This window comes from Magnolia sinica, chromosome 4 (assembly GCF_029962835.1).
Source record: "Magnolia sinica isolate HGM2019 chromosome 4, MsV1, whole genome shotgun sequence".
Classification (NCBI taxonomy): Eukaryota; Viridiplantae; Streptophyta; class Magnoliopsida; order Magnoliales; family Magnoliaceae; genus Magnolia; species Magnolia sinica.
The window spans coordinates 23,224,207-23,294,198 of NC_080576.1; the positions used below are offsets into that span (position 1 = coordinate 23,224,207).

A 69,992-nucleotide genomic window follows, 5' to 3' on the forward strand; every position below is an offset into this window, starting at 1 on the left:
ACTGGTTGAGTCTTGACTCGCCAGTGACTAGAGGATCCAATCAGTAAGAGCTCTCTCTCTCTCTCTCTCTCTCTCTCTCTCTCTCTCTCTCTCTCTCTCTCTCTCTCTCTCTCTCTCTCTCTCTCTCTCTCTCTCTCTCTCTCTTCTATTTTCTTCCTACCGGAAACATCCAACAATGGAGGCCAAGCCCGGCCTGACTCGACCCAAACTCGGCCCGGTTCGAGCTAGTGCAGCATGACAATAGCGGAACCCGCACTCTCTTCTCGAACTTTCTTCCTCTCTCTTGCCTTATCCTTCACTGATCTCTCTCTTTTCATCTGCTGGAGGTCCAGTAACAAGTTGGACTCGCACCAGAACGGACTAGTCAGCTCAAGCGATGAGTGAGTTTTCATGCATCGAAAGGCTCACACAACACTGGATGTTGCTATGACTCTTGTTGTGATGACCTTAGCTGATCTAACGACAATGAAACCATACCCGTGTGACCCTACCGAATGAAACAGACGTGAGGTCGGGTGTGCGGTAAGGGCGAACACGCGAGTTTCTTATCGAGGAAGACAACTTGCCATTAATGGCAGATCTGGGCTCGCTTGGTATTTCTCCAAAACGGAGTTTCTGAAGGATTATGACCTGTCCTAGGAAGGCTGAAGAAGGAGAAAAATGAAGCTCCATGGACGTTTGAGTGGTGGTTTTGAAGGAAGAAGGGAACGGGCGTTTTTCTCCTTCCAACTGCAAGGAATGGAGATGGACCCTATGGTAATTGAATTATCTCTTATTTAGAGTTCCTCCAACAATCATGGACCGTAGGATCGAGAATAAATGGTTGGGATTTGTTTTGCTTTGCAACAGCTCCCGTACGAAGCCGTCAAAGCCAAACCGGCCGCTGGTTTTCCACTGGTATTGAGAAAGCACTAAACCGCGCTGAATGGAGGGATAGGATTCACCGAATGGACGGCCAAGATGTAGGGAGATAGAGCTCACGCGGATCGTAACAACTGGCATCGAAGGGAAAGGAGCAGTTTCCATTTTTGGAAATGGAATGCTCCTGAGAGGGTGACTTTGGGCTGAATTTCTGCATATGCACGTATGCATGGATCTATGAGACTCTCACTATCCTGAATTTATTTGATAATACTACAACCTGAACGGTTTAGATCGGCTCAAGGTGGCCCACCTTGATCACGATGGATTGGTTTTAGGGCGGTTAGAAACACAACCTTGCCTGTATGCCAGCCCAGTTCATCAGAACACTGTGCACATCCTAGTGGATTTCAGTAGAAATAAATGTTGTATTTTGGTATAACGTAGGTTCTCTATCATATTCACGGTTCGGATCTCCTAGCTGATTTGATATGGTGGGCCACGTATGTAACAAACGAACATCGTTCGTTTAAAACCACTCGCAGGCGGGAAAAGCGAAAGAGGCCTTGGCCTTTTTGGCTAGGAATGGGTCAGACCCGATTTGACTAGATCCCTGGTCTAGTGCACCTGCGGTGCACCACTCTTGGTGCACACATGCAATAGGTGTGGGGCCCTAGGCGATGTTTTGTACAATCCATACCATTCATTCCACTTTGGAGGTCCCAAGAAGGGCCCTTGATCAAATATCAGGCATATATAATGCCTAGGTGGGGCAACTTGATTTGGGCCCTATTTATGGATTCTTGCTGATCTGACGGTCGGACCGTTCCGAATTTAAACATCAACGGTTAAAAGATCCTAATGGGTCATTTGTAAGACTTTCATAATAAATTACTAACCAAATACTAATATTAATATTTATTTTATTATTATTACTTTATCATAAACTATTTATTATTATCATTGTTTATTTCACTTTTTTATTATTATTTTTACTTCACCTATGCACGTTTTCTTTTATCATTTTATGGGTCTCACTCTTTAGGTTATTAGAACTATCCATCTCATGACTTTATATCATTAAATATTTAATTATTATTATTATTATCATTATTATTACCTATACATTGTTATTCATTTATCTTCTTATTATACTTATATTTAAGATATGAGACTCCTCACTATGAGTTATTTAGCTACAAACCCTGATATTGGGATTACTTTACATTAAAGTGAGCCACTCCAAGTAAACGTACGTCTAATTCCTAATTTCTGACATTCGGTTGATTCGTTTAATTCAACAGTAGGATCGCTTGATTTAATAATGAGGATTTCTTTCAATGGTCGGATTTAGATTAGAATGAACGTAAATATTTGCTTAACATAGGTTTGTATTTATATTAAATTAGGTTACACAGTAACACTCGAGTACTAAAAAGTACGGAGTGTTATAACAATAATCATCAAATGAATTTATTCTCCAACATGTAATAGTAAACAACTAAATTTAATTTACAAAATGTAACAATAATAAAATAATTTCAATCTATAACATGTAACAATAATAGTAAATCCAGTTCAAAACACATTATTATAATTATTTAAATTCAATCTACATGTAATAATAGTTAAACAAATTATATCTACAACATGTAAAATACTATTAAATGAATTTATTTTACACAATAATACATTATGACAAGAATATAAATCCACTTGTTAACGCAAAGTTACATTGCAACCGTAGGATTTTCAATGGGAAGATGGTTAGGGCCCGGTTTCGCTTAAACTCAAGCTTGACACACTTAAACTAGTAGCACTCATTAAATGTTTTCAACGAAAAATGATGACATCCCCACTCAAAAATCATACATGCTGATTTATTATATCCTATACTAACATTTCTGATTCTCTAATATTAAAATATAAGAAAACAACATGTCAAATGACTGAATTGACTCAGTTAGTCGACTCGACTCCAGGCTACTAGCTCTAACATATGGAATTGGATGATGGAGGATAGAAAAGTAACTGATAAATGGCTCAAAGTCGGAATCTGGAATCAGCTCTAATGATCAAACCGATGGGTCACCGGGTTGAATCACTGAGTCAAGTCGATGAAACTGCATGCGTCTCTTTCTTCCTTTTTTCTTTTATTCTCATTTCCTCTAGACTTTTTTTTCTAATTCATTCTTATGATCTCGTTCAAAATGTGTCGGAATAACAACTCAGATGGGATAAAACAACGAACCAAGCGATTCGAAATGCTTTGCTCTCTTTTCCTCTCACTGATTTATTTTCTTCCATTTTCTTTTTTATTTATATCTTTAATCTCTTTCTCATGATGGAGGTTATCTGAAGTCTTAATGGACGTACACATATGTCTTTAGAAAACGTGGCTCTGGAGTTTCTGTGGCACAAAGAAAGCTAGCTGCGATGTGATCGCTTGAGCTTCAGCGGTTTCATTCAGATCTCGGACTGATCTACACGCTGGTGTTGTTCTTGGCTCAGATTTGGTGATCATACGCTGGTGGCTACTTAATGAATGAGATGCCATGGTCTTCAATGGTGGATTCTTGTACAAGATAAATCTCAATGTGCCGTTTGTTTTAGATGGCTCGTCCCACAGGGCTTAAGGAAGGTGGCTTTTGAAGCTTCAATGAACTTGGTTAGTGAATATTGTAGTTGGAAGCTTGTTAATAATGTCTCACATTTCTCATCGAGTGTGGAGAAGAGTCGGAGTTATCTTTGGTACATCTCGGTTGAAATCTGATGCTGGAGCTAACGGTGGGTATCTTCTTAATAGACGGTTCAAATTGGTGGGCCACTCCCATTTGGACGGTGGGTTGATGGCCATAGATGTGTTACGGTGTGCAGTTGTATCACGGAGGAGGGGAGAGAAAATTGGGAGGTTGCATTGGTCACTTTTGTTATGTTTTGTTAGTTTTAGAAAATACGGTGGGACTCACAGAGATGATTCAAAGAGAAATCAAGGCCGTTCATTATGGTCAGCTGGTCAAGGTTGATCGGTTGATCAGGTGGGCCTCATAGGGAGCTATTAGGCAAAAGTTTTCAATGGTTGAGGTTGACAAGAATGCAAAACTGATGGATGGTTCAGATCGAGACGTGGGTCCCATCCTAATGGACAGTCAAAGCCCGATTCGGGTGCGGTTGCTTGTGCGACAAGGAAGGAAGGTAAAGGAGAACATATGGTCGAGTTTCGCACGTCACTGCCTTTCCATTTTCATTTTCTTTTCCTTTTGTTTTCTTTTTCTTTTTTTGAACAGGGTGGGCTCTAAGGAAGCCACGAGGCTTTGGAATTAGATTTGAAATCCTAGATAACTTTATCATGTCTTCTGTAGTGGCTCCACTTGAGTTTTGGATCTGCCTCAGCCTTTGTATTATGCCCTAAAATGATCTCTCTAAATGGATGGACGGTGTGGATATAACACATAGATCACAGTGAGGTCCACAGAACTTGGTGATGTGCTTCCGACGGTGTTACCGTAACGCTCCCTCCTTTTTGGATGCCCATTTCAGAGTTTGACTCGGATGCTACGTGAGGCACACCGTTATATTCTGAAGAAATCCACTCCGTCCATACATTTTTTCGGATCAATTTAGGACATGAGACTAAAAATCAAATGGATCCATAACTCAATGAGGCCATTCCAGGGAGAAGAAAGAGTTTCTTACCGTTGAAACCTTCTTGGGCTCCACTTGATGTTTATATTCCATACAAACCGTTTATAAAGCCATTTCTACTAGGATGAAGTGAAAAAATAAAAAATTTCAGCCTGGTATTAAAAGTTTGTGTCCATGAAAATGTTTCATATGTGGTCACTGAATCCAAACTGTTTACTTTCGCATGGGCACCTTGAATTTTGGCTTAAGTTGAGTTTTGGCCTCTTGTTCTAAAATGATCTGAAAAATTGGATAGACGGAGTAGATTTCTCACAAACTTCACGGTGGGCCCCACCTAGCATCACAGCGCAGTAACTCCCTGATAGCGAGGTTTTGGCAGGAAATCCACGTCTTAAATCCTAAAATGAGCTCAAAAAAGGGATGATCGGGATAGATTTCTCACAAACATCAAGGTGGGTCGCACCTAAGTTTCGTGCGCAACAACTTCCAAAGGTTTTGGCAGAAAATCCGTGACAGAGGCGTGCCAGCGAGAGACTCTCTCTCTAACGGAGGTGCTGGGTGAGGAAACTCTCTTTTTCAAACTACTTCAAAAGGGACGCGGATTGCGTCCTACCCCCGCCCATCTCTAGCCCCGAACGGGCAGTTCTGTGGGTGGGCCCACCGTGATTTATCTGTACATCCAAGCCGTCAATTCCTTTTCTCATATCATTTTAAGGCATGAAGATCCAACGCTCAAGTAGACCACACTAAATAATAAGCTTGGTTGCATTAAATACACAAAGTATTAAATGCAAGAGTAATCTTTGGTACGGTCCATTTAAACGTTGGATCTGCCTCATTTTTGTTTTTATACTTTAAAATAATCCGAAAAAAGGGATAGACGGCTTGGATGAACAGATACATCACGGTGGGCCCGCCCACAGAACTGCCCCTTCGGGGCAGGGACGGACGGGGGTAGGACGCAATCCACGACCCTTTAAGAGTACCTTGACGGTGGACCTGATCCGACGGTTGATAGATAGCAAGGTGCACACGTAGTGAAGTACGAGCGCTTCTCTACTTATATATCCCCTTTCTTGTTTAAGCTGTCGGTTGCCTTTCTCCAATATCTTCACGGTTCATATTACTCCCTTTTAGGCAATGGCAACCTTTAATCTAGTGGACCACCACAAGACGGCACAGTAGTTGCAAAATCACACGGTCATCAGCCATGATTTTGTAGCTTACACGATAAAGAAAAATTGATCATTGGGGCAAGATCTGATGGGTGCCGCTATTTTTTTGCCACACAATCCGTACATGTGGTGGCCCACCAGATCAACGGTTAGATTGCTCAAGATGTGGCCACCTGCACGGTTGAGATGCTGGATATGGGAAATCCTTCCCATCACAAGTGCCACAATTCCTGTTCGTGGAAAGCCATTTTCAGGCCCACATTGATCAGCAAGCAAGCAACACACGTGCATGCAGTGCATGTGAGAAATCTTGAACGTTCATTACCATCCAGATTTTAGCTCAAGAAAATCTCAGTCATTCATCAAGCAGATCCGCTCCTTCATAAACCACACATCCTTTGAGAGTACACGTACATTGATTTGGGCCACTAACTTCCTTCTCTAACCGTCCATTTTTGTTCATATAAGTGTGGCTACCTGAGAAGGGACCCATCCATGAGTATATTTCTGGGTTGTGGTCTTCCATGTGCTACCCACTAGATGAACGGTCGGGATTCATTCACTTTTGTATGCTGATGGAATTTCTAATTAGATTCACATCTGACAGAAATCGTCAGATCCTGTTCTACCGCTTCTCTAGACGACCCCAGCAAAATTCGGTTATTGTATTTTTCGTTACCTAGTTCCCGTGTAAGTCGCAAGTTACTACCACGCACCATGCGTGGCTCGTTGGGGGCCACATGCGAACAAATCTGAATAATCTCAACCCTCCATTTTCTGCAACCTAACCTTGATGAGAAATCATCTAAAATAAGGACAGAAAGATCGTTTCTAGCCATCACATTAACTGCATTTAAAGGGACGGTTGGAAACCAAAGAAATCAACGGTCCACATTCATAGGTTAGAAACTACGTCCAGAAACCTCAATTCAGCATGGCCTTTTGATCATGCCCCATCTGAGATAGACCCAATTGAACAAAAATCTCCATCATTGGATCATCGCTTGTATGGGCCCCATCAAGCATGCTTTGATGGATGGCACAAGTGCACACAAATAAGATTTTATCTTATCGGCTTTTAGGTATTATCATGTGGATTTACGTAACTTGCTCAAATTAGTTCTCTTGTATGAAAAGTGATGAGAAGAAAGACTAATCCCTACTTATCCACTCTAATTAACTCTTTATTATATATACACAAACATATTTCAAGATAAATAAATAAAAAGAGTGAAAAAGGGGGGAAAAAAAAGAAGAAGAAGAAGAAGAGAGAAGAGAGAAGACAAGAATGCCTGAGGTATGATTCAACAACTTCTTTTTTATGATTAAAATCAATTTGTTAATGTGATTTATAAAGCGTGTTTTCCATTTGCATGCCGTCTTATGTTAAAATGAAATTTTTTCTAAGTGCAAGATGATTAGAATAGTTTTAATGTGAAAATATTAATGAACAATATCTAATCCCAGCTTAAAATGTTTTTTTTTTTTTTACAATCTTTTTTCAATCAAACCCATCACTTGTGTTGGTTAAATTAGGTTTTTCGGATTTTTTTTTTTTAAATTAAAAAAGTCTGCAAAGATATTGTGGAAGCTCTTTCTCTCATCACTAATTATGAGATTTCAATTCATTTAAAAAGAAAATGTCATTTATTATTTTTTTTTGTTTCTTTTTTTTTTTCATTTTGATCTGTTTATTGCTCTTGTTAGTGAGATTTTTTTCCCTAAGCATCAATAAAACTTCTAATTAAACAATGGCAGTATTTATTTCATTAGATATGACTTTATAATTACTTATAATTAGGGAGAAGAATTTCATTATTTTCACTCAAGGATAGGCATAGACTCCTCCGTATATCGTACAAGTAGATCTGCATTGGATTGATCCGATCCGATAGAATGATGTGTCCTGCCATGGATGTACAATGCCCTAAAAATCTCCCGGATTGGTCAATCATTAAGTAAATCCGGCCGTAGACATTCGATGGGTCAAAGATCTGGCCAATCCAATCATTGTATCGGCTACATTATTACGAAGAAAGTACGGTTGGAAGTAAAATCACCAATGGCCCAGAAATCAATGTAAAGTGTGGCCCACCTGATATATTGCCATGATCTTACCTACATGTTCCACACTGGCGGTTCACCTCAATGTCTCCCCACCATGGATGCTCTCTTCTTGATTAAGGGCCCTTTCAGGCAGCAGATCCCACGTATTCAAGATTAAATCTAATTTCAATTTTAGCCGGACCATGCAGTCTTCGTAGTATTTGTATTACTACTGTAGTGTTTTTTTTTCCTACTCAATTGATTTTGAAGTTTTGGGAAAAGGGAAATAGACTGAACAAGATTTAGGCAGCAGATCGTAATTAATTGGGATAAAGTTGAGATATCGAAGATGATTAGAATTTTTAAATGAATATTTAAATATTTTGGTCATTAAAGTCTTTTCTCTTGAATGCAACAATTTCTTAATTGTTATTTCGTAGGTTTGAAAGTTTAGATCTTTTAATTAGAATTTTAAGGCAGTTAATATTAGTTTGCTTCTTATAAAATTAAAATTGTGTAAATTGTCTACCACGGTATTCGAAAGTTTAATGAAGTTTAAAATTATGACTAAGACGTACAAAGGGGTAAATAAGGTTACTTAAAAAATTTTACTTAATTAAATTAATTTATCAATTTAAACTAATAAGATAAATAACATTTAAGCTTTCAAGGCTAATAGGTACTTAAGCTTTCAAGGCTAATAGGTTCAATCACGTAGAATACAAAAGATGCGACAATGCAAGCAATTAGCCTATAAGAGAGATATTAATTTTATGTGTGTGTGAGAGCAGTTATATGCCTAGCATTTATTTAATTCAATCAATCAAACTCAAAAGCATTAATAGAAATGTGCTTAAAAGACAATAACAAATACAAGCAAATATAATGGTTTAGTTACTTGCCTACTTCACTTCCGGGCAAACGTATTTTCCTCGAGAGTACCGATATTTCACTATCGAATGTTTTAAATTAAGTTCACATCTAACATTTACGATGAATTCTCCTGAGCTAATAACTAACCTACACGTACACTCTCGTATCGGAGAAACACGTTTTCACCCGTGTCGGTGGCTCCCACAGAGACTTAATTGATTTTCTATTGGCTAACCAATAACAACTAGTGGTCCAATCGAAAGTCTTATGTACACTCTCATCGGAGGTTCCCCTATGGAGACTAACACGTATACACCCGTGTCTGGTGAATTCAGCTCTATACAAGAACCTAGGTCCTACACAAAAACTTATTCGAGTTTGGATGATAAACTCTACACCCAATCACACATAAGAATGAGTGTATGGACTCTACAATTGACAAATTATTTGTCAAATTGAACCATGTTGTAGCCCCTTGCTTGAGATGCTTAATCAATGCTCTCGCGTGCTTCAATCAGCCTTTCAATTACTCCCACAATCATTTATGCAGATGCCTTCATTCTTACAATTAACCGCTTTGCATATAATGCTCTAATAAGGTGATCAAGATGGTGGAAGTTGAGATGAATCTCTTACAATTAAAGATTTTAGGTGATTCCTAATAGGAATTCACCTAGATGTGTGTTCTGGAGAATTTAGACAAAGATTAGGTTTAGTGCCTAATCTCTAAAACATTGAGGAGATCAAGTTCATCTTCAAATGGAGCTTGAAATGCTCATTCCAAGTGATTAATCACAAAGAATGTAACTTAAATCTCTTTGATATGAAGTTTAGAAGAGAGATATTTAAAGGAGAAACACCTACGCTTCATTTGCACAAAAAAATCTATCATTTTGTTCAAATCCTCATGTTTACCTATTAAGTCCACATAGACCTTCTAAGGTCATCTATCCCCTTTCAATGTATTACGGTCTCCCAAGTCTCTAAGGAGGGAAGCAGTGGTGGAGGCCATTAAAACACATAAGTGTCTAATGTCTTCATCAATAAGGAAGTCTCATGAATCGGATTCAGACTCTTCTATATCACCCATGTTGTCGTTATAGCCTTGCTTTTGGATCTTACTTTGCTAATGTGTTCGGAAGCAATATGTCCATAATCCTCACAGTTGTGACATTAGATTTCTCTCGACTTCTTGAAGGGTTTACCTATACGCCTAGTCTTAAGAGATTTTTCCATTTTGTCATCATCCTTTCCTTTATTCTTTTTAAAGAATTTCATAAAGTTATTAATCATTATCTTCATTTCTTCATCATCCTCATCATTGTCATCTCTAACTCAATTTTCTTATGTGAGTGTCTATGTGAAGTTTTAAGAACTAGGGATGATGTATTGTCTACAGCCAGTCGTTAAACTTTTACCAAGTAATCATGAAAATAAGATGACCTAAAATGGTTGAGACAAGGCTAGATGACGACGACAACTAAAACGGTGAATTGGGTCTTGGACAAGCCTCAGTCTATACATGCTTAGCTGATTAACAACCATAGATGGAACATTCTTGAGAATATGTAATTTGTTATTCTCTATAATTGCTTCACGCTTGATTACTTGCCAATCCAAATGCTTATTAGTGTATGGTGTAATACCTGCATGCCTTATTTAGATTGCTTGATTAGTTAGTAAAAGATGTAATTCATGGTGCTAATACTACAAGGAAAATACAGTTAAATCGCCTAGAGAAGGATACGGGAAACAAGGAAAGCTCAAGTAGTTACTTACCCAAGCATGTAAATGAGACGTACTTGGAGAAATGGTTACCTGTCACAGCTTCTCGTGAGGCAAAATGGTATTATTCAGCCTTCCACAATGTAACTGCAATGGTGGGCGCCGGAGTCCTTGGCCTACCATTTGCAATGTCGCAACTCGGATGGTACCGTCTTCTCTAATCATCTTTCAATGAAAATCAGCATTGTTTAATTTATAATTTGTTTTATTGGGAGGGATGAAGTTTCATATTAGAATTCTATCTTCTCTTCTTCTTCTTTTCTTCTTCTATTTTTTTTTTTTTCCTTCTTTCAGGGTTCCTGGCATCATTGCATTATCTATTTCATGGACAGTCACATTGTATACTTTGTGGCAAATGGTAGAACTGCATGAGGATATACCCGGGAAGCGATTAGATCGCTACCATGAATTGGGTCAGCATGCTTTTGGTCCGAGGTTAGGATTTTGGATTGTTATGCCACAACAAGTGATAGTTCAAGCAGCTTCAAACATAGTGTATATGGTCACCGGCGCAATATCATTGAAGAAGTTCTTCGAGATAGTATCCCTGAAAGTTGGCTCGATTAGGAAGACATATTTCATCCTCATCTTCGCATTTGTGCAACTGATACTTTCTCAATCTCCAAATTTCAATTCTCTAAAATCCGTTTCGTTGCTCGCCGCAGTGATGTCTTTTAGGTAACAAAATATATGTTTAGTAAAATGATACATTTATGGGGCATTTTCCAGACATTTTGTGTATGATTTACTTGGACACTGGTGATGAGAGGGTGGCCCACCTGAGTGAATGAATGCCTTAAGATAATGTGCATGACAGACTCATCACCATTGGCTAATGTGATCAATTGATAGTGAATAGCATACACAGTAGTGTTTGGCCTGTACTCTGAAGATCAGATCATCTCTCTTTAATAGATTATTCAATTTTTAAGAAATGATTTTCCAGTCTCTCTGCATTGATATCCCTCTCTGTTTTCTCAGTTACTCTGCAATAGCTTTCATCACTTCGATTCTGAAGGGCAGACATCCAGGCAGTCATTATGGGGTTCGATCATCAACTTCGGCAGACATTACATTCGATGTATTCAGTGCGTTGGGAACAGTTGCATTTGCTTATGCGGGACACAGCGTCGTCTTAGAAATTCAAGCGACGATGCCCACCTCCGAAGAGAATCCATCCAAGATACCGATGTGGCGAGGCGTTTTGGTTGCATATGCCATTGTTGCTGTTTGTTATTTCTCAGTTGCTTTGTCTGGCTATTGGGCATTCGGAAATTTTGTAGAAGACGATATCCTCCTTTCATTAGAGAGACCTCCTTGGCTCATTGCAATGGCTAATTTCATGGTGTTTTTACATGTTGTAGGGAGTTATCAGGTACGATGATCACTTGTGTTCACATAGACCGAATCTTTAGTTTAACCAATCATCCAAAAACTATCTAGTCTTGATCAAATGCTTAGAACTGATTGAATGTGGTGGTGACCCATATGTGAAAATTGTCTAATGACTATCATAAGTTCCCAATGAAATGTGATTCAGGTCTTTGCCATGCCCCTCTTTGACATGATTGAAACCTTGCTCGTGAAGAAACTAAAATTCACTCCAGGACTTCCTATCCGCCTTGTTGGGCGTAGTTCATATGTTGGTCAGCATCTAACAACACATCAACTTAAATATCTCCTCTAAACATTGCTCCTCCCTAATTTCTTCTGCATTTCATTGCAGCTTTCACAGCACTCATTGCAGTGTGCATCCCCTTCTTCGGCGGACTACTTGGGTTCTTCGGAGGGCTAGTGTTTGCACCCAATTCATATTTTGTGAGTTTCTGCCACTAAACCAATCCAATCTTATCGCAATCTTCTCTCTCCATAACTTCCCGATCACTGTTTTTATGTAGCTCCCTTGCATCATATGGCTCGTCCTCCGCAAGCCAAAGCCATTCAGCTTCCATTGGACATTGTCATGGGTATGTGGAAATGAAGAACCTCGAATCTGGAAATTCTATAACTTACGTAAATAAGATAATGATCTTGTCTTGTCCTCGGTGGGTTTTTTTTTTTCAGTTCGCGATCATCAGTGGGATGCTACTAATGATCTTAGCACCTATCGGAGGACTACGGAAAATCATTCTTGACGCAAAGACATTCAAGTTCTTCTCATAGTTTATATGAGTGCAGCACTTCGTTTGCAGATGCTAATCATTCTAATTCAGGATTAGATTAGTTGTTAATATGACTTGTTTTGTAATCAACTTGTAAGAGTCTTTGCTTTAGGAATGTAAACTTTCAGAGAGAGAGAGAGAGAGAGAGACAGAGAGATTCTTAAGTGGATGTTAAAGGAAATTTATTCATATTTGAAGAAGTGATCATTTTTAGCAATAAAAATCCTTTTTAAGAGACAAATCAAAGGTCTCTTGAGACAAATCATGGTTGTACTTCATTTTACTTGGAATGTTAAAAAAGTGCCAAGAAGGCTCACACAAGCTGCTTGCATCTCCAGTCCCACTGCATGTTGATCCAAATCACTTGTTTAGCGTCTTCTTTGTTTTTTATATATGGACGATGAGTATTATCCTATCAGTGTGGAATTTTACATGCGGCCAGGCATTGTTGGACATTGTAGAAGTGCAGTCTGGATCATCACGTAGGTGGGTCTCTAGGGGCAAGCCTTAACATTGGCTGTGATTATGCTCATTTTCTTTGAAAAATCATTTTAGAACTCGTTCTTTCTCGGTGGGTTTGGGGCATCCAAGTCCAACTGAATCTTGCGAAGTTGATACTTACACCCAACCTTCTTGATTGATGCACCCTCTTTTACACAGATGGTAATTCGATAGCACAAGGTTATACTACTATATTACCAATGTGGAAAAAAGTAGTACCTATAGAAAATAACAGGTTAAAATGTGAAATCCCTCTACGTCATATGTCAGTTGCAATATTCAGATGATTTGATTTGGCTGATATAAAAAAATAAAAATAAACCCAAATTTTTAAAGGACAGGGACTTGAGAAGTTAACTAGTGCTACTCATATCTTCATCACAGCAACGTGCCAACCTGGCTAGTGGACAGACATGAGCCATGCATTAGGTGGTCCCTACCTCAAAGATGACTACATGCAAAAATCAGGCTGGTCCACTCATTAGGTGGGCCACAACTACATAAAAAGAATGGACAGGTTCAAAAACCTTGCCAAACCACATTCAGTGTAAACTGTGGCCACCCGATAGATAGACCAGCCTAATTTTTGTGTACAGTCATCTTCATGGTAGGGACCCTTTATGCACCACTCGGACGTCCCACACAGTTGGCACATGTAATGCGCAGTTTGTGTGGGGGGCTACCGATCCTTGCTTCAGCTGGAATCATAGCCATGAGCTGAAAGTCGTGACAGCACTATTCGATTGAGCAATGTGAACTATTACATTTAACCACTGCACTACGTTGCATTTGCAATGAACCATGAAAACTATCCATGCATGCGTTTTTCTTTTTACTTTCAGGGATAAACCAAAATGGAACCTATGAATTCAAGGTTGTAACATAATGCTACATTCATGAGCTACGGCTAGACCATACAAGCAAGGAATGGAGAAATACATCAAGATAATAGATTACAAAAGCCTATGTCAATAATCTGGTTTGAAACTGGTTTAAGGCATTCTTAAATAATCGATTAAAAGATTGGAAACAAATAAGGTGCATTCCCTCTGCATATACCGAATTACAGATGCTTGTTGGCAAGAGAAGAACCCACGAAAGAGGATGGAGACGAGGCTAGCCGTTGCTCCCAAATTGCTTCTCGATGTCCTTGAATGATATGGTGGCAGAACCCCTCTTCTTCGCCTTTTGTTGCGATGAATGCTCTCTCCATCCTGTCATGTAGATTACCTACATTGCCCATGCACATTGTCAATTTCAAACGCTCAATAACCAACTTCAAAAGAGAGATGATTATACATATTATACTCCACATCCATTACATTTTAATCTTAGCAGCTTGCATTGGGCTGTCTCATCTGTTGATATTCCTGAATGGAGCTTTGCTAAGCCCCCCTTTACTCCAAGGTATTCCAAACATAATGGCTCTTACATAATGGAAACAGTGGGAACCGTTATGCATTATGGGGCCGTATCGGCCACTGCATAAAAAATGGTCCGTAACAGGGCTGAAATAGTTTTTTGACCATTATGGCCCGTATCATAATGATAATGGTGGTGGCTGTTATGGCTACCATTACCGTTATTGAATACGTTACTCTACCCGCACCTTCACTTGTGACCACACGAGCCAACCTAGTCCATGCATCAGGTGGGCCACATCTTGGAGAATGACCTGGCCCAGCAATCAGGCTGGTCAACTCATCATGTAGGTCATACATGAACGATTACATAAAAGAAAGTGCAAAAGGTACACATTCATCTTACTCCTGTGGGCTGCCTGATCAATGGAGCAACCTGATTTTGGGCCAGGTCATCTACAGGCATGATCATTTGTTGAGGTGCCTGATGGCTTAGCAAAACCAACCCTTAAAAATCAAGCAATGAGGGAAACAACTAAAATCAAGAGAAAAATGGGATTCAATTGAAAACAAAGAGAACTCCATTGGTTTTCTTGTATTTGAGACAACCTAAAGGGGATGAATATATAGAGATTTACAGCCATCTATACAAGGTAAATTAGAAATACAGAATCATATAATTAACTATACAAGGCATGTGGCTATACAAGGCATGCGGCTATACAATGCATCCCAAAAACTAATGCTGGTCATCGACAAGTAATAATTTGCCAACTAGAAATGAGTGACGTGCAGAAGTAAGGGACTTCGTGAAAATGTCTGCAATTTGATCATGGGATGCGACATGTGGAAGAGAAATGAGCCCAGACTGAAACTTCTCTAGGATGAAGTGATAGTCAACTTCAATATGCTTTGTCTGTTCATGGAAAACAGGGTTGGAAGCAATCTGAATGTCACTCAGACTATCGACATAGAGTGGAGTAGGATTCTGTAGATGCACGCCCAATTCTGAAAGAAGACCACGTAACCAAACAAGCTCACTACAAGCAGTGGACATCGCTCGATACTCGGCTTCCATGTTGGATTTGGAAATAGTAGCCTGCTTCTTACACTTCCAAAAGATGAGAGAAGTGCCGAGAAAAAAACAATAACCAGTGGTAGATCGTCGTGTGAGAGCGCAACCGGTCCAGTCCGCATCCGAATAAGCACGAAGGTCCAGAGGTGCCGTAGAGGAGAAGAACAGTGATCGATCTAGAGTTCCATGTAGCTACCGAAGGATGCGTAACACCGCAGTCATATGCAGAGTCCGATGAGCAGAAACAAACTGGCTGACAACTTGGACAGCATAGGCAATATCAGGGCAAGTCATTGTTAAGTAAACCAGACTCTCAACCAAATGGCGCTATAATGTGGGATCCACAAGAAGATGACCATCGTCACGGCTATATTGAACGTTAAGTTATAAGGGAGTCTGAACTGTCTTCTGATCCGTCAATGAGGCTAAAGCGAGATCCTTTGTATATTTACGCTGGCTGACCAGGATGCCATGTTGAGAACGTGAAAATTCAAGCCCAAGAAAGTTTGTTAGAGGGCCAAGGTCCTTCATCTTGAATGATGATTTCAGAACGTCCTTGAATGCCGAGATGTCAGTAGCATCACTACCAATCAAGAGTAGGTTGTCAACATATACGAGAACAATGACGATACCATGATTAGTAGTGCGCAAAAATAACGATAGATCATGACCACTCTAAGTAAAGCCAGCACCCGTAACAACATCGTAAAAGGGTTGGAACCATGCCCGAGATGCCTGTTTGAGGCCGTACAGAGCTTTCTTTAGGCGACATACCCTATTGGCAGGGATTAAAGAGCCAAGAGGAGGTTGCAAATTATACTGTTTCTTGGAGGTCACCATGAAGAAAAGCATTTTTCACATCTATCTGAACGAGTGGTCAGAAACGAACGGATGACATTGCTAGAAGAGTACGAACAGTTTTCATCTTGGCCACAGGAGCGAATGTCTCATCATAATCAATTATGTGTTCCTGTTTGTATCCCTAAGCTACAAGCCGAGCCATGTATCGATCCAATGATCCATCAAATTTGAGTTTTACAGAATAAATCCATTTACTACCAATTAATTGTTGGTCAGTGGGTCGAATGACAATGTCCCACGTATGATTATCATCCAATGCTGCAAGTTTTTCTGTCATAGCCTTCCTCCAACAATCATGAGTGGCTGCCTGAGTGTATGAAGTAAGAATAGATACAGTATCTAGAGTAGCATTCATGACAGACATAGAGCATATCAAGCAATCATATTGTCGATGTACACGAGCAGAACGACGTATCGAGGTAGGTTCAGGATCTGCAACAGGTATAGTAGGTTCGGGTTGAGTAATAGGTGGTGGATCTGTACGTGGTCGTAGTGAGTAAACCTGTAACGGACGAGGGAGAGTACTCGATTCAAAAGGAATGTCAGGAAAGGCGATAAGACCAAGAGAGCTTGGTGCGTGCGGAGGAGCAACAGATAAATGAAAGGTAATATGTTCAAGAAAAACAACATGTCGGGAAACCCGAACATGACGAGAAACCGGATCCTAACATCAAAAACCCTTCTGAGTTTCTCGAAATCCCAAGTACATACATTTTACTGATTTTGGATATAGTTTGTTACGTTCACGTGAAGCCAGGTGAACATAACATACACGACCAAAAACACAAAATGTGAAATATGTAGAGGTAAGCCGGTGAGAACAAAGTAGGCAGATTTACTGTTCAGAACTTTGGTTAGCATCTGGTTAATCAAGTACACTAAATGTAACATTGCTTCCGCCCAGAAAGAACGAGGAACACTCATAGTTATCATCAGGGTGTTGGCAGTTTCAATAATATGATGATTTTTTCGTTCAGTCACCCCGTTCTATTGTGAAGTATCAAAACAGGTGGTCTGATGAATAATCTTATGACCGTAAAGATATGTACGAAAATCTGTTAAGAGATATTCCCCCCCTGAGTCAGAGCGGAGAGTTTGAATTGGTACCCGAAATTGAGTGTCCACCATAAAGTGAAATAACTTGAATTTTTCAAAAACCTGTGACTTAAAGTGCAGAAAGTAAATCAAGGTGTAACATGTGAAATTATCAATGAATATAACATAGTATCATAACCTAGAGAGAGACATAATTGGTGAAGAACCCCAGACATCCGTATATACTACTTCAAACATAAAATATGATTTTGTATTACTTGGAGGAAATGGAATACACTTACTTTTTCAAAGACAACAAGAATAATCCAAATCACTTTTATTAAGAGAAATATTTCCTAGCATGTCAGAAGAAAATAACTGAATTAACCGATCGGAATGTGGATAACCCAGGCGAAAGTGCCACAGTTTCTACAATTTATTTGCCGAACAAATATCTGATGAAGATGGAGAAAAGAAACAACGAGCCGGAGTGACAGATGGATCAAAGTCCAGCACGTACAGACGACCATGCCGCCTACTCATCCCAAGTACCTTCCCCGTTGTCAGATCCTGCACAAAACAACAGTTTGGAAAAAATATGACTAAGGAGTTATTGGATGTAAGTTGACCAACGGAAATTAAATTGGAGGAGAGGTTAGGAATATGAAACACATCACGAAGGGTAAACTGGCGATGGACAGATGGAGAAAAGGTCAAGGATCCAACGGACTGAATGGGTAATCTAGTATCATCCGCAGTAGAAATAGTCTGATTTCTAGTGTAGGGACAAATATCGCGAAGATGAGAAACAGCACCAATCATATGATTGGAAGCACCCGAATCAAAGAACCATGTAGAAGATGAGGATATACCTGTCATACCGGCCGCAGAAAGGGCCTGCACGATTTGCTGGAGCATCGCATGAGTCAAAGGTGAGGAAAGACCTTCAGCAGAGACAGTAGATGCAGTATCACTACCAGAATGCTCGAAGGAATTAGTGGCAGAAATAGTAAAAAGAGCACGAACACGACCATGACTACGACCACCACGTTCACGGCCGAAAAAAGATGCATAGACACGTGAACGGCAGTCCTGAATACCATGACCAGTCCGTCGACAATAAGCACATCAATCTTTGCACTGAGCGACGACATGACCAACTTTGTTGCAGCCGCGACAAGTCAAAGGAGTGGAACCACGGTTTGGCGCAGTGGTGGACACAGCAAGCATCAGATCAGATGATCCCGGAGTTGGGGAAGTAAGAGAACTTTCAGTCGTTATTCCTCAGCCAATAAATCATTAATAACCGAATTCAATGAAGGAGTAGAGCTACGGTTCAGGAGAGCAGCCCGACAATGCTCAAATTCTGGAGGCAGCTTCATAAGAAACTGTCGAACTTGCGCACTCTCGTGCATAGTTTGTAATGTCTTAAAGTCATGAGAAAATGCATGATCCATCATAGCCATCTCTGTCCAAATTGCGACAATTTTAGAGTAGAATGATTGCATATCGCTGTCATCCTGAGTAAGGTTAACCAGATCTTGTTCCAGGCGGTATAACCGATCCGCATTACTCTGTTAATAAATTGTATAGAAATGCTCCCACATTGCCTTAGCAGTATGGTGAGGTGTGAGGCCAACAACAATGGACCGATCGACCGAATCGAGAATCTAGGTAATAATCCGTCCATTTTTCTTTTCCCACTCAGCGAATTTGTCGGCATCGGTGGAAGTGGGGACAGTAACCGATCCATCAATTAGTCCCCACAAACCACGACCCTTGAGGAAGATCTGAAAGTGGATGGCCCATAGATTGTAGTTGGTTCCATCAAAACTACAACGTGAGGCCTCTGTACGAGATGAGTCCTTGTCCATAGATCTGAAGTAATGGAAATCACGCGAAGAGTAGCAGCAGAAGGAAGTTCTGGATGTAACAGGCAGCAGAAGAGTCGCAGCAGGCAGTAGAAGGAGATACCCAAGGGATGGAGCGAATCGCAGCAACAGCAACAGGGGTTGCTGGATCAGGATCTGGATCGAACGCAGCAACAGGGGCATGCGGAAGGGCTGAGGGACCAGCAGGGGTGGTCGGATTTGTCAGGAGATGACGCAGGAACGACCGGATCTGTCAGGAGGCGGTGTCGGTGACGAAAGAGGTGCCGAATTAGGATCGGTATGCTCTGATACCATGAAAACAAAGAGAACTCCTTTGGTTTTCTTGCATTTGAGAAAACCCAAAGGGGTTGAATATATAGAGATCTACAGCCATCTATACAAGGTAAATTAGAAATACAGAATCATCTAATTGGCTATACAAGGCATGCGGCTATACAAGGCATGCAGCTATACAAGGCATGCGACCTGTCTAACATCAATTGGGTATTAGAATAAACACAGGATCCAATCATTGGGAGAAATTCAACAACAGAATGGAAATTGGGTGGTGTGACAGAGAGAATATGATTTCCAAAGATGAAAGGTAAAAGCTGCATTTCGATGCATTAGTGAATTGAACTGAGAATATTTCATTTTATCATAAGGAAATAACAAACAAATATAATGATGTCTCCTTGTATTCATAATGAAGACATGCAACCCTCAGTGTGAATGCTAAAAAGAAGATTACAATTTGGCTATTTCCAATTATTAGACCAGTGACTGCAATTCAAACAAATAGTACATCCAAACAAACCCAAAATGATTGCGTTGAATGATTTACTAATCAACCAGTATTCATTGGGTTTAACCATATTTATTGTAATGTTAATCCCAAAGTCCATCATAAATTAACTGATGCATTAGTGATGGCTGAAATTTTTAATATGCTGTCTTCACCTGAAATGTTGCTGGCACAGTACCGTCCTCCGCTTCAAACATTGACTGGTACACTGCGGCACTCGCCAAAGCCGTGTCCTTCTTTAAAATCTGACTTTGAACAACCACAAGTTAAAATAACGAAAGAGAACTCGAGGAAGAGTATATATCTATTGCAAGAGGACACTTATATATATTCTAAGAAGCCTTACATTGTTTCTCTGAAAAAGAGCATTAGTTTCGCCCATTGCCCGCAGATGTTCAATCAGCTCCAAAGCTGCATTGAAACAGAAATGAATGATAAGAAACGGGCAATTTATGATAACTGATCAGGCAGTGACTTCTGATACCAATAAGGACTGTTGCAGCAGCTAAAGTAGGTTGCGAGAAATTCTCAAGTTTATATTACAACAAGGTTGCTACTCCTGGCGATGAAAGTATGAAACACAAGTGCAATAACATGTCACCCAATAGGTGTTTAATGTGCCAAGCCTGTTGGATCATCATCATCTAAGCCTTAACCCAACTAATTGAGGTCAGCTACGTCATACTGTTCCAATTCATGATGGAAGTTCTGCCATAAGTTTGACACTGACTGCCAATCTGACGCAACTCTCCTCCTTTATGCAGGCTTGGGAGTGGCAATGAGAGCACAAAACTCCCACAAGGGCAATGCAATAGACTATTACATAGGTTGATTGCAACCAAGTGCAAATATCACTTTCATCCAAGAAATGCCGCTTGTGAAGATATACACACTGTATACAGTAATTTGTGGTTTTTGTTAACTAACCTTCGCCATCCTTTCGCAGACCCTCATCAGTGCTCATTTATCTAGGCCGTTCTAGTGCTCATTTATCTAGGCCTTCCATTAGAACAGCCACCTTTGGATAGGCCACTCTTGAAACCCGACGTTGGAACCATGCAAAAAGTAGCCGACAATGTCCATTCAGTGGATGGTCAATACAATTGTATTGATCATCCAGTTAATGGACATTGTCGGCTACTTTTTGCATGGTTCAGACCATCTGATCAATCTGGGTTTCAGCAGTGGCCTATCCAAGGTCAATGAACCTGGATCAATGAGCATACTCACTGATAAGATCAGGTAAAGGTTAACACTTTTCACCAACATGGTGAAGGTCAACAAAATCCTAATCCAATAATATGCTTCTTCTTCATCATCATCAAGATAACCATAATCATCATAATCATCTCTTTCATCAGCATCATCATCTTAGCTTGTCCCAGCTATTGGAGTCAGCTTCATCATTGCTTAGCAGAAGTTCAGCGACGACTGGGTGCCCACCTAACATCAATCCTCTTCTACCCAGATGGTTATGCATTATTGTATAATATAGCTATAAGACTTGTAATAAACTATTAATAATTCTGACGTAACAAGTTTGAAATAAATTGTATAATATAGCTGTAAGACTGATAATATACTGAATAATAATTCTAAGATAACAATTTTGAAATATATTTTAATATCTCCAAGCAGCAATGTGGTAACGAAAGCATTTTGATGACCAAAATCATGGATCGAACTTGGCTAATGATCATCATCCTCTTGTCAAGGTTAGGTAACTACATGATGACCTTTGTAAGTTAAACGCAGACATGTTGTTGGTCAGACACACACACACGAGGTGTCAGGCATGCACCTATGACAAATCCAACGTGGCAAAGAAATTTAACATTATAATTATTATATTTATAATTATTTTTTTTTAAAAAAAAAAAAAAAACAACAACAACAAATAAGGATGCTAATTCAAACAGTTATAAAATATAGGAAAATATATCAAGATACATGGAAACGCAATTTAGTTGTATGAATGCTATAGATGAATAATTCCAAAGAAAAATTAAAGTATTGCTGAGTAGCCAGGCCTAAATTTATCCACCACTTTTTTCTTTTTCTTTTTCTTTTTTTTCTTTTTTTAAAAGATAAATCAAAGACTTTATTGAAGAAAACAGATAAAAGTATCCACCACAATTTTCATCTGAGTTGTCACTGCAATTTTTGGCCCATAACCCATCCACACAGCAGACCACCAGATCAACAGTTCCGATCACCTTATGTTTGCCACATCATGCACCTTGAGGAGGGAACTGCATAGAACTTTCATGCAGTGCACAGTGCATATCAGCGTTCCTCTTGATTTAGTTATGCCACCATATGAAACTATTGAGTGCTGGTGCTGCTGTGGCTACTCACGAGAGTAGGATCTCAAATCGTCCTCTCACCACTGTGCAGACCCAGGCCATTCATCAGAGGGCCCCACCATACATGCTTCGTGGCCCAAACGTCAAGCTCATCCAGTCATCACAAGGCCATGCGTACATCAGATGTGGGCTATTGGTGACTTCTTAACCATTCATTTTTTTCATGCATGGTCCACCTGATGACTAGAGTAGCTCGACTCCAGACCAAGGCACAAACATAATGGAAGCCCAGATGGACAGCCCGGATCTCTCACACATGCCACATTTGCATGTGTTGGGAGAATACAATTAAAAATACCAATTGTTTTCTTCAAGTACTAATGCAGGTAGCTTCAAGTCATTAACAGTTGATGCAGAGGGTTACATACGAGGGTGCAGGTCTACAAACATAACAAGGTTTACATATGCAAGCAACAGCTTCAAGAGCCATAAAAGGATGGCTTCCTGTAATCAAATATAGTCAGAACATGCAACCATTTCGTGGAGCTGGAAATAAAAAAACTACAAAGAGAAATACTCACCGCTATCATATCGGACCGTATACTCATCAACGTCAACGCCTGGAAGGGTGAAGCCTGCCCTCGTCAGAAGGTTGCCTGCATCCCTGACCTGAATAAGACAACCAAAAAGTCTAACAAGAACTAGATATTACCTCAACTCCCCTAAATCCAGTAACTACTGTATCACTGTATGGTCTTCTTGCATTACAGGCGATATGCTAGCTAAAATGCTTACCACACAATAACCAACTAATAAGTTGGTTGTAATAAGTGAATAGAACAAGAATATTATGACACTGTGCAAGGTACATGGCATACTATACCCACATGAATGAGGAAGAACACCCATTTGCACCTATGCTGATGCTAACACAGGATAAGAACATAGACTGCATGGAAACACAACAAGTGCATATATGTGTGTGTCCCTGGATGTATCTTTATTTACGTAAAAACATCGTCTGTAAATATGCACGTACTGGCCTATACATGCATCAGAATATGCAGGCATCAATAATAATAATAATAATTACTAAAAATTAATTTTACAGATCAATAATGGTACCAAGAATTAATTTTACAGATCAATAATGATACCCCAGCATGTAAAGCTGGAAGTTGGAAACTTGGAAGGTCATGCCCACCATTGAGATATCCAAGGAAGGTACATACTTGTGCTAGAGGAGATATCCGTGGACTGATGCCTCCCTCACGCTCCAGTTGTGCTATAGTGCATGCTATCCGTAGCTCCCTAATCATCCAGTCCAGTTATGAGGCAAATAAAACAGCAAGGAATTGCAAAATTTCAAAGTTATACAGGCTCTGGAACAACTAAAATTAAAATAAATAAATAAATAAAACTTTCGTTTAAGTAAAAATAGACAACTTTAGAGTCTCTCCACCAAGAATAGCTGCTAGAAATAGGCCATCAGGCTTCAGAGCCAATCTACACTGCCATGGGTGCACATAACATGTCAGCATATAGACAGAAAAATACGGAAACCGTGTGTGTGTATCTGTCTCTCTGTAAGGCTTCATTCAGATGTCCTCAAAAGGTCAGGATGACAGGATGCTTTTCAACCCAAATTAATATCTGAAACATTTTGGATCAAACCTTAACCATTTCAGTTCAGACCTGCAACATTACATGTATTAATTTGGGTTGGGAGAAGACAAGAAAAATGGGTTCCACACAATGCAGTTCCTGAAATCCCTGCCACCCCAAAGTCACAGTGGAACAGATAATCATCCACTTCTTATCTGTTTGGCAGTCAGCCAAAATATCAGCCCCATTGGCAACTTGGGAGACACCCGAATGCACCAAAAAGGAAAGAAATGAAAAGCATCTGTAATCAAATGCAGAGAAATGCATACTTGTATCATAGCTCCAGGAAGATCATTTGTCCAATGAAGTCCCAAGCAACTGATTACCAAATCTAAAGAGCTTCACAAATAAAATCCATTACTGAGTAAAAAAATATGCTCCCCTCAATCAACCCATTTTATGAAGGAATTTGCAAAGGTCCTATGTATTTTCTTCACAACATGGTCTCCAGTCATATGCTGGACCGAGCATACCTTTCCTTTATAGGGAGGAATTCTTCATCACCAACCACAAAATGCGTTTCAAGATTGTTATCAGACACATCTGCCTCAGCATCTTTACACAATTTCACCATGTCATATGACATATCCATCATAATGAGCTTTTGAATAGCACCTGCCATCAGAGAACAGGCAAATTCAGCTGCAACTTGTATGGCTGATGGAATTTGGTCGTATTCAATAGACTGGTATGATTAGAAGCAAGATGGTGTCATGAACCGAAAATATGGATAGTCCATAGGTTAATACCATGCTAAGTTTCAGAAGACATCATTGTTTAATAGTTGAAAGTTACAACACATTAAGATTGAATAGAGCAAAGTGAGTAATGCATCATACAATAATATCACTAATTCCCATTTCCTAGACACCAAGCTTGACTAGACATTATGCAACTGTCTTCCATGGGGTGAATTGATAACGAAATATGGAATAAATGCTTTTTATCAAACACATCACCTGCTAAATATGATTCAAGGTTTCATATATATGGTTCTTGATGCAGGAATAACCAAAGCAAGAAAAGAAAAGCAAAAGAAGGTACAGAAAATAAGATCCATTAGGGGGAATGACTGCATCTATGATAGATGTAAACATGAATCATCCCATAAAAATCAGCACGCTAGGTCGGAGCTCTTCATGAAAAACTGATCTTTTCCATGAAACACTAATGGTTACTCAAAGATCATTGGATGAATAAATAGGAGGTGAAATATCCTCTTAGGCACTACTAATACCAGAAACAGTGGGTGTATGTTTGGTATATGCCTTTTTTTTTTTTTGAAAGATAACGTGAGAAAATGTATTAAAAAAGGAAGAAAAGGTACAGAGGAGACTGAACTGCTGAGGTAGCAGTGCTGTTAGGCCAATAAAAACTCAAAATTACAGTCCAGAGGATTAACAGAATAGACAGCCCACTCGACCAAACAGTGAATGGCTCCAAGGAAGGTGACATTCGCGGAGTCGGCCCTGTCGTTAAAACATCGGTTATTCCGTTCAGTCCAAACAGCCCACCAGACAGCAAGGAGGGCCATACGCCAAAGAGGGGTGCGCTGCTTCCCACGGTTGACCCCGTGCCAAGAGTCCAGGAGGCTGGGGGTAGAGATCGGGAAGCACCAAGAGACATTAAACCGAGATAGCAATTCCGACCATATCCTGTGGAGATAAGGGCAGTGGATGAAGAGATGGTCCACCGATTCTTCGTTAGCCATGCAGCAGACACAAATATTTGTTATCATCATTCCCCACTTCCTCAAGTTGTAAACGGTTAGGACCTTCTTATTTCTGACCAGCCAACCGAAGATCGCAATCTTGGGTGGGACCATATACCTCCAGCCATAGTAATGCAAAGGCCCAGCAGGGCGGGGGAGAGTACTGATCAAAAAGCCGTAAAGGGACTTAACAGAGAAGGTGCCTTGCTTATCTGGGTTCCATATGAGACGATCCGGGCCGTTGGAGAAAGGCGGGAGATTATAAAGACGCGGGAGGAGAGCAGTAAGCTCCGCAAATTCCCGGTCACTGAGATTTCTCCTGAAGACAATATTCCAGACCATGGCTCCACCAACTGTGGAATAACAGTCAACAACCAATATGAGAGGGGCTTTAGCAACGCGAAATAAGTGCAGATAGGAAGAAGAGAGAGTTTCATTTCCCAGCCAAGGGTCTAACCAGAAGCGAATGCGATTACCCGTGCCAACGGAAAAGGAAATGCCATGAAGGACTGTGGACTTGGTGGATTGAATATCTCTCCAAATGGTGGACGTTTTGTGATTGCTGCAGGTTTTTGACCACCATCCCCCTTCAGATGAACCATATTTTGCTTTTATCAGCCTGTTCCAGAGGGCGCTGTCGTCGTTCCCCAGCCTCCATATCCATTTTCCCAAGAGAGCAGAGTTCATGAGTTTAAGATCTCTAACGCCAGCCCCACCATCTTTCATCTGACTGCAGACCACCTTCCAGTTAACAAGATGAAATTTATCCTTTTCAGACTTGCCGGGCCACAGGAAATCCCTTCTAAGTTTTTCCAGAGTCTTCACGATTGATGCCGGACATTTGAACAAGGACATGAAGTAAGTGGGGAGGTTGGATAGCGCAGATTTGATGAGAGTTAAGCGTCCCCCCAAGGATAGGTACCTACTTTTCCAGTTAGCTAAGTAATATCTGACCCTCTCAATGACCTTATCCTAGGCCTTCTTGGGAGGCTTTCCGATGCACAGCGGAAGACCCACAAAGGAGGAAGGAAAATGACCCACCGAGCAGCGAAAGAGATCCACATACTCAGAGGTTTCAGCTTCCTCCATGTTCACCCCCAGCATAACGGATTTGGACATGTTGACAGATAGACCCGACACCGCCTCAAAGCACCGGATTATAGTGTAGAGATTGCAAACTTTGTCCCGGTCAGCTTCGCTGAACAAAAGGGTGTCATCAGCGAACTGGATGTGGGAGATTGGGTTGGACAACCCCTCCACCATGAATCCACTAGTTAAGCCGGCTTCCTGACCTCGGCTGAGCATTCTGGAGAGGGCCTCACCCACGATCAAAAAAAGAAATGGGGAGAGAGGGTCGCCTTGGCGCAACCCCCTAGAGCTTGGGAAGAAACCTTTCGGAGAGCCATTAATTAGGACTGAGAACCTAGCCGAAGCAACACATTCTTTAATCCATTTTCTCCACCTGTCGCCAAAGCCCATCCTCTAAAGCATGAATAGGAGGAACTCCCAGTCGACGTGATCATAGGCCTTGTGGATGTCCAACTTGCAGATAAGGCCCTTTAACTTTGAATTGTGTCTGGAGTGGAGGCATTCATTAGCGATGAGGGCACAGTCGATGATTTGCCTACCAGGGATAAAGGCGCTTTGGTGGATAGAAATGACGGAATCGATCACCCCTAATAGGCGGGATGCGAGGACTTTGGCAAGGATCTTGTAAGGGCCCCCGATCAGGCTTATCGGCTGAAAATCAGGCAAGGTGTTAGCTCCCGGACTTTTCGAAATGAGGGCGATGAAGGAAGCCCCTAACCCTTTGGACAACCTGCCTCTCGCATGAAATTCAGAGAAGAAATCCATAACCTCCTTCTGAATAAACTCCCAGAACCACTGAAAAAAGGCGATTGGAAAGCCGTCAGGACCGGACGCTCTATCTCCTTCCAACTCGTCAATGGCCCTCTTGACCTCGAGGGTTGAAAAAGGGGCCTCCAGGGCGGCAGCAACAGATATAGGGTCGAAAGGGAGATGAAGAAGCGATGGCCTGGCCCAACCGTCGCTTCTCAGAAGCTCACTGTAATACCGAACAGCTTCTTCAGCAATGAGATCCTTGTCATCAGTATAGGTCTCCCCGATCACCAAGCTACTTATCGAGTTTGATCTGTGTCGTTCGCTGGCCATGCAGTGAAAGAATTTAGTATTTTTGTCACCTTGACGGATCCACTTGCATCGCGATTTCTGACGCCAAGAGATTTCCTCCTCCTTAAGGGCCCGTTTGGCCGGGTGGATTGGAAGGGTTTGAATGGTATTAGGGTGGATGGCATGGATTTCTAGGTAATAATGGTGTTGTCAGTGGATTGTCTGGATTGATATATCCCTGGATTGCTATATCCAGTCTGTTTGGCGCGCCCGGCCAATCCCGGTTTTAAACTTTCTCATCCCTTCTAATCCCTCGAACCAAACACGTCCCAGGCACAGTTGAAGGATTAGGGTGGATTTGATGGGATTTAAATGTAATGATGGTGATGTCAGCGGATTGTCTTGAGATACCTGGGATTGGGATCAGATCACCGACTCTGTTTGGCACGCCAGGCCAATCCCAGGATTTGACTTCCAATCCCTTCCAATACCATCCAATCCCTTCCAATCCGACCGGCCAAACGGGCCCTAAGATGGGCAGCAAGGGATTGGATCAGCTGGATCCTTCTAAGGAAGAACTGAGAAGGAGTGTGGCCCTCTTCAATATCCCTATCCATATTCTGCAGCTCAGCAAGAACAGCCGCAGAATCGACTTCTCTTTTCCGTGCCTCCTCCCCTCGCCATGCCTTAAGATTACGTTTTATCATTTGTAATTTGCTACATAGCCTGTGACCAGCAAATCCAGGTATGGAAGGAGCCGTCCACCAATCTTTAATCATCTGAGTGAAGCCTTCGAGCTGAAACCAGGCGATATCGAATCGGAATGGTTTGGGGCCCCAGTTACAGTCGTCGACAGCCAGCAAGATGGGGGTGTGGTCAAAAGTGGGTCTGGGGAGCGGAGATTGGGAGGTTTGGAGAAAATGTTCCAACCAATCAGCCGAGACTAAAAAACGATCAATCCTGGATAGGGTGGGAGACGCCCTGCCATTCGTCCAAGTGAATTTAGCTCCCAGCAGTGGGAGATCAACTAGCTCTTCTTCTTCTATCCAATGAGAGAACCTTTGCATACCCGCTGACACCCTACCTCCCTGGGATTTTTCATCAGCCGTCCGAATAATGTTAAAATCACCCCCTATGCACCAGGGACCGTCGAATTTCACCCTGGCAGCGTGAAGTTCCTCCCAGAAGGCCTGCCTTTGGGAATCCTGATTAGGGCCATAAACAGAGGAAATTAGGCAGGTAAAATTAGAAGAAATTTCTTTCAAAATAATCGACCGAGAAAAAAGACCACTCCACGAAGCAACGAGCTTCCAAGAAGAAGCCTTCCAAGCCATAATGATTCCGCCAGAGGCACCATTTGCGTCCAACGTAGCCCATTGCGCGGAAGGAGTAGACCAGACCGAGGCAAGAAGCTTGTCACTGAACTTTTGAACTTTGGTTTCTTGAAGACATATCACGTCAGCCTTGCATCTGTCAGTAATAGTTTTAATGAGACGTCGCTTCCGCTTGGACCCCACCCCTCGGACATTTCAAGATAACACTCTCATTTAGAAACCGAGCTTCCCCGAATAGAGGAAACCCGAGAAGAGACATGGTTGGATGGTGTGGGGCTGAGTGTCAGGCTCTGGAGCTCCCTGTTGCGACTCGACTTGGAGGGGCCTTTCCTGGGAGGCCTGGCTTGAGACAGCGGCCAACCACGTTCTTCAATGCACTGAAAGAGAAATGAAATCTTCCGGATGGTCACCGAAAGATACCCCGATGACACGGCCAACGTGGCCCATCGCATCTCTGATCCACCTTTTCCTCTGTATCTTGCGAATCAGATCGGCTCTCTAGTCAACCGAGTCCTTCAGAAGTAACAGAGCCGGAGGAGACACCCCCTCTCTACGATCCTCCCTAATCTGGAGAGGCTCGGCCTCCAGCACAGTATCGCCGTAATCATCCCGGAACATCTTCACCATAGCCTGCCCTGGGAAGAGATCGGAATCTGCCATAGATCTAGGAGAGAGAACAGACGAGGGGTACTCCTGATCCGAGCTGCAGGGCTCTTCGTCGGGGACAAGAAGAGAGTCCTCACTGGAAGAAGAAGAGATAACCTGCGAGGAAGGGAGAAGGGGAAGTAGGGGAAGAGTCAGAGTCCAGGGTCTCAATGCTCAATTTCTTACGAGTGGAGACCAAAGCTGTAGATCTAGCGGCACGTGTAGATTTCGCAGGCAGCAAGTGAGGCCACGTGGAGATAGGATCAGCCGGTGGGGTTACGAACGGGCGGGGATTAGCCTCTGAAACCGAAGCAGAAATCGAAGCGTCGATGTTGAGGTCAAAGGAACACCCGGAAACGCCATCTGTCGAAGGGGGGAGGGATTGGCGACACGCGTTTCCCTCGGGACGCGAGGGGGAGCATGAGAGGCACGCGTGGTGCTTAGACGACGGCCGCGTGTATCCGTCAGAGAGAAAAAGAGGACCCGCATTAAATGCTAGTTGCTGAAAAAGGGGGCCCGGGTCAGACACGAGAGAACATCGGGTCGTCTGCGTGGCTGGGGCCTCGACCGGATGGGGACGCGTGTCCATACCGACTGTCTCACAGGGGCGTGCATCAGACGCCTTACCGCGTCGGTCAAAAAGTCTGCTAGAGCCAATGGAGAGTGGCACGTCGCGGGTTCAAAATATGGTGCTCCGCGCGGCATCGAGGAGGGGACACCTTCAGCAACTTCGCGTTGCACCAGAGGAGCTGCACCTGCAGCCATGGCCGATAAAGTGTGGCTATTTCCCGTCTCAATGGGCACCGCCGAGAGGTTTCTTGCGCGCCAGATGTCGCCCCAGCATGGGGATGGAACGGATGGATCCTCTCGTTGGATAGGGAGGAAGAGGTCAGTACCAGCAGCCTTAACACGGATGTGGGGAGGGAGAGGGATCCCCTTCTTCCGTCGGATTCTGGCCCGAATAAACCCCACTTCATCTCCATTAAGAGTTTTGAGATCGATTTCGACCAAGGTCCCGAGGCTAGAGGCAGCGAGGTTGAAAAACTCTGCAAACTAGAGTTCGAGAGGGATCGACCAAATCAACACCCAGAAATCCTCCATCCCGAAACATGAGAATTCTTCCCAATTCATCATCTTAGCAACTGGGCCATCTTTGTGGATAGCTCCCGCAACAATCAGCATGTCCGGGTTGACTTCAGGTTTGACGTCAATCCACAGCTCGTTATACCCGATGGGTTTGATATCATACAGCTCCAGAGGGTACCGACAGCATTCGTCTAGCCACGTCTTTACTTCTTCGATGGAAGCACCTACTTTCGTGATCGCCACCGCTGATCTCCTAAGGTGGCCACCATACGAAGCCATTTTCTCGGCAGGGACAACTATGGGGGAGTCCTTCGATCCAGGTTCCTTGTCAATAGTGATATCCCTGACGGCAGTAGTCTCCACTTCAGCTGAGGCCACCTGACGATTTACAGGAAGATACCTGAGGAGGGCCACCTTAAAGGGTGCACTGGCAGAGGAGGGGGCGATAAGCTGTTCCTTCCGGCCTAGGGACGAAGACGAAGTTAAGGGGGGATTTTTCCTTCCGGTTGGGATTGAAAGTTGATTCGTGATCTGAGTCTGGTTCACCAGAGCATCGCGATTGACTCCCTTTCTTTAATTTCTCTCCAGCCCGAATCTAGCACGGTGAACAAGCAACTTGTTCGCCCCAAAACTCTGACCGTGAAGCATCGATACAGCTCTGGATAGCTCCTCTTCCAAGCTCATCCTGATGAGTGCAAATCCCCTGTATTCACCACTCATTTTATCTCTGGGCATTATTACATCCATGACCGCCCCTGCTCTCCCGAAAACCCTTTCAAGATTTAAAGGAAACCACCCAGAAGGATATCCCTTTACAAAGATCGTAGGAAGAGAGTCGTATCTGTCGGAGCCCTTTCTTTGACCCCGTTTTTTCCTTTCAACCTGAGTCCATTCTGATAATTTCTTCCCCTTTTGGTTTGCGGAATCCTTCACTGATGTATCTCTACTCCGTACTGTGTTATCGTCTTGAGCATCAGTCGTCGTCATCGTTATCAAAGTCGTCGTCGTCGTCAGGAGCGGTGGAGCATCAGTCGTCGAGCAGCAGTCATCGTCATCGTCATCGTATTTTTTCCTGACAATTGCATCAGTCGTCGAGCAGCAATCATCGTCATCGTTTGGTATATGCCTTTTTACATCAATCATTTTTATATCTGAGAATGATCAACATTGTGATCCATTTGCAATTCTATCTTTTCTTGCTATGCCTTTTTACAATTTCATTGTTCTTCTTTTCTGTTGTTTTCTTAAAATATACACACTTCTACTGATTTCTAACAAATGGTTATCGAATGTGGTGGGAAAAGTTGCATTTTTTGTATGCATTCCCAGATTCAACAACCCCCCCTTCTCTCCCCTTTCGTTGTTTTATGCTTATGTATCCCTTTTTCTACGTTTAACTTTAGTTAGTTTGGTTGGTTAATTGCTGGAATTTGAATTTGCTATAGTTTTTTAGAATTTCTAGTTTGGTACATTACACAACAATATATTAGTAAACTTATGTGGTGAGTCATGCAACTCATTGATTGTAATAGACCATTAGATAGTGCTTGATTGTAATCAACTCGTTGATTGTAATAGTCTATTACATTGCGCCTGCAAGAGTTTTATGCTCTCACTGGTGGTCCCAGTCTAGATAAAGGAGGGCAGTATCAAGTTGGCAGCCAACGTCAAATTTATGCCAAAACTTCAAACATGAATCCAAACAATATGACATTCCAAACCTATGATTGGGCATTCCCTATAAGCAATGTGCTGCCATTGAACCTGGGTGCAGTGAGAAATAGGCAAGGGTTGGCTAGGGCCTCGCAAGCGATGTGCTACAACAACACTCGATTGCTGTGAGAAGTAGGCAAGGATTCCCACACCATTCCGGATGCATGCATGTAAAGAAGCTAGCTTAGGAGAATAAGATTCATCTTGCCACATGGAATATAGGAACATTGACAAATAAAAGTATGGAGTTAGTAGATACGAATATGATGAAACGAAGGAGACTTAGCATAACTTGTGTTCAGGGGACCAAGTGGAAAAGGAACAAAATGGATATAAGCTTTGTACATAGCAAAGGGCATAATAGAAATGGGGTAGGGATAATGATAGATAAAGATTTAAAGGATAAAGTTGTAGATGTTAAAAGAATAGGTTTCAGGATTTTATTAACAGAACTTCTGTTATGAGAGGAGGTAGGCAATATTATTAGCGCGTATATGTCATGGGTAGGGTTAGACGATAGAATGAAGAGACAAGTTTGGGAAGATATAGATGGACTAATGCAAGAAATTTCAAACAGAGAGAGGATATTTGTAGGAGAAGAATTGAATGGTCATATAGAAAAAGAAAGTAGAGAATATGAGAGGGTATATAGAGGAAATGGTTTTGGGAGAAAAAATAAGATGGGGGAAGCTATCCTTGATTTCGGTATGGCATACCATCTAAATCTAGCAAACACATACTTTATGAAGAGAGATGACATTTAATAACTTTCAAAAGTGGATCATATAAGCCAAACAAATTTCTTTCTACTTGGGAAGACAAAACAATCAAAATATGTAAGGATTGCAAGGTGACACCTAGAAAGAGTTTGACTAGACAACATAGGTTGATGGTTATGCATATGATTACGTTAAGAAATGGAAGAAATGGAATGAAATTAATAGGTGTCCAAAAACTAGGTGATGGAATTTAAAATGAGAGAAAATAATGTTATTTAGAAATAAATTGATGAAAGAAGGAAAGTGGAATGTTGAGGAAGAAGTACATTTTATGTAGAATGAGATGGCTTAGTACATTAACAAAGTGACAAAAGATGTTTTAGGAGCATCTAGAGGGAAAAGCCAATCATATATGGAAACTTGGTGGTAGAATGACAACGTACAAAAAGCTATTAACGAGAAACATGCATGTTTTAAAGCCTAGCAACAAACCAGAAACAATAAAAATCTTAAATAATATAGACATGCCAAAAAGATTGCTAAAAAAGTAGTTGAGGCCTAACTTAAGGCTTGTGATGATCTTTACAATATATTGGGGACAAAGGAGGGTAAGAAAGATGACTTCAAATATGCAAAAATGAAAGAAAAGAGGAGTAGGAACCTAGATCATGTTAGATGCATAAAGAGCAATGACTAGAGGATACAAGTCATGGACAATGAGATCAAAGAAAGGTAGAAAAGCTATTTTCAAAACTTGTGAAATGGCAATCACTCTAAGAGCATAGAGATATATGGAACAATGAACTCTAACAACGTCAAAATCCATAAATACTTCTGTAGGATTAGGATATTTGAAGTGGAAAAAGCTTTGAGAATGATGAAACAAAGAATTGCCCTTGGACCATATGGTATACCAATAGAGATTTGGAAGTGTATGGGAGATATGGGGTAACTTTGGTTGACGAGTTGTTCAACAAGATTGTGAGATTGAAGAAAATGCCCGACAAATTGAGGAATAGTATTGCGGTATCTATTTATAAGAATAAAAGAGACATACAAAGCTACACTAACAATCGTGGGATTAAACTTATAAACCATAGTATGAAACTTTGGGAAAGAGTTGAGCAAAGACTAAGGGCATGTTTGTTAAATCCAAAATCCAAAGTTTGAATCTGAAATCTGAATCTAAAGTCTGAATCTGAAGTCGGAAAACTAATAATGAATCTAGAATAACTAGTTTGTTAACTAATATCTGAAATGTTTGAAATATGTTAATTTGACACATTTACCCATATGAAACAATCATGATTGAATCCCTATCATTAAAACTTCATGGATTCCACGGGAATGTTTATTTGCCATCCAACCTGTTGATATGCTAGGTGGGGCCCACCATGATGTTAGTGAGAAATCCACCCGTCCATCCATTTTGCGAGCTCATTTTAGGACACATGACCAAATATGAGGTGGATACTCAAGTGGGCCACATGAGAGGGAAAATTGGAGAAAGAAATGTCTACCATTGAAACTTTCCTTGGCTCTCTACCTTGATGTTTATATGCCATCCAAATCATTTATAAGTTCATGAACGTTGGGATGAAGTGAAAAAACAAAATACTTGGGCTGATACAAAACTTTTGTGACCATACTAATGTTTCAACGTTGGAATTTTCCTACCCACCTTTTCTTTTGCGGCCCACTTGACTCTTGTATCCTGGTCATTTTTGGCATCAAGTCCAAAAATGAGCTCAAAAAACGGATGGACGGGTTAGATTTATCATAAACATCACGGTGGGCCCCACGTAGGTTTCCAACACAAGAACATGTGAAAGGTTGGCGATGAGAATCGGGTGTCCCCAAATCCGGCGAGATTGCGTACCAACCCAGTCAGGATTAACTAGAGACGGACATTCAAGGGCTTTGTGAGTCCTACCATGATATGTGTTTTATCCACACCGTTCATCCATTTTTTTTCATATCATTTTAGAAAATAAGATAAAAATGAGGCAGATATAAGGCTTAAGTGGGCCACACTACAAGGAACAATGGAAATTGGGGGCATACCATTAAAACCTTCTTGGGGCCACGGAAGGCTCTAATCAAAATGATTTTTGTGTTTTCCCTTCATCTAGGTCCGCGTGACCTTATGAAGAGGTTAGATGGCAAATAACCTCACGGTGGACCTCAGGAAGGTTTTACGATAGTCATTCCATTCCCACTACTTTATGTGGTGTGGTCGACTTGAACTTCAGATATGCGTATTTTTTGGGATCATGCTTTAGAATGATATAAAAAAGTTGATGGACGGTATGGATGTGACACATAAATCATGGTGGACCCAGAAAAGTATCACATTAAAAGTTGGGTTGTTTATTACGTAAACAAGAAAATCTGGGCAATATTGGATTTTAAAATAATAATAATAATTGCGGAGCGCCTTTTGGATTCACCATTAAGTTAGACCTGGTTCACCGAAAAATTTCGGCATAAAATGATGGAGAGCTTTCCTTATTCGGCGTTAACAAACACCGCTAAACATCGAGCGCTTTCCATATTTCGTATTAAGTGAAGAATTTCAGCGTTAACAAACAGGCCCTAAGGTATGAGACAAATGTATCAAAAAATCAATTTGGTTTCATGCCATGAAGGTCTACCATTGAAGCTATTTTCCTACTTAGACAATTGATGGAAAATTTTAAGGAGAGGAGTAAGGGTTTCCACATGGTCATTATTAACTTACATTTACAATAGGGTCCCTAGAGAGTTGATCCGGTGGGTGTTGGGAGAGGAGTTTCAAGAGGATATACTAACATGATTAAAGATATGTACGAGGAAAAGGAGAAGAGTAAGGATCTCCATGTGCTCTTTATTGGTCCCTAGAGAGTTAATCTGGTGGGTGTTGGGAGAGAAAATTTCAAGAGGATCTACAAACATGATTAAGAATATATACAAGGAAGCAATAACAAATGTGCAGAGTGGAGAGACAAGTGAGTTCCCAATTATTATAGGATTGCACCAAGACATTGAGCCCATACCTTTTTGCATTTGTTATGGATGAGTTAATTAGGCATATACAGGAAGATATACCATGGTGGTGTATTTTGTTTCTAGGTGACATAGTTTTGATTGACAAGATGAAGGAGGGCGTAAATACAAAGCTAGACTTACAGAGAGGTGATTTAGAATCTAAAGGATTTAAAATTAGTCAAACTAAAACAGAGCATATGGAGTGCAATTTTAGTAACAATGGGAGTGGGAACAAGGAATTAGTAAAGATTGCCAACCAAGAAGTTTACCAAAATGACCACTTCCTATATCTTAGGTAAATAATTCATGAGAGTGGAGATTGAGAAGGATGTTGCTCAAAGAATTCAAGCAAGGTAGAATAAATAGAGATGCACCTTTGGAGTCATGTGATCGTCGTGAACCATTAAAACTGAAAGGGACATTTAATAGGATGGCAATAAGACCAGCTATGTTTTATGGGACTGAATGTTGGAGTGCAATTTTAGTAACAATGGGAGTGGGAAAAAGGAATTAGTAAAGACTGCCAACCAAGAAGTTTACCAAAATGACCACTTCCTATATCTTAGGTAAATAATTCATGAGAGAGGATATTGAGAAGGATGTTGCCCATAGATTTCAAGCAAGGTAGTAGAAATGGAGATGCACCTTTGGAGTTATGCGATCGTCGTGAACCATTAAAACTGAAAGGGACATTTTATAGGATGGCAATAAGACCAACTATGTTTTATGGGACTAAATGTTGGACAGTTGCAGAACAACGTGCCCATAGGATGTGTAGTTGAAATGAGAATGTTGAGAATGGATGAGTGGCAAGACAAAAAAAAAAAAACCAGATAAAATTAGAAATGTATGCATTTGAGGGAGTTTAGGAGTAGCACCAATAGGTGACAAGATGTGGGAAACTAGACTTGGATGGTTTGGTCATGTACAGTGGAACTAAAAACTGCCTAGTCAGGAGGAGTGAGTTCTTACCAGTTGAAGACTCTAAAAGGCAAGGGAATGTCCCAAAAGGATGTGGGTGGAGGTAGTAAGAAAAGACAATGACCTATGGTCTAGCTAAGGTACTAGCCTTTGATAGAGTGGAATGGCAGAAAAAGATTCATGTAGCTGACCCCAATTAGTTGGAATAAGGTTTAGATGATGATAATGATGATGATGATGATGATGATGTGAGTCATGCGACTTTTGTGATTTGTGAATGGAACAAAGATGAGTGACTACAGAAACCTCAAGTTTCATCTCAAAAGATACTTTCTTCATTTGTTCACCCATTCTAAGATTTAAAAGAATTATTCCATGATTTCGTCAATCTTTTATTTTTAGAAAATAATAAATAACAAATGCTCACGATCTACCTAGTAGCGATACAATAACCAGCCCCATGCTCAAGTAAAGGAGGTTTAATGTTTGGTAGGGAGCCAGTCCCTGACCTTTCGCCAAGGCTATGATGGTGATGAATAAATCACAAATATTTTTTAGAGAGAAAAATGGCACAGTTCCCCATGTTCCCTCCAAAACTCGACTACTCAAGCTCCAAGACACTTGAGTCATGAGTCAACAACTTATGGTTCAACCAAGCATCAAGTAAATAACAATTGGGTCCCAATAGGGCACTTTTGAAAAGGTTTAGCACTCTTGGTTTATCTTTATTCAACTGTTCATGTAAAATCTCTCTATCCAAGGTAATGGTAATCTAGAAAAATGAATTCTGGTGCAGAAGTTTCAGGTTACAAGAAATGGCCCTTTTTTTTTTTGAAAGATGATGCAATTTATTAGGGCCAAAAGCCAAAGAAAGAAAAACTATACCAAGCAGAAAGAAACAGGACAAAATAGAAATGAAAAACAAACAACAGAAAAGGAAAAATACAAAACCCGAAACCCCAGCTCAGAACAAACTCAAGGCAACCACTCTGATAACAACATAAACACCTGATTAATCACCCCATCCGAAGAAGTACTTTGGTTCCGAAAGACACGATTGTTTCTTTCCGACCACCATGACCAAGGCGTGGCGAAGAGGGCAAGTCTCCATCTCCGAGGGGAAAAGCAACCACCTGAAATGCCATGCTAGTAGCGAAACAGAGCATCTATTGATGCAGGCATAACCCATAAGATACTCGAAGATCGAAGGACGACAGACCACACAACCTCGAAGAAGGAACAGTAAATGAAGAGGTGACCCACTAACTCCCCCACTCGAAGACACAAGATGCAGATGTTAGGAAGCACCAAGCCTCTTTTATGGAGGTTTTAGGACAGAGAATCACAATCAGTTGACTCAGTTCCTGAGTTGATCGATAGGCGAACAAACAATTCATACATGCATAAGTGATATAGATCATGCTTGACTGCCATAAAAAAGTATCAACTTTTAGTGGACACAGTAGGATTTCACAAAATCCTTCCATTCATATATTCAGAGGTTCAAGACAAAGAAAAGTGTGTCCAAGTAGAAATTAAGATAAAGCACCATTGTCTTTTTTAAAGTAGACCAACGTGGTCTGTTAAATTAATGTAGACAACAAAATATAGAACAATGGGAAAGATTAAAAAAAAATATCAAAAAATAAAATAAAAGTAAATTGAGAATGGACTCTCACCACGCCCACGTAATAAACGCCTAACAGCTGCTAAGGAACCCCCCAAACATAGTGCTGTAGGAAATGTTCTTTTGCAATCCTGAAAAGAATTTACGGGAAAAAAGTCATGGAAATAAACAACAAAAGTTTGATTCTTGATTTGATTTACTCAAGCTTCCAAGGGCACATTTCGTCACACTAAGAATGCAGGGAGAACCGATGCTTTATGTAGTGCCAATAATAACGTTATTGGTGGTTGCTGATAAAAAGCATTCAAGGTATCCCAATATATACGAAATATAGCCAATATTATAGATAATATTAGCCAATGCATGCTGACATCTCACAATATTGAAATCCTTTAGTATAAATGCATTGTATCCTCAAAACATGCGATATTATCGCATGTATCATCGACAATAGTGTAAACAGTGTGAAAATCGGAAATGTGTGTGTGTGTGTGAAAAAGAATCTAGAAACCCTCAATTTTTGGACAAATCTCTTCCTATGAGTGTTTGACATCAGAGCATGATTAGAGTAGAGAAATCACTGTTTGATAGTGGAATCAGGCAGGAACTCAAAGGTGAGAGAAACTTGATTACATTTCCTTCTTTTTTTTTCTTGTTCTTTTTGTACATATGAATCCAAACTGTACTTTTTGTTCTTGTTAGTTTTTACTTGTGTCACTTTCTTTTATTGCTTATATTGTACGATATTTGAATGATATAAACCCATTTTGGATATAATGGTATCACTTGTGGCCGACAGCAGATGGTTTCATATCCTAAATAATGGATATTATCAAGCTTTTGTTTTATTCCTAAGTTTGTAATAATGTGTCTTTTAACATCTCCCAAAGTTTCACTCAAAAATTCCACCATTTTCCTAACATTTCCCCAATATTTCCCTCAAACTATGATGCATTTCCCAGTATTTGCAATATTATCAACAATATTGGTACAAGTTTCCACATCCTAGGGGTGCAATACGTACGACAATAATGACACATAAAACACTGAGAAGAACTGTGTGGTGCCTCACAGAATGAGGAGGTGATGATAAATTGATAATGGATATGACCCATTACCATTACATTCTCATTCGGGGGCGGATTCTGTGCGGTGGAGGATTTAGAGTATCCCACCCATCTGCATTGTGTGATGTCGAACACGGGTGCTGTATCTGAAAAAACATATGCATATGGTGGGCCTCATTAAATCCGATGACCATTCTTAGGGCAAATCTAAACAAGCCCCAAAGCCTTACAGTGAAGGAAAATTAATAATAAATAAAAGAACTGTACCCAATTTTGAATGGAAATCAGTATTGAAATTTCCAAATTCAATTCGGTAAAGCCAACAAGTTCGCAAGAATTTGCCATGTCGATTGCCAGAATGCCAATCACTCAAAGAATCGTAGTATCGACTCGGTGCAAGTAGCCAAACCAAATTGAGTTGACTCGTCGAGTCCCTCATCGATTATCAAGCATACACTAAGACGATAACTGAAACCATAGTACATTATAATGAAACACCATTTCAATCATCATAGAAATTCCAGACCAAACAGAGAGAAAGAAACTCGAAACAATTACAACCGAACCATGTTCAGTACCGCTGCAAATCCATATGAGCTGTCCTTCGCACATGCAGATTATTTGCTTCAAAGAAAACCAGTTGGAGGGGGTTAACCTCCAGAGACAAATATAAGACAGGTTTTTTTCTGTTTTTTCTTCAAGGATCATGCACACACGCACACGGACTTCCAACAACCCATTCCAATGGACTTCCTCTATAATCTCTCATTATCAGTTAAACAAGTTCAACTACTTCTATTCTTACTCATCCTAACAGGCTTCTATGACTAACTCTTCTTTATTGTTAACAAACTTCTTTGACCAACTCTTTTTTATTGGACACCTCAACACCTAACATCCTAATAGTGAACGCGTTACATACCCTCCCCCTTAAAGAAACCTTGTCCTCAAGGTTTGAATATGGGAATCTCTCCTTGAGCTTGCAGTAACTTTCCCGGGTTACATCCTTCTATGACTAACTCTTCTTTATTGTTAACAAACTTTTTTGACCAACTCTTTTTTATTGGACACCTCAGCACCTAACATCCTAATAATGCACGCATTACATACTCTCCCCCTTCAAGAAACCTTGTCCTCAAGGTTTGAATATGGGAATCTCTCCTTGAGCTTGCAGTAGCTTTCCCAGGTTACATCAGCATCTTCACACTCTTGCCACTTTACAAGAACCTCCGTTATTGCCTTATTTCCTCATCGAACCATACGTCTACCTAGAATTCTTTCGAGTTAGAATTAAAGCACACCGTGATCTAAAATGGGGGGCAACTGACTTTGAATCGGAATACCTTCTCCCACTTTCTTATTTAAGCATGACACATGAAAGACAAGATGAATGTGTGACTCAACTGCAAGACAAAGCTTATAAGCAACCAGGCCAATTCATTCAATGACTTGATAAGGCAAAAAAAAAAAAATCGAAGACAGCTTTTGAGCTCTTCTCATGGCCACTTATTTTTTATGATACAGTTGTAGCCCTAGGTAGACCCAATCACCAACTAAAAATTCGGGTTCAATTCGGTGAAGGTCAGTCATTCTCTTCATTCTCTCTTGGGCGCCCAATAAATGCTCCTTTAAGATTTTCATGATCTGATCTCTTCCTTTAAGTTCATCTTTCAGAACTTGAACTTACGTTGTGCCAACCACGTAAGTCATGAGGCACAAAAGTGGAACACCATAAGCAATCTTGTAGGGGGTTAATGGAACACCATAAACAATCTTGTAGGGGGTTATCTTGGTAGATGAATGAGTATTTGTATTATACCACCATTTCGCTAAGGATACCCACTTAGCCCATTCCTTCAATTTGGACCCTGTAAAATACCTCAAGTAATTTTCTAAACATTGTTTAATGATCTCATATTAGAGATGGTCGGCCAAGTTTTATATATATATATATATATATATATTATTTGTCATATGCATTGGCATTGCACACGCACACATGCACTCTACCGGGCTTCGTATGGAAGATCATGGGCATTTGCTCATGTTTTTCAGGTAATCTTAGAGCGCAGTAGTTGGCGATGTTGGAGCATGCTTCTTTGCTTTTACGCTTTTATGATACCATGTATTTTCTTTTATCAACATTGTATCTAACCGTTGTTTAGTGGAGATGTATGTTGCTTGTGGAGTTCTTTTGATATGCTCAATTACGAAGGAGTTTCCCCTGAAATCCTCCTCGTGGAACACCGCCTTTGGGACTTGTTGTATGGGCGCTAAGGGCCGAAAATCGAGGTTCTACGGAAGTTGTCGACACTAGATTCGGGACATGTTGTATGGGCACCGGGAACTAGATTTGAGCTTGACATATGAGGTGGGTACCTCTTGGATGGTTGGCTTGCTCTAGTGGACCTTCTCAACTGAGGTTCAACTGATGGTTCTTAAGGGGGCTTCTCCCCTATTCTTCTTGCTTAACATCACCTATGCGGACAACATCACCAGCTATCACTTCTTGACCCTGCGCACTCCCTCATATCATCATGCACCATGGGAGGAGAAACTAAATTCCCGAGAATTATTACGGTGCGATTACATGTCTCGGGAACGATTTTAGTGCGATTACAAGTCCCAGGAACAATTACGGTGCGATTACAAGTCTCAGGAACGATTTCAATGCGATTACAGGTCCCAAGAACAATTATGGTGCAATTAATGGTCTCAGGAATGATTTCGGTGCGATTACCAGTCCCGTGAACGATCACGTTGCCATTACAGGTCCCGGGAACAATTACCATGCAATTACAGGTCTCGAAAATGATTTTGGTGCGATTACAGGTCCCGAGAATGATTTCGGTGCGATTACTGGTCCCAAGAACAATTGCAATGTGATTACAGGTCCCAATAATGATTTTGGTACGATTACAGGACCCGAGAACGATTACGGTGTGATTACTGATCCCGGAAACGATTACAGTGCAAATATGAGGACGATAAAGTGGTTGATGCACTTTCACGGCGAGCCAAAGATGGGGCTTTGATGGTATTACTAGACCAATGTCGTCTTCGGTCGATGAGATCCAAGCCCATAACAAGAATGACCTAGAAATGAAATTTATCATGGACCGCTTCATTAAGGGAGAACTTGACCTAACACGATACACTTCTCATGATGGTCTCTTGTTTTACAATGGACGATTCTATTTGAGCCCAAATTCTCCTATTCAATCTAAGGTGCTTCAACATATGCATGAGGGCCTGACGGGTGGCCATGTCGGGTATCAAAAGACGTTACAACGAGTTAAGGAAAATTTCTTTTGGAATGGAATGTGGTCTTATGTGCGCCAATATATCAGGAGCGTGATGTGTGCCAGCGCAACAAATCTGAGAATATCTCACCCGCTGGGCTATTACAACCATTACCAAGACTAGCTCGAATATGGACAAAAATCCCAGGGGATTTCATAGATGGTCTATCACTTTCTCAAGGTAAGGATTGTATCATGGTAGTAGTTGATAGGTTGTCCAAGTATGAACATTTCATCCCTCTTTCCCATCCATACACTGCCACTACTATTGCTCGACTCTTCATTGACAATGCCTTTAAGCTTCACGGTATGCCGACATCTATTGTCAGTGATAGAAACCCTTTCTTTCTAAGCCTTTTTTGGAAGGAATTTTTTTTCCTTTTTAAATTACAAGGTACAAAATTAAACCACGGCTCAGCCTAGCATCCCCAATCTCAGATCATCAACCGATGCCTAGAAATTTACTTGAGATGTTTTACAGGGTCCAAATTGAGGGAATGCGCTAAGTAGGTATCCTTAGTCGAATGGTGGTATAATACAAATACACATTCATCTACCAAGATGACCCCCTACAAGATTGTTTATGGCGTTCTACCTCCGCGCCTCATGACTTATGTGGCCGGCAATACGTGAGCTCAGGTTCTGAAAGATGAACTTAAAGGAAAAGATCATATCATGAAAATTTGAAAAGAACATTTGTTGGACACCGAAGAGAGAATAAAGAGAATGGCCGAACTGAATGTGAATTTTCGGTTGGTGATTGGGTCTACCTAGGGCTACAACCATATCATCAACAATCAATAGCAATGAGAAGAGCTCAAAAGATGTCCCTGAAATTTTTTTGGCCTTATCAAGTCATTGAACGAATTGGTCTAGTTGCTTAGGAGCTTCATCTTCCAGCTGAGTCGTGCGTCCATCTTGTTTTTCATGTGTCATGCTTAAACAAGAAAGTGAAAGTATTCCGATTCAAAGTCAGTTGCCCCCTATTTCAGACTACGATATACTTTAACCCCAACCCAACCGAATTCCGGCTAGACATATGGTTCGATGAGGAAACAAAGCAAAAACAAAGATTCTTGTAAAGTGGCAAGGGTGTCAAGATGCATATGCAAGTTGGAAAAGCTACTACATGCATGTGATCTTACTCATCCTAACATACTTCTTTGACTGACCCTTTTTTATTGGACACCTCAACACCTAACATCCTAATAGTGCACACGTTACATACCCACCTTAAGGGGAAGGTATGTAATGTGTGCACTATTATGATGTTAGGTGCTAAGGTGATAAAGAAGAGTCAGTCAAAGAAGTTTGTTAACAATAAAGAAGAGTTAGTCAAAGAAGTTTGTTAACAATGAAGAAGAGTCGGTCAAAGAAGTCTATTGGGATGAGTAAGAATAAGAGTGGTTGAACTTGTTTAACTGATAATGAGAGATTGTAGTTAAAGTCCATTAGAATAGGTTGTTGGGCTGGCTCTTTTCCTTCTATGTACTTGGGTCTTCCCTTGTGCATTGGGAAGCTAGCTAAACATTTGTGGGACAGGGTGATTGAAAGGATAGAAGACAAATTATCCAAGTGGAAAGGCAAAAATCTTTCACTAGGTGGGTGTCTAACTATTATCAAAACTGTCTTTGCGAACATGTCATTGTACTTTGTCTCTTTTTAGGTGCCCTCGAGTAGTCTGCACAAATTAGACAAGCTAAGGAGGGATTTTTTGTGGGAAGGGAGTGCAAAGGGTCCTAAGTTTCATCTGGTTAAATGGTAGGAGGTTTGCAAACCAGTCTTCAGGTCCTTGACTCTGTGAATTTGGCTTTGTTGGGCAAATGGCTTTCGCGGTTTAGTATGGAGCAAGATGGTTTCTAGTGTAGGATCATTGCCTCTAAGTATGGAGTTCAAGAGGGAGGGTGGGAAACTAAGTTATCCTCAATGTATAGAGTTTTCCATGTTTGGAAGGCGGTAATGAACATCAGGGAGGATTTCTTTCATGGTAGTATCTCCTTTGTAGTTGGAGACGGGTCCAAAATCAAGTTTTGGGAAGATGTGTAGTGCAAGGAGTCTCCTTTGCATCAAGACTTCCCGAATTTAGAAAGAGTGGCTTTGGGGGTGGGTGTTCAGGTGATGGATTGCTGCTTCTGAGTGGGATCCCAGGTTTGCTAGAGCCCAATATGTATAAGGAACTTGTAAGATGTTGAGACAGATGAGATTATTGGCCTTCTTGGTAGGTTGCAGTCGATTCACCTATCTTTTGAGGAAGATTATTAGGTTTGGAAGGTGCACCCATCGGGCAAGTTCTCGGTTATCTCTTTCTACAAGCTGCTTTGCTCCGCTCAGAATCCCCCATCTATGGAAGGCTATGCTTATCGCTTTTGGCATTATGGAATTCCATCAAAAGTTGATGCCTTTACATGGTTATCCCGAACAACCTTACGGAAGGAAAAAGGTGTTAATGATAGACAACCTTAAGAAGAGAGCAATGGTTATCCTGAACATGTATTGTTTGTGTTCCAGTGATGAGGAAACAGTTGACCGTCTCTTCATTTTTTGCCCTTTCACCTGTAGGGTGTGGGATCTTGTGCTAACCGATTCAGAAACACAATGGGTGATGTCGGGCTCAGTCCATGATCTCCTCTAGGCTTGGCATGGAGCATATAGTGGAAAGTACGGGAGAGAGAGATGGTTAATGGTCATGCCGGCCGTGTGGTGCACCTCATGGTATGAAAGGAACAAAAGGCTATTCTGGAATGCTTCGAGATCTCTTGAGGTGGTTGCCGACCAAGTTTTCTTGTCTATTTCGAAATGGTCCGCTTTTTGCCTCAACCGTTGATGGCTGGGATTGTGCTGTGCGGGTCTTCTTTCTTTTTCCTTTTTCCCTCTTTGTATTCTTTTCTTGCAGTGCTTTTGGCCCGTAGGTCTTTAATAAAATTTCCCATTAATCTTTAAAAAAATAAAAAATAAAAAAAATAAAGGTTGTTGGAAGTCTCTATGTGTTGTTATCCTTGAAGAAAAAACAGAAAAAAAGTCTGTCTCGTATTTTCCAAGGAGGTTAACCGCCTCGAAATGGTAATTTTTCAGTGTTTTCTTTGAAGAAAATTATCTGCACGTTACAGCCCAGGGCGGCCAAATAAGAAACTAATTTCTACTCTCCTTGGAATGTACCAAGCTACAAACAGATCGAAATAACAAAAAATCATACCTCCAAGCGATCTAACAGGTTTTCGGCGACGGAATCGATGAAAGTGTCCTTGGAGGGCATCAGCCATGCGGCTCGGTCCCGCTGCAAAGGAGCGAGAGTAGCATTGTAAAAAACATGTACGTATAAATCTGTATACGCGTAGATATACGGAGGGGAGAGAGAGAGAGAGAGAGAGAGAGAGAGAGAGAGAGAGAATACTTGTTTTCGTTTGAGATGTCGGTCGAAGACCTTGAGGCGGGAGTTGTCGCCGTCCGTACAGAAGGTATGGGAGAAGATGAGAGAAGGTTCTAGACGCTTCCCTGACAGCAACAGCACTCTTCCTCTTCCGAAAACCGACAATCCTCGCATCACTTGGGAATTGAAGTTTCTTCTTCTTCTTCTTCTTCTTCTTGCTGCAGATCGCCCGTGCCTGTGGCCTTTCGCTCTCGACGAAGCTCTGGTAGAGAGAGATGCTACAGCGATTCGCGCGGGGTTGAATCGCGGGCCACTGTCAACGGATCGGGGTCTCGTAGTATCCGTGTCAGGGAAAACCGGGTCCGCATCTGATTGGGTCAGCGAACTAAGGAGTCATTCGATCACATATGTGCCACTATAACACATGTAAGGTGTGTAAATGAGCCTTTCACCCTGATTTCAAACTCTTTGATCCATAGCAAAGAGCAATGCAAGTCTAAGGGAGGAAAATGTTTTCTTTTTCCGTGGCCCGCCAAATTTTGGATTAAAGTGGCAGTTGGGCCCTAAGGATTCCACGGGCTGTTGCATCACATGAAATTCAAATTTGAAGTTCATACCATGTATGATGAGTTCTCAAAAAGTTTACACGTGTTCCAAGTGAACTATTTGCATCTGAGTCGGATTATAGTCTTAACAGGGACCCAGTTTTTTAACTGATCCGTAATTTTTAACTGGGTCCATGATAAGACTATAATCTGACTTATCTCAATGGTCTAAGGGATGGGACTTGGACTCATTAAAATTAAGTTGGGTCCATCGCGTACTCTACAAGTTTAGGTGCCAATTGACAAGCCAGTAATACACCGACGATATGGTGCACTCGAGTAACAAAAAACTTCGTGGGGCCTACGAACGATATCCATGCGACATCCCATCCATCCCCCAGTTGTGCCTGTTCATGTTGTTGTGTGAGCCCAAAGGTCAAACAAACACCTTAAATCCAAAACCCAGGTAGGAACGTTAACCATAAGGATGCCGAGGCTGTGGCCCTTCATTGCAAGCTTCTTGGCCCACTGTGATGTTTATGTGCCATCCAACATGTCCATGAGATGATGATTCCCAATTATTAGGGGAAGCCTAGTCTGATACTTATGTTGGCTGTGGAAAGATTCCAATAGTAATGCATTGTGCTGTGGCCTACTTGAATCTTAGATCTGCTGTTTTTTGCTTAACAAAAAATGGATGGTGGATATGAAATAGTACACCATGTTGAGTTTTTGTTGCACAAGGGGCCTACAAATTGTATGAAATTTGGGTCCTTCTGTTCCTTTTCTTGCAGGTCGCACCTGTGATTTGATGACCAAAATACCATGGTCAACCCTATTGATTATGGGGACCCATGAGATCTATCAAATTGAGAAATCTCAGCCCTCTGATGTGTTGATCTGCAAATAAACAGGTTGAGAGAGTGGTTAGAAACATGTCGGTGTATGTAACGCGACTTGCCGCGAATGGTGCAGTGGACCAGCCTGTTCACATCAATGATTGGCCTTGCCATCGGCACAGCAGTAGTCGCAAAGCTGTGTTAGTTTTGCTGATTGAAATCATACCGGGGTGAGATTTTTTTTCATCCTTGAGGCCACCACGGTCATTTTCAATGGGTTCGATAGTCGAAACCCATTGAAAATGTGCCACATTCAACCCTTAAAATCTCTACATGTGCTACTTTTTCAAGTTGTACATACATATGTGCAGGTATGCTACGCTACATGGTGAGAGAGTTCATATAAACTACATGTCCTAATAAATATTTTCAAGCACTCCTTGTTTGTGCTTTTGGACTCTACATGTGAGTAATGCTAGTTTTTAAAGTGAAACATGCATTACATATGTCAAATAATCTTTATTCCAAGTACTGGGCGACAGTAACAATATGATTTTAACATGCAGGACCAGAGCATGCATAAATTACATGCATATGCTGAAGACTGACGTTGCTACCAAACGAGCCTTTGTGTTTGTTCTTCACAACAAAGCTCGCAGTCAAGGATAAAAATCAAATTGGCATGTCAAAGCGACCACCATCAAGTTGTTTAGGGCCCACACATGTGGATAGAGTGGCATCATTTAAATGGTATGTATTGTTGGTTTTTGATAATTGTTTTAAAAAAACTAGAAGTAAGGAGGGAAAAAAAACCACTTTTTTTATTAGAAAAGTTCCATTGGAATTTGTTTGTGGGAATAGTCTCATATTATACAGAGAATGAGACTTTTTTTGCTCTATATATAAATGCACGTGGATAGCTTTTGTTGAACTAGAATATGCTAAACACCACACGGCCGCCTGCCCACCGCGTGTGCCGGGCTCAAGCTTATCTGCATCCATTTTTTTCTCTATTGACCTATTCCTTTTGTTTCAAGAATCCCGTTAGTGTAATGGTGTTGTGACCGTTTATACAGCAACTTTTTTGTAATGTTGACAACCAAATTGCCAAGTGCCTGCCATGTAGGCATATTGGTTTTAATATAAATACATCTTATTAAAGAAAAAACCTAATTAGTCTTCAAACATAGAAAAAACCTTACCAAACTCTAGTTGCTGTCTCTCTCAGACTCTCTTTAATCCTTTATTAACAAGTTTTTTCCTTTATTATTTTCTGATATTCTGAGAATCGACCACTTAGTAGTAGAGTTAGCTACCATTGCCAATCGTCTGTTATATCCTAAACGCATTCGTTGTAGGAGATATGGGTAGCTCATTTGGACTAAAGAAACAGGCATGAATTGTCTTCAGATTATAACTCATGTGCACTGAAATAACACATTTGCCAAATAAGTATTAGCTTAGATGATACTTGAAATTGGATGCGAAATTCTTATGACCATGGATCATACCACATGAAATAATGGGATGTAGAAGTTTTGGATCAAGCTACTATTTGTGTTTTTATCTTCTTTTTTTTTTTTTTTTGGGAATAATTCTGAGAAGGGTTTCGATGACATATAAACATCATGATGAGCTCCAAACGTTCAACTCAGTATTTCCATTCTCACAATTTCCTTCCATGTGGCTTGATTGAGTTTTGGATTTGTTTATTTTTGGGTTGTTATCTTAAGGAGCTGTTTAATTTTTCAAATAGCTTCTAAATACATTGTAAATAAGTAATAATTACTCACCTAAGTAATTACCTCACCACCCCACCCTTCTCAATGTCGAGGTTGACATATGCTTTTCTAGCATTAAAATGGAGGACACTTGTAAAATAAATGTGGGGCCCAATGTGATGTATGTGGCTTATCCACACCGTCCTTATGCTATGCAGACTAATTTTATGGCATGAGCCCAAAAATGAGGTAGATCCAAAGCTCAAGTGGACTACACCATAGGAAACTATGAGAATTGAAAGCCTATAATTACAATCTTCTTGAGCCCTACAAAAGGTTTGGATCAACATGATATTCCTCTTTTCCTCTTATCCATGTCTCTATGAACTTATGAACAGGTTAGATGACAAATAAATATGGGCCCAATAAAGGAAATAGCTTCCAACAGTGGAACTTTAGATAGTGGACATTTTAAGGCCATTGTTTCCTTTTGTGTGGGCCACTTGAGCTTTGGATTGCCTCAGTTTTTTGGCTTACATCCAAGATATTTTGGTAAAGCAGGTGGACAACATGGACATTCCACACTTAATAATTACTTATTTACTGTTTATTTACAAGGTATTTGGAAAATCGACTTAAAGTGAGCTTGTGAGTTTGAGGCACCATCGAAGCAAGACCTACCATAATGTATATGTTTTACATGTATGCCATTTATCTATTTGACCAACTCATTTTAGGAATTTAGCCGAAAAACAAGGTACATCCAAATCTTGCGCATACCACCCCATAGGAGTTTTTGGAGAAAGTTCCTGCACATGTTAGGTGGGACCCATTTGTGACAAATTCATTCTGTTTTGAGAGCTCATTTTAGAGCAAGCGACCAAAAATAGGTGGATTTAAAAACTCAAGTAAGCCAAAGGAGAGGGAACACCGAGGATTCAATGATCACCCTCTAAACATTTGCATGGCCATTTACATTTTGTATCAAGTTAAGCTTTTTGGGTTCTCATTTCTTTTATGTGGGATGCCCTTATAAATGATTTAAATGACATACATTAATGTGGAGCCCATGGAGGTTTTAGCCATCTACCATTGTCCGCTTGAGCTTTTCATCCCTTCAATTTTCTGTCTCTTGTCGTGAAATGAGGTCACAAAAACAAAACAGATAACAAAATAGATTTCTCACCAAAATCATGATTACTCCACCATGGAAAACAATGTGAATTGAAATTATTGGGTTGAAAAATTCCTAGGGCCCACATAAATCTTAGATAAAGCTGTTACTTTGTTTTTTTTCTTTTATCTGTGACTAGAGCTGGGCATCGAACCGAGTCGAATCGGATTCGGCCCAACTCGACCAGGTCCGAGTTCTGCGTGGCCTGACCAGAACTCGGTCAGATCCGGGACCGAGTCTGGGTCATCTGACCCAATCCGATCCGTTGTAATGTTAGACTGACCTGAACCGAGTCCGACTTGGTCAAAAAAACTGAGTCAGATCTGATTGGCTACTATTCAGATTAAGTTCTTAAAAAAAAAAAAAATCACCGCTAAAATTTTTGTACAGCCCACCATAATGTTTATTTTTCTATCCAATCTATCAATAATGTAACAAATACATGGATGTAGAGGAAAAACAACTTTCATGTTGATCCGAAGCTTCCGTGACCCTTAAAAGAGTTTCAACGGTAGATGTTCAACCCCCACTGCTTTTTGAAGTGTAGTCCATTTGATCTTTAGATCTGTCTTATTTTTTGGCTCAAGCCTTAATACGAGCCTGCCAAATGGATGGACGGTTTGGATATAACACATACCTCATGATGGGACCTACATAATTTGCTAACGTCAATATGCAAATATACACTCCTGGTGCATGGTACACCTACCAAACTTCAGGACATCTCGTCACGTCAACGCGTACTCGGATTTCGTGCAAAAGCCTTTCACAGGAAGTTACCGCACTTAAAGTTAGGTTGGGCACTCCATGATGTTTGCGAGAAATCCACACCTTTCCATCAGTTTTGTGAGATCATTTTAGGACTTAAGACCAAAACTGAATAGGATCCAGGACTCAAGTGGGCCGCAATAAATGAAATTATGTAGGAAAATTCCTACCATTGAAACGTTCCTGACGTCTGTGGTGATGTTTCATGCCATCTTTACCGTTTATAACGTCGTTCCTATTGGGTTGAAATGAAAACACAAATACTAGCATGATTCAAAGCTTCTGTCACCACACGAATATTTCAACTGTAGACGTTCAATTCTCACATTTTTAGCCCACCTGAGTATTGAATCCAGATCAGTTTTTGGCTTGTGTCCTAGAATGAGCTCATAAAACGGATGGATGGAGTGGACTTTTCAAAAAAATCACTGTGGCCCCACCTAAGTCACAAGCGTAGGAAGTCGCTCCGAAAGGCTTTCACACGACACGGGAGCTTTACACCCACTACACAGTGGAAACAGATTAGCTACTCCCCCTGCCACCAGCCAATGGCTAGTGGTCGGTGATCTGTGGGCCCCGCCATGATATATGTATTTCATCAATTCCGTTCATCTATTTTTATAGATTATTTTATGGTATTACCAAAAAAAATGAGATATATCCCAATCTCAAGTGGACCACATTATAGGAAACAGTGTTTAATGAACGTCAACCATTAAAAACTTTTTGAGGCCCATAAAAGTATTGGATCAAGCTGATCTTTGTTTTTTCCCTTCATCTTGATCTTTATGACCTAATCAATAGATTGGATGTCAAATAAACAGTACGGTGGGCCTTAGTAGGATTTAAATGATGGATATCCAATCACTATTGTTTTCCTATGGTGTGGTCCACTTGAAATTTATATCCCTCTCATTTTTGGGATAAAGCCCTAAAATCATATTTAAAAATAGATGAACGGAATGGATGAAATACATACATCATGGTGGGGCCCACAGATCACCGACTACCGGCCATGGGCTAGTGTTAGGGGGAGTAGCCAATCCGTTCCCCTACATAGCTTCTCGAAGAAGCTTCATAAATGCCCGTCTGTAGCTAGCCAGCTGCTCTAGTACGTGTCGTGTGAAGACAGCACGGATGCTCCTCGAGCTCTGAGCTGTGAGAAGGGTTCAAAGGAGATCAAAGTTACATGGGCCCCACAGTGATGTATTTATTATATCTACCCCGTTCATCTATTTTTTGAGATCATTTTAGAGCATTATCCAAAAAATAAATCATATCTAAAGATCATCTGGACCACACCATAAATATTGGCGGAGATAATGATTTTCACCGTTAGAAAATTTATAGGGCCCACCATAACGTTTATTTTACATCTAATCTCTTCGTAAGGTCACGAGTACCTGATTGAAAAGGAAAAATAAATTTGATAAGATCACATATACCTGAATGAAGAGGAAAAACAAATTTGATATTGATCCAAAACTTCTGTGACCCCTGAAAAGGGTTTCAATGGTAAACGGTCAATCCCCCACTGCTTTCCATAGTGTGGTCCACTTAATAGTTAGATCTATCTTATTTTTTGTCTCAAGCCTTAATACAATATTGCTAAATGGATGGACGGTTTAGATATAACACATACCTCGTGATAAGACCCACAGAACTTGTTAACATTACACCAGCCAATCCGCTTCCCTCTAACTTTGGGTCTGCCTGTTAAGATGACAATAAAGCTGCAGCTTTATGCCGATGCCTGCTACGGATATCTCTCTTTCTCTCTTTCGCATACAGTAATATACTATTTTTCAATGTATATCTCCCTCCACCAGAGAAATCCCGTAAAGCTCCAGAACCCAACGACAAGAAGTGAGGAATTTGGTCTACCGCAAGACATCTAGCTAGCTTTCTACTTGCCTTCTTCTTCAAGAGACAGGGAGAGACACATATAAAGAGAGAGACAGATATGGAGAGATAGAGAGATATAGAGAGATAGAGTTGGGCAGGATTTTTTGGCGTCGAATGTAAAGACGAGGTGGTAAAAGTAATATATATATATATATATATATATAGCAGTGGTCTCCTACGAACCGTACCGCATGAGACTTTGTGCGCACTAAGGCGGGCTTGCTTAGACAGTAGGTTGAGGGTGGACCCTACTGTGATTCGTTTGTGACATCCATTCCAACCATTATCTGCCTTGTAAAATTTTGTGCAAGAATGAAAAATTTATACATATGTACTATTGATGTGACCACACCACATGAAAATGTAGTTATTGAATGCCCACCATTAAAAGAATTTGAGGGGCTACAAAAGTTTTAGAATAAGCTGATATTTGTGTTTCCCTTCATCCAAGCCTGTATGACATAATCAACAAGTTGGATATCAAATAAAAATTATAGTGGACCTTAGGAAGTTTTTAATGGTTAGCGTTTAATCACCATTATTTTATGTGGTGTGGTCCACCTTAGATTGGATCTACCTATTTTTTGAGCTCATGTTATAAAATGAGCTAGCAAAGTGGATGGACTTGAATAAAACACATAGATCATTGTGGGGGCCATGAGCATAACTAGTAGCTAGGTCGGTATTGGGGAAATCGGATTGCGTACTGAGTTACTTAATACGCTCTCATCCTAAACTCATTTGGGACTACCTTGAATGTATGTGGTCTATCCACACTGTCCATCCGTTTTTTCATCCAATTTAAGAGGTTGAGCCCAAAATTGAAGCATATCCAAAGATCAGGTCAATCATACCGCAAGAAACAGTGGGGATAATGATTTTCACCGTTGAAGCCTTTCTAGGCCCCACGGTGATGTTTATTTGTCATACAACTTGATCGTAAGATCTTAAAGACATGGATGAAGGAAAAAAAAAAACAATTATAAACTTCATCCAAAACCTCTAAAACTTCTGTGGCCCTAAGAAATTTTTAATGGTAGAAGTTCAATTCAACTCTTTCCCAAGGTGTGATACATTCGAACATTTAATATGATTCATTTTTGGGCTCAAGCTCTAAAATTATCTGGTAAATTGGATGGACGGAACGGATAAAATACATAAATCATGGCAGACCACATAGAGTTCACTCAGTACCCTAAGCTATCCGCTGCCAATATTGGCACAGTTAACATGCGTAATGGAATCACGTCCTGCTAATCTTGCCATCCTATGCATAGTATGGGTTGGGGATGCCCACCTTGACGTGTACGTGAAATCCACTCTACCCACGAGGTGGGTGATAAAAAAATTAACAGTGAGGATCAAACATAAGCATGATCCTTATTTTAAATAGGGCTCATTAATAGAAATAGTGTGGGAGGATGCTTACCATCCAAATTAATTAAAATGTTGTATCACACATAAATCACAAATGTGCCTAATTTTTTATAACCATGCATGAATATTCATTAGATAGGTAATGGTTGGAGTGGATTTCACGTAAATGTAATGGTGGGCCCTCTAAAAATTCAACGGTAAGTATTCTCTTCTCCCACTTTTTCCTTTACTGTGGCCCAACTAAATCATGAATCTAACTAGGTTTTGAATTATTTGGCTAAATTTTCATCACAAACCTTGTGGTCATAGTGGATTTCACGAAAGTATTGTGGTGGGGCCCACCCCTAGCCTATAAGATAGTAAGCTGGCCTCACCGTGCACGTAGTCTATTACAGCCTATATGAATTCCTTGGTGCGCACAAATTCTCGTGCGGTATGGTTTGTAGGAGACCATTATTATATACACACACACACGGTCCAGATCGGGTCGGTCCGAATCGGATCGGGTCGGTTCGGAACAGGGCTTATTCGAATTTGATTCGAAAATAGTTTGGATCTGGATTACACTATCTGATCTTGACCATCGGTTCTGTTCGAATCGGGTCGGATCGGGTCTGATCGAGCCGGATCCACCAATTTGGGTATGAAATGCCCAGCTCTATTTGTGATCAGATTGGATGACATATAAACATTACTGTAGGCATTAGAAAGGTTTTAACAGTGGAAGTCATTATTCCCGCGATTTATGTAATATGGTCAACTTTAGCTTTGGATATACTTCAATTTTGAGATTAACCGTTAAAATAAGCCAGCAAAACAGATGGACGGCGTGGATAAATCCCATATATTCACACTGGGCCCAACTGAGTTTACTCGGTGCGATAAAATCACACCGAGTAATTCTTCACGCAATCCGATTTCTCGTAGGCGAGCCGGCGCCGCACGTTCCCGAATCTTACGCAACACTCGAGTAAGAATACGAATCATTAGAGAGGGGACACTCACCGTAGAAACTTCCACAAGGAACGTGCGCCCCACCACGCCGTTCATATGTCATCCAACCCACTCATCAGGTGAGCCCCACCATATTTAAGGGACAAGTGAAATCACTCCATCAAAAAACTTATCTGGACCCCACCAGTAAACATATAGGTTTTAGCCGTGATTGTACCATTCTCCCCATGATGTGTCCCAACTGAATTATAGATCCAGATAATTCTTAATATGTTAAGTAAAAATGAGAAGAATCACCAGATGAACGGTTTAGATTCTATATAAACATAACGGTTTGCCGCAGATTTTACCGTACGTCCGGACGCATGTGATCATTCCTCATGAGTTTCTCTTCAGCGTTATTTTGGGAAGAAAAGGGGTATAAAATCTCCCATTATCAAACAAGGAACCGTCACGGCTCGTCTGGGAGATTGATTGTTCTAGGGCTTTTGCGTATCATCTCGTCCGTTTTCCATCTCCCTTCTCCGACCCGACTACCATGTCGAGCAAGCAAGGTACGTCTTCTCTCTCGTATACACCGAAAATCGAAACCGAGATCTTTCTGGGTGTGTATTCACGGCAATCGGAAGAAAGACTCGCATATTCAGTATGTCTCGGTGTATCATCTTCTTTTCCCTTCGCTGGTGCAGGTGGAAAAGCAAAGCCCCTGAAACAACCCAAGTCGGAAAAGAAAGACTACGACGAGGTATTATACCTTTTTATTATTATTATAAATCTCTAGGAATTGTATGGTATTTGAATCTAGGATCGGCCTATCGGCTGTAGAAGTGGGACTGATGGTCTGGGGATCGATGCCGTTTATCTGATTGGCTCCTAATTGGATGGGCACGCGATGGAAAAATAATAATTTCTCGACGGACAAACCCTTTGATCCGTGGCTGTCAATTTGACGGTTGAGAAAGAATGTGGAATTGGTTCCTATTTTCAACCAAAAAGGGGCCAAAGATTCCGTGGCAGGGATCTTTGATGCGGGTGATTCTATGAGGAACATCCATCTGCAGCGACGCCCATCAGATCAGCAGTTTGAGTCACAGGTGCATGGGCCACGGCTCCACCCTCACGGAATGAGGGCCCTGAGATGCAGTATGATTCTATGAATCTACTGGGCAAAGATTGTGTAGTTCCTCTCTCTATATAGATCATATATTTATTTATTTATTTTTTAAATCTTTTTTTCTTTTTGGGTTCTGTGAGGATGATGGAGTATTCCTTTTCTTGAAATCATGGAATATATATTTCCCAAAAAGAACTGAGCTGAAAAGGATTCATTTAGCCGACCCCAGTTAGTTGGGATAAGGCTTAGATGACGATGATGATGAAAGAACCGAGCAGTAGGTAAATGTTCTAGCATGATATATATATATATATGTACTATATATATATATATATATATATATATATATATATATATATATATATATATATATATATATAGCGGAACGCTCACCTGCGAACCAGTTCGCACGGACTACCTACGAACTTTTTTGAGAACTCATCATATCTGATGAGTCTTGAAAATCTGAACGGTCCACATGAAGCAGAACCTCATAAAACCTTCTGGTACCAACTTTTACTTTGAACAAAAACTTGGGTGGGCCATAAAAATGCAAACAGTTTCTTCCCTTGATTTGAATTTCTCTTTGCTATGGCCCACCAGAATCTTAGATCAGGGTGAAAATTCACCCCCTAAAGTTTTATGGGATTCCGCATCTTATGGACCGTTCTGATTCCACACCCATGACACGTGTGCAAAGGTGCGTAGGTGAGCATGCCTCTATATATATATATATTTGCGAAGCAATCTTTGGTAAAGGACTTAATATCTTTTAAAGCCACACATATCATGAACAAGATTGAAAATAATTGTTAAAAAGAGATTATAAATTGCAACATCTTCATTTTTTTAAAAAATAAAAAATTCAATAAATTGCAGACTTCTTGGAAGCATGAAAAAACATTTTGATGCTGTCTGATCTATCATACTTATATTCATGTCATCTTCTATTTTATTTTACTTTTAGTTTGTTCTGCTCATAGGATTATTGTAATTGGGAAGAGGTTCAGTTAACTAAAACTTTGATAATTAAAAAGTACATTTAGATCAAAAGAGTGAAAAAGTCCACATCATTAATGGAAACCATAGTTTTTTTTTTTTTTTTTTAATGATAATAGAGGAAACACAAATTTTAAAAGGATTTCAAAATTAAGGATGCAATTTAGTTTATGATTGCATCTTACTTAAGTAAGGGTAGGGCTGCAACTTCAGTTTGGGTCAACAGGAAGCCAATTCACCCAACTCAAGGCCGGCTCCATATTTTAAGGTCCTCAGGTCAGGTTCAACCTGATTTCAAAGGCGGGTTTGGCTTTGGGTTGAGTAAATTTGGGTCTAGTTAGGTTAGGAATAATCATGTTTGTGTAAGACTCGTATCCCTGTAAGACCTTTCGTATCCTTAGTTCTCGCCTTCTCGGTGCCGGCACACGTTGGACGGATATGAATGGTGAGCACCATTCATAACCCCTGATTTTGTACTACAATGACCTGGGACCTACACCCTAGCAGTCATTGTGATTCCAACGTTGCGTGGTACATCTTGTTGCGATATCTGGCTAGTGAGATACGCGCATTTACATAAATCAAGGTGCACACGCATTTCGATGCACATACTCGTGTCGTGGGGCCCACTTGCAAGAAATCTTATGGAAATCTCACAAAAACACATTTTCAAAATACCTAAATTGCCTTCACACCCTCAACGATACCTATCCCAACTACCATTAGCGAAAAAGACCTAAACTACCGCCACCTACCATCTAAAATCCCCAAAACACCCCTGCTACCCATCCCCTCATGTCCCTAAAGTCGAAGCAATCCATTTTTCCATCCCCTTGCCTATCTCTCTCCATACCCTCTCCCATGCTACACCTCATCTCTCTCCCTTTTCCTCTCCCCATTTTACTCCTCATTCTTTCCTCCGTTGCTTCTCTATCCCACTTCATTTTACAAACATCCCCCAAAGCTCATAACCCCCCCCCCCCCCCCCACGTATCCACCATTTGGGCTAGGAAAAGAAAGAAAAGAGAGTGAGAAAGGGAGAAAAAGAGGAGAAAAGAAAGACACATTAAGAAAGAAAAGAGAGATTGAGAGAGAGTTTAAGGAAGAGGAGATTGAGAGAGCTCAAGGAAGAAAAGAGAGAGAGTTTAACGAAGAAAAGAGAGATTGAGAGAGAGTTAGAGAGAGGATTTAGGAGGAGATTGAGATCCGACCGTCTGATCGCACCCCCTCAACCCCCCATCCAATTGTTGTGTGAGTGCAATGGGTCGATCAACCTGCCTTGTTTTTATTGTTTGATAGTGGGCCGATTGGTGTGGGACCAATCTCGATGCATATGTAATATTTGTGTTGTCTTTATGTTTTGATGTGTGCCTTCTAGCTACGTTGTCCATTCATCTTGACAGATCATTTTAGGGCATGGGCCCAATTTCAAGTGGACCATGCCAAGGGAAAACAGTGTTGATTGAATGCCTACCATTCAAAACTTCCTAAGTCTACTGTAATGTTTATTTGTTGTCCAAACTGTTCATCGTGCCCACTGTGGACCCCACCATGTAGTATATGTTTCATCTAAGCCAGCCTAAGTGGACCCCACAATACATGTGTTTCGCCCAATCTGTCACTGATAGTGGGCCAACCCATTGGATAGTGGACAGTGTGGACGTTGTCCACTCTATCTAGTGGGTGGGGCCTGTTCTGGAGGCCCATCTTGATGTAGGTGTTGTATATACATGCTATCCATCCGCTTTGACAACTTATTTTAGGGCAGGGATCCACATATTGAGGCAGATCCATAGTCTAGGTGGACTCCATGCTGGACAGTGGGTGTTATCCAGCGTGTGGGGCCCCCTTTGGGGCATCGTTTAGGGCCTGCCATGGTCCTCTCCTTGATGTATGCGTTACATCATCGTTGTGTATCCGTTTTGCTAGATCATTCATTTTAATGCTGATTGCTTGCCTCCAAGTGCAGAGGTTCATAAGTAATATCCTGTGAATACAGGGTCGATCCCACAGGGAGATGAATTGCGAGAAGGGAAAAAATCAAATGCAAAACAAACTAAGTAATAAAAACTAAACTGATGATTTGATTTTTGGATTTTTGAATGGATGTAATTCAATTGAATAAAAAACACCCAAGCTTCAAAGTTCCACACATAGGTTAATGTTCCAAAATCATGATGACTTGGATAACACAACTAGGATCTGAGCACTATGGTCAGCCTAATCGGAAAATAAAACACTTTAAATATTTTAATAAATGATATAAAAGATTAGAAAATAATGGATTTGCACCATTGACATATATTCTCAAGCGCCAGTGATTTTAAGTATTCAATATCTATAGGATAATGAATATCAAAGAAATATAACAGGTTGAGAACATCTCCTATCTAGGAAATCTGATTAATCTAGGGTAAGCCTATCCATCAATGTGGATCTCATATGATGGAAACATATGGATCTTACAAAAGGATAAAAAACAAAACCTAAATAACAGATAACATGCATACACCATTCTTCTCATCATTAAAACAATTAATCATCATAACTTAAAGAAATATTAAACCCATGTGCTTCCCTTCTAGCTTGGGCTAGAGGGAACTTAGAAAAACATAATTAAATTGCAAAAATAAAAAGTAACAAGAAAGAAAGAAGAAAAATTGCAAATAGAAAAGATCTAAAAGGAAAGAAACAACTTATAAAGCTTTAATAAAACTAAAAACTCTTTAAAAAACCCTAAATATTGCTCTTGAATGCTTTGAATGATGCTTTAGAATGCCCTAGGAGGCCCTATTTATAAGTAGGGAACTCCAATTTTCGTACAAAGTTGAAAACCCTAGAAAACGCCTCAAATATACGTATTTTCCCAAAATAGACTTCTCGCTGCATAGTTCGTTTAAAATAGACTTCCTGCTGCATAGTTTTTCAAAATAAACTTCACAGCTTCAGAATACACTTTTTTAGGACGATTTCAGGATTCTTCACTTCAAATCTTCGATTCTCTTCATTCCTCGCTTGGTTTTCTTGGATCTTTGGCATGTGAATTCTTCAATCTTGATCTCCTAAGATCCATCCCTTGCCTTGGTGAATTTGAGCATCAAATTCTTACTTTTTAACACCTTTTTCAATCCAAGCTCTTAAATTCACCTTGTAACACATACATGAGTAAAATAGAATATTAAGATGATTTATGTTTATAAAATCAAGATATAAATGGGAAAAATTATGCAATATTTGAGTCTCAACACACCCCCCAACTAGCATTTTGCTAGTCCCGAGCAAAATAAGCGAAGAAAAATAAAAATAAGAATAAAAAATAATTCTAGAAACAAAATTAAAATGAAAATAAAATTCTAACTACACTACTTTCGCAAGTAATCTCGATTGCATTTAGCATATGCAACAAGCCTTTAAACCCCTAGGTTTCCCCTAGTGGATGAGTTATAGTCTCGTGAGGGTTTCCAGAAATGTTACCCACAAACATTGAAAATAAGAAAAATATTTCAACACTATAAAATTTATACAATTATGCCTCCATTCATCATATGAATTCCAAAACAAAACAATACTTACCCTAGATATGAAGTTAACTAGAATCTTAATTTTTTAATCCATTACATCCTTGAGTTCGGAGACCTAATCAAAATTTAGAATAGTTATAACCTAATATCCTTAGGTGCTTCGTGACACTAGTCTAACTTTGAGAAATATGCATGTTCCCTATCCGAACTCCTTTCAATCATCCCAAGAATATGAAATCTCTAGTTATCTCATTTTTTTTTTTATGACATTTCTTCTTTTATCATCATATCCTCATTATTATAGACCACCCTTAGATGAAGATTCCCATCGGGTTTGCTTCATAACTTAAGGTATCGTACTTGTAATGGTAACAGTAATGGATACTTAGGTATTCTTACTCCGGATTACTGATACGATTGTTATGGTCATTGCATTCATGCTCTATAATAAAAATTTCTTTTTTTCATCACTCTTTTTTTTTTTTCCTTTAATATTCTCTCTTTTAAACATATATCAATGGTACTAGTTCATTCAACCTTGTTTGAAGCAAAAGTTGTTATTTTAGTTCACATATCATATTCTTCACTTAGTTAGCTAGGGTGTATTGTGAATTCAGTACATCAAATTACAACTCACTGTAAACTAGTGATTAGATAATTGAACTCAAGTTTATAATTTTCAGTTGTCAGAATTCGGACTACTATCAACCTAGACTAAATATTAACTTTGCCTTTGGAATTCGCATAATATCATGTTCACATTCTTGTATAAAAATATTATTTTGAAAATGTTGAATTTTTTTTTTTATAAACCTAAAAAAAAAAAAAACTTAAACCTAACTGAAACCTAAAAATAATAAAAATAATAATAAAATAAACTGAAACCCCCCAAAAGAAAAAACTTTCACATGGATGACTATCCACACCCCCCAACCTAAAATCTACATTGTCCCCAATGTAATGATAATGTAATGCAGAGAACAATAAAAATAAAAGAAAGGGTGGATAGTACCTGTCATGAAAAACTCACCTGTTATGTGACACTAAAAAAAATTGAATATGATATAAATCATACACAAATGCTCCTGCAGACCAGGAGCATCATTCTGAATATTCTGGCTCATGAAGAGGGACGGACTCCTCTCCCAAATGAAAGTTTTCCACATAAGGCTTCAATCTCTGACCATTAACCTTATACACATTGCCATTACGTGGATTCTCAATTTCAACAGCCCCATGAGTATAAACATTTTTCACAATGAAGGGGCCTGTCCATCTTGATCTTAACTTTCCCGGAAAGAACTGGAGATGGGAATTATACAATAGGACCTTTTGCTGAGGTTCAAAATTCTTCCTCGGGATATTTTTGTCATGAAAAGCTTTGGTCCTCTCTTTGTAGATTTTAGAATTTTCATAGGAGTCTCTCTTCAACTCCTCTAATTCATTTAACTCTAATTTCCTTTGTCTACTTGCTTGATCCATATCAAAGTTTAATTTCTTTATTGCCCAGTAGGCTCTATGTTCCAATTCCACAGGCAAGTGACAAGCCTTCCCATACACCAATCTGTATGGAGACATTCCAATCGGGGTCTTATAAGCAGTCCTATAAGCCCATAAAGCATCGGATAATCTGAGGGACCAATCCTTCCTATTTGGCCTTATAGTTTTCTCTAAAATATGTTTGATTTCCAGATTAGAAATCTCAGCTTGCCCACTCGTTTGTGGGTGGTATGGGGTGCTCACTTTATGCTTGATGCCATATTTCTTCATCAAAGCCTCAAATGTTCTATTGCAAAAGTGAGACCCGCCATCACTAATGATGGCCTTTGGAGTTCCAAATCTAGCAAAAATATTTTCTTTGAGGAATCGTATGACCACTTTGTTGTCATTGGTCCTACTTGGAACTGCCTCAATCCACTTTGAAACATAGTCCACACCAACCAATATATAAAGAAATCTAAAAGAAGATGGAAATGGACCCATAAAATCAATACCCCAACAATAAAAAATCTCCAATGGTAAAATTGGGGATAAAGGCATCATGTTGCGCCGGGACACTCTTCCCAACCTTTGACATCTATCACAAGCAACACAGAAAGCATGGGTGTCTTTAAACATGGTGGGCCAGTAAAAACCACATTGTAGGATTTTTGCAGTGGTTTTCTTAGCAGAAAAATGGCCACCACATGCTTCCATGTGACAAAAAGAAATAACACTTCGAACTTCATCCTCTGGGACACAGCGTCTAAAAATTTGATCAGTCCCATATTTATATAAATACGGACCATCCCAGAAGAAGTTCCTAACCTCGGTTTCAAAACGCTTCCTATCTTGTAACTTCCAATGATATGGCATTTTTCCCGTTACAAGATAGTTCACTATATCCGCATACCAAGGTAATTTAGAGATCGCAAATAATTGTTCATCAGGGAAAGTGTCCTGGATATGTATCTCCTCAGTGGAATCATCTAACATCAATCTAGAAAGGTGATCGGCCACTACGTTTTCTACTCCTTTCTTATCTTTTATCTCTAAGTCAAATTCTTGGAGTAGGAGGATCCATCTTAAAAGTCTCGGCTTTGCATCCTTCTTAGATAACAAATATTTCAAAGCCGAGTAATCCGTGAAAATGACCACTTTGGATCCCAGTAAGTAGGACCTAAACTTATCCAAAGCAAAAACTACTGCAAGTAACTCTTTTTCAGTTGTTGAGTAGTTCACTTGGGCCGAGTTTAGAGTTCTACTCGCATAGTGAATAACGTAGGGCCGTTTATCTTTCCTTTGGCCCAAAACAGCCCCTATGGCATAATCACTTGCATCGCACATTAGTTCAAAAGGAAGTGTCCAATCTGGTGGACGCATGATAGGTGCAGTGGTAAGGGATGATTTAATTTTATTAAAGGCACTTACACACTCATCTGTCCACTTAAATGGAACATCCTTTTGAAGAAGATTAGTCAAGGGTATAGTAATGGCACTAAAGTCCTTGATGAATCTTCTATAAAAACCAGCATGCCCTATAAGTGATCTAATATCTCTAACAGTTCGGGGGACAGGTAAATTAGCTATAATGTCGAGTTTTGAGCGATCTACCTCGATTCCATTTTTAGAGATAACATGGCCCAAAACAATTCCCTTTTGAACCATGAAATGACATTTCTCCCAATTTAAGATAAGGTGTTTCTCTTCACACCTAGACAAGACAAGAGATAAATTGTTGAGGCATTCTTCAAAACTACTCCCAAATACAGAGAAGTCGTCCATGAAAACCTCAAGAAACTTCCCAACCATATTTGAAAAAATACTTAACATACACCGTTGGAAAGTTGCTAGGGCGTTACACAATCCAAATGGCATCCGTTTGAAAGCAAACGTGCCAAATGGACAAGTGAACGTGGTTTTCTCTTGGTCTTCAAGGGCTATCTCTATTTGGTTATATCCAGAATATCCATCAAGAAAACTATAAAAGGAGTGACCTGCTACCCTCTCTAAAACTTGATCAATGAATGGTAGAGGGAAATGGTCCTTCTTTGTGACTTGGTTCAATTTTCTATAGTCAATGCAAACACGCCAACCAGTGGTGACACGTGTTGGTATAAGTTCATTATTAGAATTCTGCACAATAGTTATTCCAGATTTCTTTGGGACTACTTGAGTTGGACTCACCCAAACACTATCGGATATTGGGTAGATGATTCCCACATCCAATAATTTGATCACCTCATTTTTTACAACTTCCATCATGTTTGGATTGAGACGCCTTTGAGGTTGTCTAATTGGTTTGGCGTCATCATCGAGGTGGATCCGATGGGTGCAAATGGAAGGGCTTATACCCTTGATGTCAGAAATGGTCCAGCCCAAGGCTCCTTTGTGGTCCCTTAGAACTTTCAACAATTTAATCTCTTGATCCTTCTCTAAAAATGAAGAGATCACCACAGGATAAGTTTTATTTTCACCTAAGTATACATACTTAAGCTCATTTGGCAGTGGTTTTAAATCAAGCTTTGGAACATTGGTTGGTGATGGTAGAGGTCACAAGTCCTCGATAGATAGGATTTGAATGCGCGGTCTCCATTGGCACATACCAATGTCCTGGGTGGTTGTGCTCTCATTATCATCAGAAATTTCAGCAAGCACTTTTTCTAAATCAAAAATTTTCAAGTCTCCAATGACTTGAATCAATTCATCAGTCAGACTAGGTTCTAATTCCTCTTCTTCTATCAAGCAGTCCATGAAATTCAACTCATGGATCTCATTATTATCAATGGGCTGCTTACATAGATTGAAAATATTTAGCTCTAGAGTCATGTTACCAAAAGACAAGTTCATCATTCCATTCCTGTAATTTATGATTGCATTTGAAGTTGCTAGGAATGGGCGGCCTAAAATGATGGGAACTTGAGCGCTAGCATTTACACATGGTTCAGTATCTAGTACAATAAAATCCACGGGGAAGTAGAATTTCTCCACTTGGACTATCACGTCCTCTAAAATTCCCCTTGGTACCTTAATAGAGCGGTCAGCGAGTTGGAGTGTAATCGTGGTTGGTTTAAGCTCGCCTAACCCCATTTGTTTGTAAACCGAATAAGGTACTAAGTTAACACTTGCACCCAAATCTAGCAAAGCATGCTCAATTTGAAAATTTCCAATAATACAAGGAATAGTGGGACTTCCTGGATCTTTGTATTTGGGTACAACCCTTTGTTGAATGATAGCGCTCACTTTCTCAGTAAGGAAGGCCTTTTTGTGCACATTTAATTTTCTCTTTACAGTGCACAAGTCCTTGAGATATTTAGCATATGATGGAATTTGTCTAATGGCATCAAGCAGAGGAATATTGACAGTAACCTTTTGGAGCACATCCAACACCTCTTGATATTTCATGGGGACAATTGGATTCCGAAGTCTAGATGGGAACGGAACTGGAGGCTCATATGACTTAGTCTCTTTATCCTTTTGCTGTTGCGGCTCTTGAACCATAGCCGGTTCATCATTTTCTTGAGATAGTGGCTCATCCTCCGGTATTTCTACCGGTTGCATTATCTTGTTATCGACCTCTTTTCCACTTCTCAAGGTAATGATGGCCTTAGCTTGTTCATGATGTAGCTCACTTGGATTTGAGTCTCCAATAAAATGTGTGTTTCGAGGGTTTGGCACAGGTTGAGAAGGAAGGGTGCCTTTTTCCCTAGCATTTAGTTGAGTCTCAATCCTAGCCATAGCTGTCTTTAATTCCTGATTTGATTGGATTAGAGACTGATTCATTTGAGCTTGAGAGTTCATGAATGTGGTCAATGCATCCTCCACAGATGATCGCTTTGGCGGGGGCACATATGGTGCATTGTTAGGTGCCCCAAAGAAGTTATTTTGTGGAGGCATTTGAGGTGCATTGGGCACATTAATTTGTGGTCCATTCCTCCAACTAAGATTAGGATGGTTACGCCAATTTGGATTGTACGTGTTTCCCAATGGTTGCATAACTGACCTTTGGTAATTATTTATAGCATTTGCTTAATCATGCTCATGCGTGATATTTTGTACAACTGAGATTATTGGACAATCCTTTGTGTCATGGTCTGTACCACCACAAATGCTACAAAAATTACCCAAGGAAGTGTTTGCTTTAACCATATCAACCTTCCTAATTTCCAAGGCTTCGACCTTTCTAGCCAATACAACGAATTTTGCATTAAGGTCGTCTTCCTCTCTTAGGACATACATTCCCGCTTTCTCTCTAGGAATGGGTCTAGTTTGATCTGATTTAGCAGAGACATCCCATGTCTGAGTATTCTCTGCTAACATATCTAGAAAATCCCAAGCCTCATTATGATCTTTGTCAAGAAAGGTTTCACCACACATCATCTCTATGAACTGACGGGTATCCATGGTGAGCCCCTTTCGGAAAACATCAATCACGTGCCATGGTTCATAACCATGATGTGGACAAGTAATTAGAATGTCTTTGAAGCGCTCCCAAGCTTGAAAAAATAGTTCATTCCCCTTTTGGGAGAATGACATGATTTCTTGTTTTAGTGCATTTGTTTTGTGCTCGGGAAAGAACTTTTTCAAAAACTCTCTACTTTAGGCTTGCCATGAAGTGATGGTATTAGGTCTTAGAGAGTTAAGCTATGCTTTGGCCCGATCCTTTAGAGAAAATGAGAATAACCTAAGCTTAAGTACATCCCTATTGCCATTGTTTACTTGTAACGTTGCAATTACTTCCTCAAAGTCCTTGAGGTGCAAGTAGGGGCTTTTAGAATCTAAGCCATGAAATTTAGGAATTAATTGAATCACACCTGGTTTAAAATCAATGTTCCCTGTGTGAGCAGGGAATACTATACAAGATGGTAAAGTTGATCTCTCAGGGTGTAAATGTTCACGTAAAGTCCGTGGTTGATTTAACACATTCCTATGAACTTCATTTTCATCCTCAAGAGGAGGATTATTTTGATTTATAGTTGGATCTTGCAGATTTGGATTTGGATTATCAACTGGGTCTGCCATGGAATCCAAGTGATGTTGAGTGCCTCTTCTAAGTAAATGATCAAGGCCTGGAACTAGTCCCCCTTCAGAGGAGAGTCGATTGTTTTGATCCCTACTCCAACGGGACATAAACCATCCACACCACACAACAAATACCACTAATTCAAATCGCAAGTATGATACTTAAAATAAAAATAAAAACTTAAATCAACAACCCAGGTGGCAGGGCCAACCATGAGGGTTCAGTCCACAAAGCAAAATAAATCAACAACCCAGGTGGCAGAGCCGACCATGAGGGTTCAGTCCACAAAGAAAAATAAATCAACAACCCAGGTGGCAGAGCCGACCATGAGGGTTCAGTCCACAAAGCAAAATAAATCAACAACCCAGGTGGCAGGGCCGACCATGAGGGTTCAATCCACAAAAAAAATAAAAAAAAATAAATAAATAAAAGTAAAACTAATGCAGAAATTAAACTATGCTAATCTGAAAAATAGATTCAGCGGATGATCTTTGTGATCAAACAACAACGGTAGGACAACCATAGCACTTGGGTGATAAAATCCTAGGCAGGACAACCTTATGTCATAGTTAGTGCTTGTAAGACCTAATTGAATTTACTTTCAAAGAAAAAGAAAAAAAAGAAAAAAAATTAAAAAAATAAAAAAAATCTATAGAAAATCTGGAGGGTTTAGAAGAAAACTTACCTTAGCTATCTTGCACAGATCCAATCTATCTCAGTCTCTCACAGGCGCCAAAAACTTGATTTCTTGCCTCCAAGTGCGAGGTTCATAAGTAATATCTTGTGAATACAGGTCGATCCCACAGGAGATGAATTGCGAGAAGGGAAAAAATCAAATGCAAAACAAACTAAGTAATAAAAACTAAACGATGATTTGATTTTTGGATTTTTGAATGGATGTAATTCAATTGAATAAAAAACACCCAAGCTTCAAAGTTCCACACATAGGTTAATGTTCCAAAATCATGATGACTTGGATAACACAACTAGGATCTGAGCACTATGGTCAGCCTAATCGGAAAATAAAACACTTTAAATATTTTAATAAATGATATAAAAGATTAGAAAATAATGGATTTGCACCATTGACATATATTCTCAAGCGCCGGTGATTTTAAGTATTCAATATCTATAGGATAATGAATATCAAAGAAATATAACAGGTTGAGAACATCTCCTATCTAGGAAATCTGATTAATCTAGGGTAAGCCTATCCATCAATGTGGATCTCATATGATGGAAACATATGGATCTTACAAAAGGATAAAAACAAAACCTAAATAATGATAACATGCATACACCATTCTTCTCATCATTAAAACAATTAATCATCATAACTTAAAGAAATATTAAACCCATGTGCTTCCCTTCTAGCTTGGGCTAGAGGGAACTTAGAAAAACATAATTAAATTGCAAAAATAAAAAGTAACAAGAAAGAAAGAAGAAAAATTGCAAATAGAAAAGATCTAAAAGGAAATAAACAACTTATAAAGCTTTAATAAAACTAAAAACTCTTTAAAAAACCCTAAATATTGCTCTTGAATGCTTTGAATGATGCTTTAGAATGCCCTAGGAGGCCCTATTTATAAGTAGGGAACTCCAATTTTCGTACAAAGTTGAAAACCCTAGAAAACGCCTCAAATATACGTATTTTCCCAAAATAGACTTCTCGCTGCATAGTTCGTTTAAAATAGACTTCCTGCTGCGTAGTTTTTCAAAATAAACTTCACAGCTTCAGAATACACTTTTTTAGGACGATTTCAGGATTCTTCACTTCAAATCTTCGATTCTCTTCATTCCTCGCTTGGTTTTCTTGGATCTTTGGCATGTGAATTCTTCAATCTTGATCTCCTAAGATCCATCCCTTGCCTTGGTGAATTTGAGCATCAAATTCTTA

At 40.2% G+C, this 69,992-nt stretch overlaps 2 protein-coding genes and 1 non-coding gene across 7 annotated transcripts; 2 read left to right on the forward strand and 1 right to left on the reverse strand.

The window, feature by feature from the left end:
• Positions 1 to 6,930: 6,930 nt before the first annotated feature.
• On the forward strand, positions 6,931 to 12,701 carry LOC131244410 (lysine histidine transporter-like 5). Its single transcript, XM_058244020.1, has 8 exons — positions 6,931 to 6,978; positions 10,325 to 10,530; positions 10,680 to 11,063; positions 11,367 to 11,760; positions 11,926 to 12,031; positions 12,112 to 12,203; positions 12,284 to 12,352; positions 12,450 to 12,701. The coding sequence occupies exons 1-8, from the start codon at positions 6,970 to 6,972 to the stop codon at positions 12,546 to 12,548; spliced, it is 1,359 nt and encodes a 452-aa protein (XP_058100003.1). The 5' UTR covers positions 6,931 to 6,969; the 3' UTR covers positions 12,549 to 12,701.
• Positions 12,702 to 13,850: 1,149 nt separating this feature from the next.
• Positions 13,851 to 47,094, reverse strand: LOC131242783 (putative methyltransferase At1g22800, mitochondrial). 5 transcript variants are annotated; one of them, XM_058241661.1, is made up of 11 exons: positions 46,701 to 47,090; positions 46,503 to 46,583; positions 38,993 to 39,071; positions 24,501 to 24,642; positions 24,297 to 24,366; positions 23,809 to 23,873; positions 23,595 to 23,673; positions 22,944 to 23,031; positions 20,403 to 20,467; positions 20,212 to 20,305; positions 13,851 to 14,278 (listed from the first exon to the last, which is right to left on the reverse strand). In XM_058241661.1, the coding sequence occupies exons 1-10, from the start codon at positions 46,848 to 46,850 to the stop codon at positions 20,246 to 20,248; spliced, it is 879 nt and encodes a 292-aa protein (XP_058097644.1). In that variant the 5' UTR covers positions 46,851 to 47,090; the 3' UTR covers positions 13,851 to 14,278; positions 20,212 to 20,245. The 5 variants fall into 5 exon arrangements, with proteins under 5 accessions (XP_058097644.1, XP_058097642.1, XP_058097641.1 ...); XM_058241659.1 differs by having other exon boundaries at positions 20,212 to 20,301; positions 46,701 to 47,084; XM_058241658.1 differs by lacking the exon at positions 13,851 to 14,278 and adding an exon at positions 19,386 to 19,556 and having other exon boundaries at positions 20,212 to 20,301; positions 46,701 to 47,093.
• A 20,425-nt stretch (positions 47,095 to 67,519) lies between these two features.
• Positions 67,520 to 67,626, forward strand: LOC131244850 (small nucleolar RNA R71). The gene has a single exon (XR_009170623.1). It is a non-coding gene; the product is annotated as a small nucleolar RNA R71 (small nucleolar RNA).
• Positions 67,627 to 69,992: the final 2,366 nt, after the last annotated feature.

Coding starts and splice junctions, on each gene's coding strand:
- LOC131244410 (XM_058244020.1), top strand. Junction 12,204..12,283: donor TTGCACCCAATTCATATTTT/GTGAGTTTCTGC, acceptor GTTTTTATGTAG/CTCCCTTGCATCATATGGCT. Junction 12,353..12,449: donor TCCATTGGACATTGTCATGG/GTATGTGGAAAT, acceptor TTTTTTTTTCAG/TTCGCGATCATCAGTGGGAT.
- LOC131242783 (XM_058241658.1), bottom strand. CDS start 46,850: ATGCGAGGATTGTCGGTTTTCGGAAGAGGAAGAGTGCTGTTGCTGTCA. Junction 23,032..23,594: donor GGATATCTCCTCTAGCACAA/GTATGTACCTTC, acceptor TGTCTTATTCAG/GTCAGGGATGCAGGCAACCT. Junction 20,302..20,402: donor CTCTTTTTCAGAGAAACAAT/GTAAGGCTTCTT, acceptor GTTCAAAGTCAG/ATTTTAAAGAAGGACACGGC.